Source organism: Bradysia coprophila, unplaced genomic scaffold, assembly GCF_014529535.1.
Source record: "Bradysia coprophila strain Holo2 unplaced genomic scaffold, BU_Bcop_v1 contig_250, whole genome shotgun sequence".
NCBI classification, from domain to species: domain Eukaryota; kingdom Metazoa; phylum Arthropoda; class Insecta; order Diptera; family Sciaridae; genus Bradysia; species Bradysia coprophila.
This window is the reverse complement of record NW_023503512.1, coordinates 176693-239422: the sequence shown is the minus strand read 5'-3', so window position 1 is coordinate 239422 and position 62730 is coordinate 176693. Positions and strand designations below refer to the sequence as shown.

Sequence of the window (62730 nt, the reverse complement as noted above, 5' to 3'; positions counted from 1 at the left end):
GTGGTTTGAGTCGGTTCAGCCTCCTTACTTCGCTTGTGATGTCGAGCAGGAGAATGGCTTCTATGTTGGTGTGGTTTAACAGCCTCGTTTCGTGTTTGATGGCATATTCTCGAATTACTTCGGCTACCCATTTTATTTCTAGATCTCTGTGTATTTCTTTGTTCGTCACAAAACGGTATGCGTTGGTGATCATTCGTAGAAATTTGTTTTGGCATGTTTGGATGACTTCGATGTTTGATTTTTTAGCGCAGCCCCAGAGTGCTGCACCGTACATCCAGATCGGTGCTAATATTGATTTGTAGATCAATCTCTTGCAATACAGGTTCAGTTGTGAGTTGTATCCAACAAGCCAGTACATTTGTCTTGATTTCAGTTTAATTTGTTGTGCTTTCTGTTTCACATGATGTTTCCAGTTTAATTTGTTGTCCAAATTTAGTCCCAGATATTTTGCTGACTCTGCCTGTGGAACTGGATTTCCCTCGGGATTTCCATTTAGGAAGATGCGAAGATTGCTATTTATGTGACGCAATGCGAAAGTGACGTGATTAGATTTTGACTCATTGAGTTTTATTTTCCAATCGATGGTCCACTGATTTATTTTATCCAATGATTCTTGCAGTTTTTTAACAGCCTCACTATGAGATGAATCCGTTGCCATAATCGCTGTGTCATCAGCGAATGTGCCAATGAAAGAGTTCTCTGAGACGGGTATGTCGGCAGTGTATATCGTGTAAAGGAGAGGAGCTAGTACGCTTCCTTGTGGTACACCTGCCATGAATGATTGGATAGTAGTTGGAATAAGTTTCTTCGTCTTTCACTCGGAATTTCCTTTCCGACATATATGATTCAAGCAATTTACAGTAGTTTTCTGGAAGTATTTTGCTCAATTTGTAAATGAGTCCTTCGTGCCATACTTTATCAAATGCCTGTGATACATCTAGAAATGCTGCTGGGCAGTATTCCTTATTTTCGAACGCTCGTTCAATTGTAGTAGTCAATCTATGAATTTGCTCTATTGTTGAATGTTTGTTTCTAAAACCAAATTAGAAATCAGGGATTTTCACAAGATTTTCACGTTTGATCAGTAGTTTCTCGAAAATTTTTGAGATTGTTGGTAGGAGTGAAATTGGTCTATACGATGTAACTCAGCCTCATATAGCCACAGAATAGCCTGCGACCTTAGACCCCAGTTCCTTCCAAAGGAGTTCCTGCAGATCCAAAAAGCCGCTAGAGCCTTCTGCGCCTTGTCTTTCACATGCGCTATCCAGTTGAGCTTGCTGTCAAGTGTGACCCAAGGTACTTTACCTGAGAAGAGAGCGCTAAGTCAACATTAAAGAGCCTCGTATTACCCACGAGGTCGGATCCTTTGTGCCTTCTGCTGAACAGCACTAGGTCCGTTTTTCCTGGGTTAACTCTAAGCCCTTTCGCGCTGCACCAGCGCTCCACTATCTTCAGTGCGACTCTGACCCGATCGCCTAGCGTACTCTCAAAGCTTCCTCTGACTAGGATAGTGAGATCGTCCGAGTAGCCTTGGGCGTAGATTCCCTCATCGACCAGTTCTTTGATGTGCCACTACCATACACCATCGGATAGGTGAAAGGATGCCGCCTTGCGGACATCCTTTTGCTACCCAGAGATTGGTCTTCTGACCACACACATTGGCCTCCACCGACCTGTCTCTGAGCATGTTCCATCTCACAACCATACGTCCGACTCCCCTTTCCTCCAGTGCTCGGCGGATAACGTTTCCCAGCTTCGCATTGAAATCACCGATTAGATATTGGTAATGTGATGGGTTTTTGTTCAAAGCTTTCTCGACATCTTCATAGAATCTTTCTAGTTCTTCGTCAGCCTTAAGATTGATCAATCTAATCCTATCTATACAGTTACCCAATTATATTATGACTACGGTTGTGGGATTCATTACTTTTACATCCTACACACTTCCCACATTCAATTGAACCAACGAATTCAATTTCATTTTTGATTTTGTCGATTGGCACCATTGACATACAAGTGGTTAGTTCTCATTATCTGCTTGTGGTGGCACTATATACTTTGCGTGTCCAAGCAGTTAAAGTAGTGCCAGGTAGCGTCAATCAAAATTCTGAGGCAGTAAGCAATTTAGAAGGTTTTTTTGTGTACTATATGCATTTTACATGCTACATGCGTCGAAAACGGTACTTTTTATGTTTCACGCACTACTTTCGACTCCATAACATGTAAAATCCGCTCGGGAAGATGAAATGTCTCGTTTTCCTGTGCTTATTGACCTCGGCTGAGCCTCGGATCAACAAAATTCACACAAAAACCATACTTTTCATCTTTTTATCCCAAGTCATGTAAAATACTAATGCTTTTCTGATCTTTCAAACATGAGAAGGAAATTCGTGTGAAATGGGAGAAATGTAAAACCCTAATGAAATACATGTAGAATGAATGGAACGAATTACATGAAGAAAACCAACAAAACCGTTAAAAACGTGTGTTGATTGTTGAGTTTAAATTGGACAAAAGAGCAAAATTCTAATCATAAGATGTTGTGCAACAAAATGACGATCGGCTGTACCTCCACCGTTTTTGATATCCGCTTTCTTAGTACATGACATATGCAAGATTCTTTTTATAACATTTTCATTGTTCATTTGTCAACAGATTGCGAAGTGACATTTCAGTGTATTTTTAAGCTTTTCGTGATATCGCAAAAACTGCAGGTTATTTCATTAACTTTGGGAACACGGGTTCTCCAATTCAAATGAGTGATAGATCGTTGGATTCGTCTTTCAATTCTAGAGAAGTCGCATCTTTAATTTTTTCGATTAATTTTGTTTGTTTTCGGTGCAAAGCGTTCAAAAGTGAAGGCTTGTCAGAGGGTCCCGCGAACAGTTTTTCGGCAATTACTCAAGAAATAATTATTTAAAATCATTATTATGCTGTACTAATGTCGGTCTTGGGAATACCTACTACAGGTGGAGTGTATGCACTTGTTGGTGCAAGTACATCCACAAGATTTATGACCAAAAATATAGTGTTCGCCTTCTCTGCAAAATTGATGTTTCACGGGACTGACTGTGTAGTGTTCTAGCCTGCCTCACCCACTATCGTTTCACATATATAAGATCCCAGGTCTTCTGTGTGGCAAGCCTACAGAAACTTAGGAAAGTCTTCGGAAAAAGGAAAAAAGTAGATAAAAATGACTGCTCTTCCAGACGCTGTTCCAGTAGTAGAGCCCCTAGAAAGAAAGTTAAAATTTTCAACTTTACAGCAACCTTTTTCCGAAGACTTGCAGGTTTTGTAGGCTTGCAACACAGAAGTAATGGGATCTTATATATGTGGAACAATAGTGGGTGAGGCAAGCTACACTACACTACACAGTCAGTCCCCTGGAACATCAATTTTGCAGAGAAGGTGGACTCTCTGAACACTATATATTTGGTGAGCAGTCTTTTTTTTCGCTTGTCAATAAAAAGAAATAAAACGGTAAAACGATGTTAGGTCCAAAAAAATGTTTTGGTCATAACTCTTGTGGATGTATTTGCACCAACCAGTGCATACACTCCACCTGTAGCTCGTCTTCCCATTACCGACATTAGTACAGCATAACAATGATTTACAATAATTATTTCTTGAGTTATTGCTGAAAAACTGTTCACGGGACCCTCTGACAAGCCTTAACTTTTGAACACTTTGCACCGAAAACAAACAAAATTAATCGAAAAAATTAAAGATGCGACTTCTCTAGAATTGAAAGACGAATCTAACGATCTATCACTCATTTGAATTGGAGAACCCGTGTTCCCAAAGTTAATGAAATGACCTGCAGTTTTTGCGATATCACGAAAAGCTTAAAAATACACTGAAATGTCACTTCGCAATCTGTTGACAAATGAACAATGAAAATGTTATGAAAAGAATCTTGCATATGTCATGTACCAAGAAGGCGGATATCAAAAACGGTGGAGGTACAGCCGATCGTCGTTTTGTTGCACAACATCTTATGATTAGAATTTTGCTATTTTGTCCAATTTAAACTCAACAATCAACACACGTTTTTAACGGTTTTATTGGTTTTCTTCATGTAATTCGTTCCATTGATTCTACATGTATTTCATTAGGGTTTTACATTTCTCCCATTTCACACGAATTTCCTTCTGATGTTTGAAAGATCAGAAAAGCATTAGTATTTTACATGACTTGGGATAAAAAGATGAAAAGTATGGTTTTAGTGTGAATTTTGTTGATCCGAGGCGTAGCCGAGGTCAATAAACACGCGAAAACGAGACATTTCATCTTTTTATCCCGAGTGGATTTTGCATGCTTTGGAAGTCGAAATTAGTGCGTGAAACATGAAAAGTACCGTTTTCGACGCATGTAGCATGTAAAATACATATAGTGCACAAAAAAAACCTTCTAAATTGCTTACTGCCTTTGCGATCAAGTCAGATGTGATCTAAACTGTTCTTTCAGAATTTTGATTGACGCTACCTAGTACTTCTTTAATTGCTTGGACACGCAAAGTATATGGTGCCACCACAAGCAGATAATGAGAACTAACTACCTGTATGTCAATGGTGCCAATCGACAAAATCAAAAATGAAATTGAATTCGTTGGTTCAATTGAATGTGGGAAGTGTGTAGGATGTAAAAGTAATGCATCCTACAATCCCATAGTCATAATATAATTGAGTACCTGTAATATAGCGGTATACAGCTGTTTAAATAGGAATTTATGAAAGTTGACTTCGTACGGGGCTGTCGATATTGCCTCCGGCAATTTATTTGTATATGATAACAAGGCAAAGAGTGGATAATGTAAGTGATTTTAAAGTGCGAATAGCTTTTCAGTAGAGAAGAGTATGATGTAAGAGAAATAAAGAGTTTCACATTAAAGGCTTTTGATACGAATAGGTGTTTCGTACGGGTCGGCGTTAGCTATGTGTTTGTTAATTTTTTTTTCTAGAATTTTTTCGGTAAAATTTTTGTTTTTTTTTTGCGAGTCGAAGCTGTAAGCGTCACCTGCACCGATATCAGTTCTTTTTGTAAGTGGATAAGAGGATTTGCGTCACACCTCCACTGTTAGTGGTTTTGGGCGATAGAACAAACCGCAAATGCCATCGACCAATAAAGAACCAGTCAAATTGAAATATAACAGAAAAAATGGACATCAGAACGTTTGTCATAGTGTTCAACTGGTGTTCACAGAAACTTTTCGACATTTTCTGGTGTCAAGGGAATTGTTACACAATTTTGTATGCATTAAACACCTTTGCTACAATTAAATTACGTCAAATTGGTGACGTTGCCACTCTAAGAGAGTAAGAGAAAAGTCAATTTTCTTCAGTTTTGTTTTGTTTATTGAATCTTAATTTTACAATTCCTAAATCCTGATTCTTACAAACTAGACGATCAGGCCACAATTCTTAAGAATTTCTTTTTTCTTTGCTAAAAACAATTTTTGCCTGAGATTTTAAACATTTCTTTGAAATAAAATTTCTTCTTAATTTGAGTGCTTCATTCAACTTTGGCCTTTTAAAGGGTACATTTAATTGAGCCAATTCAACCGAATAAAATGGTAAATTGTAGATTATCACGCACCAGCAACATCAGCCAGAATAATGGGAGATTAGACTTTTACAGGGGCATTCAAACGGTGATAGACGTCAATACGGAGCAAAATACTTTTTCGAATACTCTCAATGTCGCGCAGTTCTTTCAATGTACTGAAATTAGGAGGAATTAATTCCAGCTTCGGCCGGAACCAGTCGCTATTTACAATCTTCTCAATTTCGAAGTAAGTTTCTGTTTTTAACGCGCTACCTCCGTACAAACTCAAGCGACCTAATTTTGGCATTGACTTGACTACATGAAGGATATTTTCGTCCTTGTTTTCACTGTGTGCATACACAAATTGATACAGTTGCGGAAACATTGACGGAAGCGATCGAAAGAATCTCTCATCAACTGTATTTTGACAACGATTGAGCCGCAAACTAGTCAGACCTTTAAACGTGCTTAATGCTTTTACCGTCGCTTCTGTGATGATTATTCGGTTAAAAACAAGCTCTTCGACAACGTTATCACATTTAAATGTTTGTAGAAGACTGTCGATGTTGGTGTTGTTGCGACAATGCAATGTAAGAGATTTTAGTCGCTTCAATCTCAATAATTTACTAAAGTCAAAAATATAATGGTCGATGACCAGCGTTTCTAGCGTATTGGCTAGCGCATCAATTAAACCGTCGTCGCTGTTAAATAAATTTACGTTACCGACATCACTGACGGCGAGCGATGTAATTTTATTGCACGAAAAACATTCTTCCAATTCCGCATTGGACAGCACATTCCACGAATGGAGCACATTCAATTTGGTCAATGATGTAAATCCTGACAATGATAACGGGAATTTTTCGGATGAACTCTTGCAGCATCTTATTATTGAAAGCTGCTGCAACGCAGAGTTGTCATCACCGAAAAACAAACTCAACGGATACCATCGCGTCCAACTGCACTGGACCAATTCAAACTTTTTTAGCCGAGAGAACAGTTCAGCAAATAAACTTTCCTCGAATACGTGAGGATCTTTCATGTCTACGCAATTCAACGTTACGACCTCCACGTTATTGCAATGTTTTGCAAGCATAATTAAGATCGTGTTCAGCTCTTCACTGTCAAAATAATACAATTTGATATCTTTGACGTGCTCACCAAAGCGAGCCCATACCCTTTCCGACGAAGTTAAGCTGATCTTCGAATTTTTCTTCCACGTTAAGGATCCATGTTGCTTTCGAAAGTGTTCCGCGGAAAGATCGGCCAGCCTCACGCATGTTTCAGCCAAATTGCTTAGATCGTCGACAGAAAGGTGCTCCATAATTTTCGATAAAACCATGTCGTCGAGTCTGAGCAGCGATGTTGTTGTTTTAGGTAAGTCAAAATCCATATCCACTTCCATATCTGCGCTCTCCATTGCAAAATCCATATCCATGTTTTCCATATTGAGATTGTTTATCTGTGGAAAAAAAGCAAAAACCAATTGAAATTTGCATACGGGCATTGGGACGTCAGAGTTCACAATAGATAGGTAATTTACACGAAAGACAATGAGATGTCTTCGGGCAGCATTCACGGTGATCAGACTGAATTTTAGGAAGAAGTATGTTGCCGTTGTCTGTATGTTCATCAACTCAAGGCGTGCTTGACACTGTTGATCCCACTAGCAACGAATCAGACTTTCAGATGATGCCACTGAACTTATGTTTGGGTACCTGCGTAATTGACGTACGGCCACTAGGATCGGAATAATAATCATCTACATAGCTGTCTCTTGTTAGTGAATGTCCTTGGTTCAATGGTATTTTATGCGGCTCTGTGCTACGCACCTGAATTGTTCGATGATCACCAGAATTTAATGCAGAGAGATGGCGTTCTCTTACATGAATGGCTTAATCGAAACAAGCTGACAACGAACACCGTAAAGACCGTTTGACCGTTCGCAAAATTTACCGGACTTGAATATTGTGGTTGACGGAGTCCAAATCGAACGAGTCAAATAATACAAGTCGTATTGGGTCGGACGAAAACCTCCATTTCGACAAACATATTAACCATCAACGAAAATTGAGTTTTAGTGATTTATTTAATTATATTGATTATATTAATCTATGAACTCGATCGTATGGTTTCTTTCACCAATCTTCAACAGGTGTGTTTTTGGCCTTCTAATTGAGTGATGTCAAAGTCAGCTTCGGTGCTAGACAGTGCGTTGGTAAAATACAACTAAAAATCGTTTTCAGCCGCGCCCGTGTCACAAACAAATCCACTTTCTATTGAAAGCTGACACGTTTGTGGTCATATATTTATTGAAAAGAATTTTTGTAAAAACATATAAGCAGAAATGCAATTTAAAGAAGACTAACAAATTGAGCGAAGCAAGTTTAGTTAAATTTAATTAAAAATTTACAAAAATTTACAAAAATTGACTTACCGAATCCATTTTTAGTTTTAACACTGACTGACACGAAATCAACTACACTGTTGGCGATCTTGACGAGAAATGAGGTGCTAACGATATACCTTTCAGAAGACAAATTTATTTCTCCAAATGATAAAGGGAAAGGGAAACAACTACACCTGTACATATATGAGTGAGAGATAAAATAAGGATGTGTGTGTGTGAATGGGTGTGTGTGATATCTGTTATTTGTCCATTATGTAAAGACAAGAAAAAAATGCTGCGAAAAGTGACGAAGCAAGAATCGAGACGACGATTGCAATGCTAATGAGTTTATGTGGGCACAGTAAAGGGATTTAAAAAAAATTCCAAAATTTTGTCGACAAAGCAAAAAAAATGTGGTGTACGTGAACGGAAAATGTACTGATTACCTGTTATCGTTGTTCGATCGAAAAACTTGAATTCAAATGAAAATGCGAATGTAACGAATTTCGTGAGGCAAAACGCGGTTCGAAGAAATTCAGTCAAACGCATGTGGTGAATTCTCATTAATTAAGGTCAATCACACATTCTCACGATTTAATTGTTGATTTATCAGAGACAGAGTACGCAGCTCCTGGGATGCTTTCAGCACCTGGTTCAAAAACGCTACTTTTTGTTCCTAATTACATAACATACATTTCATGCCTTGGGCATAAATTACGGATTTTTCTCGTAATTTAGGCCCTCAGCATGAACAGCTGTATACGCATCTGTTGTGGACGGTTTATGTTAGACACTTTCGCTTGTCGCCCTCGCTTCGTTCGGGCTACAACTCACGAAATTGCGTACAATATACCGTCCACAACAGAAACGTAAATAAATATTTATTGCATTTGGTATGAGCGACCGAAAAGAAAAAGAAAAATTTGAACTTATAACCATGCACGATGTTCAAAGTAACTGTGCCTTCGAACAGATGCGAAATTTTTCTTTTCTAACTGACCCCGAACACAACGACGTACGCGAAAATATTCACCACAGCAACACTAAATACCAAATGTTTCTGTTAATATGGCAGATGACTGAAGAAAGAGTTTGTTGTCGAAATTTCGCGGTTTCACGATTTTTACGGTCATTTGCTGTTTGTTTCTTTATATCATGAAATCTTACACATATCTGTCATTCCCTTGCAGGATGTCTTTCGGTTTCGGAACAACAGGGTTTTCATTTTCTTTCCAGTTTTTCTTTGGCATTTGTTAACTGGACATTCTCACTTGTTAAAGGTACAATTCTTTCCATGACAATGGTCAGGTGTGATGTGTGAGTAATTTTCTTTTATTTTTGTTTTAATTTTTGCCTGATGAAGAGCTCAACAAAGGTTAGAAATGTCGTAAAGGAAGCCCCTTTGTTTATTTATTTTACGCCGCGATTAGTTCAAGGAAAAAGCGCCAACGTTATCGACAAACGGCGAAGAAACAACCACCAACGTTCTTTCCGTGACGTCGCTGATTTTGCAGTCGGCTCTGATTTATGGACTGTTGCCCATTTTTTTTGCTCTGTGGAAGTGGGTGACGAACACGTTTAAATGGACTAGTTGTGCTCGGTAATGACGCAAACTCCTCTGATGAGTAGGGATGTGCGTCTTTCTTGATGGTTTTCATTTTTTGATGAACAACAGCGCGGAATCCGTTGTTGTTCTTACGTTTTTGTGCTACCACAATTACATTGGTGACCAGCGTCTGTCGAATGAAAATGAACGAAAAATGTAGACGCAATTGTTGAAGAACTGTGCGTGACCCGGTTTGTTATTGTTTTGTCCAATGTGTCCGTACGTAAGTGTTAGCGGCGAAATTGATGAGAATTTTGTATGAACAAATCTGATGTTAATTGCAGCCTACACAGACGCGCCTGTTCCAAAAACTGTTCCCGAATATAACGCATACAGAAGAAACAAAGAGAATCAATGCAACATCCACTATCGGAATGGTTAGCAAAGCGAAAACTGCGTAACGAAGCTCGTCAATGTGGGAGAAAGTTCAATCAGAAAGCTGAAACTGTGACAGCCGGTGAATCCGACCAAAGTGTCTGTTTCGATCAGGTGCACGGTGATACTCACACAGGTAAGCTTAAGTCCACTCACGGCATACCATAAATCTGAAGAATATTTTGTTTTGGACGTGTATGTGACGAAATTAAAGTTTGTTCGAGCGATTATTCCAAGTCGCGTTCTTTTCAAATGCCATCCAATCGTACTGCTCAACCGGAAGTCCATTCCAATCGAATTTTGAAGGCAAAGAAGCGAAGCAAATGCGAAACGAAAAAAACCAAGATTTCCTATCTCAATCTCAAACCGCCATGGCTAGGATATCCAATTGTAGACGCGTATGGGAAACTTATGCCAACTATTCTGACGAACGCTATCTGTGAGTATATTGGTTTTCGTTTGTTTTGTTTTTTGATTTTGTACTAACAGTTCTTTGAAACAAACTTTCAGACCAATGTCCCCACCGTCCGATCCACACTCAGAACGCCCAAAGAATTATGCTGAATTGCCGGCCAAAACGAAATCGCACGAAGCCAACAATTTGTCATTGAAACCGTCGAAAGTTGAGCGCGTTTGCACCGAACTTAAGTTAGCGACAACGGTCACATCCAAGCAGCACTCAAAAGCTGAATGTCGTACATTTATCGACGAAAATGTGTGCTTCACGTTCGTCGACGACGCTCAAATTGCTGACCCTACTGTGAACATGTACGTGTAATCTGAAGCATCCCATCTCGTCTATGCTAAATCACATTGCTTTTCCTTTGTTTCAGTTTACCGAATAATCCGTGTCCGCCCGAATCTACAGTGGCTGTAAAATCTCTGCTGGATGAAGACGATGATTTGCTAACAACATGGGATTTCACGATGCCGGACGAATCGATTGTAGCCACCGAATCTGTAGAGCATATGCAATGACGATCATTTATTCACATCATTCCAAGAAAACGTTTAACAATTACAACGACCAATTTTGTGTCGTAAATGTTGATGTCTGAGCCGTGTAAATAAAACTTATCATTTGGGGCGGGTGCCCGTTGAAATCTTCGACTTTATTTGTGATCAAAAGTTCGTCCATCAATTGTGTGTGCGAATCGGTTGTAGTGTGAACGAAAAACCAAAATCTTTGTCCGAACGAAGTCCAGTCGTCGAAAGTTGATTCGAGTAGCTACCTCAGCGACTTTATTTTTGATCAAACAGTTCTTCCGGTAAATGTGTGTGCAAATCGCCTGTAGTGTTCAATGAAGATTGAAGAGCTTGGTCAGGGCGTAGTCCAGTCGTCGAAAGTTGATGCGATTAGCTGTGTGTGTAAATCGGAAGTAGTTAGAAATCGTCGAAAGCAAACAAAATTTTGGGTTGAACTTACCAATGAGCAGACGAAGCACAGCCTGAAGAGTAGTCCAGTTGCGTTTTATCGTCAAATCAACTTTCACGGGGAAAGTTGATTGAGATCAGCTGTTTAAAGGCGAAAGCAGTTAGGAAACGGAAAATTGGTGGAAAAACGAGTACGGGTAATTTCGCACCATATGAACTTTTATATGGTGCGAGATTCCCCCGGTGGGTGAATCTCGCACCGTGCGAAATTCACCTTTAAGGGAAGAATCTCGCACCGTGCGAAATTCAACCACCGTTGGAATTTCGCACCACGAGTATATTGAAAATTGATTCGTGTTATGGAAAGTGGGTGCGAGTTATGGAAAGTGGGTGCGAGTTATGGAAACTGGGTGCGAGTTATGGAAATTGGGTGCGAGTTATGGAAATTGGATGAGAGTAATGGAAACTGGGTGCGAGTTCTGGAAGTTGGGTGCGAGTTGTGGAAATTGGGTGAGAGTTCTGGAAATTGGGTGCGAGTTGTGGAAATTGGGTGCGAGTCTATAGAAATGGGGTGCATCGCTATAGACGCATGCACAATAACTTTAATCAGTTGTGCATCTGTCTACAGCCATGCACAATCGCTCTAGTCCATTGTGCATCGATGTAGAGTCATCCACAATTACTCTAGTCCATTGTGCTTTCTTCTAGATGAATGCACAATAACTCTGATCAATTGTGCATCGCTCTAGTCATGCACAATTGCTCTAGTTCATTGTGCATGGCTCTGGAGTGCATCGCTGGAGAGTCATGCACAATTGCTCTAGTCCATTGTGCTTCCTTCTAGATGAATGCACAATAACTCTAATCAGTTGTACATCGCTGTAGAGTCATGCACAATTGCTCTAGTTCATTGTGCTTCCTTCTAGATGAATGCACAATAACTGTAATCAATTGTGCATCGCTCTAGAGCCATGCACAATTGCTGTAGTCGATTATGCATCGATGTAGAGTCATCCACAATTGCTCTAGTCCATTGTGCTTTCTTCTAGATGAATGCACAATAACTCTGATCAATTGTTCATCGCTCTAGTCATGCACAATTGCTCTATATCATTGTGTATGGCTCTGTAGTCATGCACAATTGATCTAGTCTATTGTGCTTCCTTCTAGATGAATGCACAATAACTCTAATCAATTGTGGATCGCTCTAGAGCCATGCACAATTGCTCTAGTCCATTGTGCATCGCTGTAGAGTCATGCACAATTGCTCTAGTTCATTGTGCTTCCTTCTATATGAATGCACAATAACTCTAATTAATTGTGCATCGCTCTAGAGCCATGCACAATTGCTCTAGTCCATTGTGCATCGCTGTAGAGTCAAGCACAATGCTCTAGTCCATTGTGCTTCCATCTAGATGAATTTACAATAACTCTAATCAATTGTGCATCGCTCTAGAGTCATGTACAATTGCTCTAGGTAATTTTGCATGGCTCTGGAGTCATGCACAATTGCTCTAGTCCATTGTGCATCGATGTAGAGTCATCCACAAGTGCTCTAGTCCATTGTGCTTCCTTCCTCTGCTCTACAGCGATGCACAATTGATTATAGTTATTATGCATTCATCTAGAAGGAAGCACAATCGACTAGAGCAATTGTGCATGACTCTAGAGCCATGCACAATGAACTAGAGCAATTGTGCATTGCTCTAGACAGATGCACAATTGATTAGAGTTATTGTGCATGGCTCTACAGCGATGCACTCCATTTCTATAGACTCGCACCCAATTTCCACAACTCGCACCCAATTTCCAGAACTCTCACACAATTATCACAACTCGCACCCAATTTCGGCTAAATTCTAGTTCACCGACACCCACCAAAACTGTGGTTTGAGTGTTCCTATTATTGTAAAAAGCACTAATAATGAATAATATGTAGAAAAAAATGCGCGGAAAGTTTATTTTTTAACAAAAAAAAAGTTGGAAAATCACATCAGGCGAGTGAAAATAATTATTTATATATAATTGATAATTATTTTAAAAAAAAGTTTTTGTGTACATCAAATCAAGTACTTCAATAATGTTGTATTAATATAAATTGATGGTAAGTAATGCGTTCATTTTAATCATATTTCATACGTTGAATCGGTAACATCGAAAACCATATAAACATATGCGATATCCACGGGTGGATGATGGAAGAAAATGGATTGAAATTAATTCAAAAAAAATTTTTAAGTTTTTATTCAAGGAAAAATTTGATTCATACATAAAAACCGAACGTTAAACGACCAGGGGTCGTTTTGATGAAATATAAAAAATTTCGTCTAGAGGAGACGTCGCCGGAATCGTTTCCATAACACAAGACGCGTTGTAGCGTTGAATTGCAAGCGATATTCTCTGATATTCAAAAATTGATGGAGTTTGTTAACGAAGAAACTGGTGCTTGCACGAACCATATTGAAGCTTCGTGGCGTGTAGCTAAAAAGCACATCGATGTCGGTGGTAAGCGTAAGCAGTTTTTTGGCAGATATTTGGCCAAGTACATGTTTTTGAAAAAATGTCGTAGCTTGGACCAGGATCCATTGATTGCATTTATGGAAATTACTGGCAAGATGTATGATAAGCAATGGAATAGCGACGTTGCAGATAGGGAAACTTCAGAAGATAGTGGAGAAGGAGAGTATGATAGTGATGATATTTTGTAAATAAAGGTTGAAAAGTTAGTCACAGTAGTGGATTAGAAATAGTAAATTTAGTTAAAATAAAATTAAAAAAAGAATTTAAAAAAAAGTTTAAAAAAATATAAAAAAATGATTAAAAAAATGTGAAAAAAGTAAATAAAAATAAAACAAAAAAAAACATTAAAGGTTTACAAGTTAGTCACAAGTAGTTGATTAGAAATTGTAAACTTAATTAAAAATAATGTTTAAAAAGAAAACTAAAAAAATGAAAAAAGAATGGAAATGAAAATAAAAAAACAAAACAAACAAAAAGTTAAAAAATGGAAGCAGAAAAAGCGCCGCAGGCCGTGAATAAACAACCAAAAAAAACAGGGGGGTCAAGGGGGGAGTATCCCCCCGGAGGAATCAAAGAAGCGGAGCTGATATCGTAGTATGTTGAGGAAACCATAAGTATAGTTGCCAAACGTAGCAAGACATAGCGGCATAGCAAGACATTGTTGCATAGCAATACATTGCGGCATAGCACGACATTGCAGCATAGCAATACATTGCGGCATAGCACGACATTGCAGCATAGCAAGACATAGCTACATATCAGCGTAGTCCGGCATAGCAGCGTAGTCCGGCATAGCAGCGTAGTCTGGCATAGCAGCGTAGCAAAGTATTGTGCGGATAATTGCGATATATCATGGCAGAGGCCAATCTTCGTAAAACATACGACAGAGCGTGAAAATAATATTTTTTTTTTTCATTTTTTTTTGCTAAAGTCTAGTTCACCGGCACCCACCAAAACCGTGGTTTGAGTGTTCCTATTATTGTAAAAAGCACTAATAATGAATAATATGTAGAATACACTCCCAACACCGAGCTTATGTCGAAGCGCCAAGATATTTTCGTCCTTTTTTTATTGTCGCACACAGAAAAGTGATCGTCATATTGTGTTTGGTCGGCGCTGTGATCAAAAACGGAAGTTGTTAGATGGCGAAAAGTTGGTGAAATTCTTTGAACGACTAAATATGTGAACGTAACAGTTAACGTACCGTTTGTTATGAAATTTGAAATTCTGGATGGATCGGATGCATGGTTTGTGGTGGATGTAGGTCAATTGGGATAATCTAACGTACAGTCTGGAAGTGGAAGGATTTTGGTTGATTTTGTGGTTCCTTTTTCGAAGATAAAGCGAAGAAATTACCGATGTGAATATCTCCCTATAAACGACGTTTTCAGTGAACCAACGACCATCTTGAAGAAGTTGACCTTGGCGGCTTCCTTCTGGAATGAAAACTGTTATATTTCTCCGATCCCTGCATCTCGACAATGCCACGTATAGTTGGCCATGCCCAAACACCGGTTCCTTCAGTATGACGCTGACAATTTCGAAGGACTGTCCTTGGGATTTGTTGATGGTAATGGCAAACGCTGGTATAAGTGGAAATTGGCGAAATGGGCGTTATGTCCAGCCGTGTTATGAAAACCATATCGCCCTTGTGATTCGTCGATATTATTTCGCAAACGATGAAGTGCTCGTGCAATCGACGAACTATCAGCCTGGTTCCATTGCAGAGTCCTTTTTGCTTATTCAGATTGCGTATCAACATGACAACTGCTCCAACCTTTAACCGTAGCTTGTGTGGAGGTGAGCCGGACGGTGTTTGGGCATTCAAGAATTCTACAGGATACAGTCCATCAACTGCTTCGTTTCCTTCGGAGATAATTTCATCAGCGCTGCTGTATGTGACGAAGTCTCCATCCAGTTTTTCCATTATCCGATGATTGATATCCAATGTGACAGCATTTGTGGAAGCCAATATTACTCTGCGAGACAATTCGTCAACGCTGAGACTCTGAATGTCTGCACCAAAAGTTTTCTCCACAATATCGTCTCCAGATGTTATCATGTCGGCTGGTATTTCAACAGCATTTTCGGAGAGGCCAGGAATCCGTGGAATCCACTGCCCAAGTTCAGGAGCCATGCGTTGTGATCGTTTTGCCCCGCGCTTCGCATGTTTTCTGTCAGCGAGATATAACGGAAATGACGCCATAAACTGCCGGACGTTATGGACGCATTGATAATAGCTGGACGAAGCAGTTTGTCTATCACCCGGAGTGCGTCTTTGTGCAGCATTGTGATTTCATCCAGGATTAGAACCGAAGCACTCCTGAGACTTTTGGCGATGGGTGACGTCTGTTTTATTGAGGACGTGCTAGTGTCTTCCAACCGAAAAGGCACTCCGAAACCGGAATGGATAGTGGTAGCCCCGTCCATCAATGTGGATGCTATGCCAGTTGATGCGTATGCGTTAACAGTTTGTCCTCTGTCACGGATGAAACTGATTAACGTTTGGTACAGATACGTCTTCCCGGATCCACCTGGGCCATTCAAATAAAACAATTTCGGGCTGGCTGGATTGTCGATACCCTCGACTATTTTATCGAACGCCGCTCGCTGTTCCACAGTCAAGGTCGGGATTAGACGGTCGGCCTTCTCCTTTTCCACAGCCTGAACATATTGACCGGCTTCGGTGTACGTACCAGTTGGTGTGGGCAAACCAAACGTGGAACATTCGAGTGAATTCTGTTGTAGGACGACTTGAATTTGATGTAGAGCCAGGTTGATCGAAGGTGCTCTGGGCAATTTGTGCACATTCTGAAAGTCTAATATGAAGTCCTCTACGTATTTGTCGAACAGAAGCTTTACATTCTGTGGCCGGCAGAAAACACACAGATATGCAAAGCTTTGCCGAAGTTGATAGGGCATTTGGGCGTTAGCAGCTTCAGCCAAAAACCTATCAAATTCTTCGTCCGATGCCAGTAGTTGTCGCGCAATAGCTGTTGCCTTGAACGTTTCATGCTGGACTCCGTTGAAACTCCGAAGGAAATCGTAGCCAGTAGCGCCAGTAGTATGCAGAAGCAACAATCGCAGACAGAATCGCTCCTCATCACGTGGACTAACACTATACATTCTGCCGATGACTTTGTCAGCACCCTGTCGCCGTTGGTTCCACATATTGTTTCGGTAAACGTAATGGTATGGAATGTCGGTGTATAGGAATTGGTGGGCGTGTCCATCATTTTGATTCAAAGTAAACCAAGCGGTCAACTTTGTAATGCCATCACGTGCTGCTGCCACAGCTTCTTCCTCGTTGCCTTCCTCGAAGTAGACCATCTGTTGTTGCGCCAAATGGACTGGAAGCGTGATGACACCGTGCGATCGGTCGTGCATTTTGAAAGCAGACAATCTCCAATAACCTTCTGGAGGGCTGACGTACCGAGCGTTGATGAAGTTGGAAATTTCGTCATGCACGAACACTTATTGACCATCCACGTGACCGATTTTACAGCTGGCACAGTCGAAGCCCTTGTAAATGTACTTGTAGATATATTTGATCGCTTTCAACGATGTGCAAACTTCGACGTTGATGTGCGCATTGTACTTCAGCAATAGGTACGGGCTGTACGGAACGACGTACCGATTGTCGAAATACCGGCCATTTTTGAAAATGCCCGATCCTGGTCTTCGCTGATACTCTGGAAAACCGGTTCCTTCTGCACTCACTTCAGTGTTTGGCTTGTGGTCTTTCGGAAATCGCTTGGAACATTTGCCGTCGTCACCTCGACACCTTGGTCCACATGGTCCATGCAACATTTGCCGCTTCACTATTTCGTGCAAGATTGGATGTGTCATGTAATTGGGAATCTCAGCACACACAACTTCATCGATTCGATCGGACGATCGGAATTTGTATCTGGTAATTTGTAATCTTGTGTCTGGCGACAGCACTACCAGAATGTGAGCAACGTGTCTGCCAAAAATGCCGTTTTGTGTAATGTCCTTAACTAAAGCGCGTAGCTTCAGTTTGAACACCAAATCCACCAAATCTGATCGATCGGACGCAGTTTCACCGGGTCGTAAATTTTCGTTGATTTCTCGCCATTGTGGATTCGCTGTGAAAGTGATGAAAAGGTCGGGCGGTCCAAATTTGCCAAAAATGGACATCGCATCCTGAAGACGTTCGCGCTTGTTACGTGGTGAGCCTTGAAAGCTGGATGGCAGAATAATGGGTCGACCTGCAGTAACGCCAGCTTGTTCCGCTCTTGTGTTTACATAATCAGCCAATCCCTGATACAATTCCGCGCGAAGTCGTCTTTGATTGTGGCGAATGTGCTCCAAATTATGGGCCTCCACTTGCAAGTAAGAGTCGACGATCCACTGATGAGTCAGCTTACCAGCACGCATTATCGGACTAAACTCATCTCGAATAGCCATCAGAGCACTCTTAAATGGCAGCATTGTGAAGTGACGTCCATGGAGCGAAGAATCTCTGGAAGGCAGTCCTACATCGCTGGATGTTGCATTCTTGTGTCCGTAACTAGCGTGGAACTATCAATCACATACAGTTGTGCGTAGGCTGGACGTTCATCTTCATTTCTGGTTTCAGTATGCGATGTGAGGTGGTAAGTTTGGCCTTGAACTTTGAAGCAGTACGGTCCATTGCCAGGAACATTCGCCAGTTTTGCCCCAAACGATGCAAACGATACCGAACTGTTGTAGCTGCGAATGTGTTCGCGAAAGTTTCGGTAATGTGGATTGTGTGGATTCGACATCAGGTCTTCGAGAAACTGAGGGTACGCCTGCTCAACGCCATTGATCACTGGCTTCGGTATGATTAGCTTTCCCTTTTGGCAACACTTTGTGAACTTTCCGTCGGATGGTCGCTCCTCGCGACCCACAAAATTGGCATTTGGCGTCCATAGGCCCTAAATAGTGTGGAGTAACGGCATTTTCGTCGATAATTGCGCGCTGAACTGTTTGTTGAGTGGCAGCTCTTTCCGATTCTGCTTCAGTTGCTCGAAGTTGAGACATTGAATCTGCAACAGTTGCAAGACGTTGCGATCGCTGCGCTGGCGTTTCAGCTGCACGATGTTGAGACATTGAATCTACAACAGTTGCAAGACGTTGTGATCGCTGCGCTGGCGTTTCAGCTGCACGTTCTTGTGACTTGTGAGCGGTGTCAGCTGACAAACGTTGCGATCGCTGCGCTGGCGTTTCAGCTGCCCGTTCTCGTTGTTGTCGTGCTCGGTCCTGCTGTTTCTTCAGTTCTTTGCTACTTTCTGGATCAGGATGCGTAGATGGAACCATTTTGCTTCTTATCCGCTTTTCCTCTGGTGATGACTTATCTCCTCCCCGTTCTTCGGTAGAGTGTTGAGACACCGGCGGCTTATAACGGAACTGTTGGCGATCTAGCGGAACGCGTGGAACGACTGTCTGCCGTGTTTTTTCAGCCATTTTGTTCAAGACCGAAAGTAGTTCTGACGATTTACATTCGTTAATACCTTTCAAACAAAAAACGAGCCATCAGAACATGTTGTGCAGTGCTCGATTGCCGACAACATTTTAATTTATTGAGTATTAATACACATAGGGCCTAGTATCGGCCTCAGTCCGAGGACCCAATTTTTTTTTTCAACAACATTCTATTCGGCTTTCGATTACCTTTTAAATGAAACAAAAATTAGGAAAAACGGATTAAATTTACTAAAAAATACACATAGGGCCGAGTAGCCTTTCACTTCTAAGGCCCTAACTCTCGGTCCACTCAGCCGATTTAAAAATCTTTTTTTTCTGGATTGGTATTGACCACACCTATCATTTGCCGTGTCATTTACATTTCCATTGTTTATCTTGCCATAAATATCACCAAAAGACATTAAATCCCTTAGTTGGCCCTAACTCACGAAGGGCCGACCCGAATATGCGGTCATCAATGTGGAAAAGCGGTCAACATCGACATTGTATGTTTTTACATGTGTCAACAGATTACAACAAAAAGCGGTCATCACCGTTAAACAATTATCGACGCGATTTTAGTTATCTGACCGCTTTTCGTTTGAAATCAGATAGTTTCTATGCAATGAAGCTCATTCCTCATTTAGCTAGCCAGGTGATGTGTAAAAAGTTGATTTTTGATAGTGATTCTTCAATTTCGAAATCTTTCTACTTTGATTTACTTAACAAGTAGTGGCTATTCCAAATAAATTTTTTCTAAGTGTCGTTCGAAGTACAAAAACTTAAATTTGTTCAACCCAAGCTGGATGATACAATTTCGAGCAGTGGTGAGTGTCGCTTCTTCAATAGCAATCTATCTTTGTGTTAAATTAGCAAAATCTTCAGTGAAATCTTTTAATATGAAAATAACGAAAAATCGATATACACAAAATTTGAAAGAATAATAACCGCTCTTCTTGTAAGTTATTTCCAATATCTTTTCTTATTTTATTTTTTTATGTCTTTTCATTGTAAGCTTTTTCGTCCGGGCACGAAAGTTTGTTTTTTGATTTATCGGGAAGAAGTAACGAGGAACCATTCACTCAACGCATTTTCGAAGACGATAAATCTGATGGTGACGATAGAGAGTCGCAAATCGATGCAGAGGAACTGATTCCGACACGTCAACGGTTGATACGGAAATTTCGATTGATTCAGATCAGTGGCCTGGTGAAACGATTTTTGAATCAATGCAAATCAATCCCGATATAAATCGGATCGACGAATCACGTAAGCTTGTTGTCATTCTCTTCGGAAAACGTGTCCATGGCGTCAACGATTCTTTTTTTTTTCACAGTGGTACATCCAGAACTGGCGCCGAACAATTTTATCGCGTCTCAGCATGTGCAAGCGCTCGGTGGAAATGACAGTGAGGATGTTCACATCGACGGAGACAGTAAGTTTGTTTAATTTGTTCTTTTCGGTAACTTTTGTAATTATCGGAGTTTCTTCAATATATATATAATATTATATAATATATAATTTGGATAGGAAACTTATGCTAATTACACAAATTGTGGCAGTTATTGCACACTTCTGAACCTTTACCAAACCTCTACAAGACCCAAAATATTTTTAGTTCCTGAATGGCGTAAAGAAGTAGCAAAATTTGGTTGGGTCAAGTTCCACTTTCGCGGCAAAATGTACTACCCCGGATTTGTTTTGCTGCAGTTTCCAATGCCGATGCATAACAGGAAACGGAGAACTTTCACAAATAAAATACATCGTAATCGAATATCGCGAAGACTTGCCGCATGGAGAGAAAAATCTCGATAAACTGAGCGAATTGACAAAATTCAATATTGTGAGCAACTCTTCGTCTTCTTTTTCAGCCTGTTTTTATCCACTGCTGGACGTAGGCCTCCCCAATTCTCTTCCATTCCGAACGATCCGTTGCCACTTGTTGCCAATTTGCGCCTGCAATTCTCTTCATATCATTATTCCATCTTTTTGGTGGTCTACCTCTAGGTCTTGTTTTAGGTGGTCTCCAGTTCATGATCTTTTTGGTCCAACGTTCGTCCGTCCTTCTTGCAATATGTCCCGCCCAGCTCTACTTTAAAGATGCTATTCTTTCCATGACATCAACGACTTTTGTTTGTTGTCGAATCCATTGATTCGTCAATCTATCTCTGAGCGTAATTCCAAGAATACTCCGTTCCATTGCTCTTTGTGCCACCCTTAGTTTATTTTCGGAAGCTTTTTTTAACGTTAACGTTTCCGCTCCATATGTGAGCACGGGAACCAGGAAGGACACATGTATCGAACACTTTACGTTTCAGACTATTTCAGAACAACACTTCGTATCAATAAAAAATTGAATTCAAAAATTTTTTTGATTGTGGTCACGATTTTGGACCACCCTAAGGGGTTTGAAACATCTGAAAACATTCCCAGACATAGGAAACTTAGTTTCCTGTGGCCCCTCGATTATGACATAACTTCATTTTTTGGCAGCCGTGGCCACAGGTTTCATTTTTTTTTCAAAAATGTCGTCCTACTCATTGTATCCGGTGTGGCGGCAGCAACTCCCCAAATAACAGTTATTTCGACTATTTTGCCTCTAGAATTGATTATAGACCTTATTTGGAATTAGAAATGAAACAAAGTGTTGATATTTATCCTTTAAAACTTGATTTATTTGCGAAATGTACAACCCATCCTTCTATAACCGAGTGAGACCTGTGTCTCACGATCCAGTGAACCGTTTGTTCTAATCTTTTTTCCCTGATTAGTAGAGTCAATTACTTTCCCATTTAGTCCAAGAAGTGCGGCAGCCCGTGACTCGACGCGACCAATGTCGAGCCCAAACTCATTATGCTTCAAAATATTTTCATGAAGTTCCGCGTCGATTTCAACTGTCACGTGCGGAAAACAGTTGAGGTCGATGCCATAATTTTGCAGTTTTCCATTTGAAGTCTTGTTTTCAACAACAACGCCACCCAGTTGTTTCTCAAGTTTGAACAAGATGTTTACAACAAAAAGTTCTTGAGTTGCTAAATTCCATGGCGTGCATTGAACTAGTTTAGTCAATTCTGAAATCCAACGTTATTTTTCCAATAAAACTCCGATATTGGTTCGGAATGGAAAGATACTAAGATTGCTTATAGGGCGTGTCGTTCGTAAATTACGTAACACAGAGCAATGGGAGTGGATTAAAGGATTTCGTGACGGTACATACATTTTATTTCGAAAATTCTCATATTTTGCGTGACAGTCTCAAAAATCCTGATTTTTGCGTTACGTAATTTACAGACAGTAAACAGATGGCGTTGCATTTCTTTTAAATTACCTTTTTCAATCACTTCGCTAGCGCTGACAGCCTGTAATTCTTTAAAGTAATCGAATAATTCTACAACATTTGCTCGAACAGTTGCATCGAAGTCGTCGGGAGTACATAAACAAAGAGCTGCCACCAATGCTACAATATTTACAGGGGTCAATGACAACATTACCTACGAAGAGTAATTTGAATACGATACCTCCTCTAGCGAGAAGTACGACAGCTTCGCGAGCTGCTACAGCAATAGCAACGTACTCCAACCGCAAACATTCCAAAACTTCGGCTGCAACTGCTTCTGGATCAGGTGCTTCCTGAAATGAATTTAGCGCTGGTTATTAGTGTGGTAGTGAACTGCCTGCTGGATAGTGTGTGTCATGAACCTTTTTTCGTCTCCAGTGATCCAGCTTTTCGTCAGCGTTAATTTATTTATCCAATTAACGAATTCAACTTACCAAAGCCAAGATTCTGGGCAAATTTAAATTGAGCAAACATTTTGCCTGAAATGTTAAAAAATTTGTTCGAAAACATGCTTCTAACTCTAGCTGCTGGTAGCAACGCTAAAGAGACCTGAAACAAATTTTTATTTTATTCTCCTGTCAAAGTTGACTGAAGAACAAAAGAAAAATTTGAATTAGCTGTCCTTCACGTTGCTATTTGTTGTTAGACTACTCGATAGTCGAATAGAAATGACCGCATTAAAGGTAAGCAAGATTTGATAGCACGGTTATGCTTTGCTCCATGTTTTACATTGAACTGATTTCCCATGCTGTCATCACGGATGATATCGAATTTTACTTGAGGTTTAACCAAATCAAGAGTTGATTTCGTTTGTCGTCCAAACATTAATTCCGCTGGGCTGCAATTGTTCGGTAGTTGAGCATTTGGCGTTATACGATAACGCTGAAGAAATGTCTGCAGGACGTTCGGTATACTTTCCTCCCCTTTGACCTTTTGCAATGCGCGCTTAAACGTGTCGACAAACCGTTCCGCTTGTCCATTTGATTGCGGATGATAGGGTGGAGTACGTATGTGATAAATGCCTTCTTCGCTGCAAAACTTTTCAAATTCGGCAGATTGATACGGTGGACCGTTGTCGGATACGAGAATATCCATGGTACCAAAACGAGAAATTAATTCCCTGAGCTTCGAAATAGTGGCATTGGCTGTAGTTTGCGACATGACAAAAATCTCTGGCCACTTTGAAAATGAATCGACTACCACGAAGAAGTGCAGACCCATGAATTCACCAGCAAAATCGATGTGAACTCTCGACCAAACTGAAGATGCTTTCGGCCAAGACGATAGTTGTTTTGACTGGTGCTCTTGCAGTAGAAGCGCATCGTGCACAATTATTGACATAATCGGTAATGTCTTTGTCAATGTTCGGCCAATAAACGTAACTACGAGCCAAAGATTTCATCCGTACTATGCCAGGATGTGCAACGTGTAGTTGTTGTAATATTTTCATCTGTAATGACAAATGGATTACGACTCTATCATTAAACAACAAGCAATCCTCAATCTCGCATAACGAATCTCGCCGATTGAAAAAAAAAACTTTCAACAACTCGTCTTCAATACGTCTTCAAATAATGTCGCACTGATGACAATAACGGATCTTGTCTGGTTTCGTGTGATATCGTATCGGCAGTCACAGGCTCGTCAATACCTTTCATTTGATATATCACAAGCAGCCATTGCGTGCGTATTTCGGTAGATATCGTCGAAAGACTGAAAAACACCTATAGGGCCCTAGCTCTCGAAGGGCCGACCCTACCATGCCCATTTTCGAACATCTTCTTCTTCTTCTTCTTTTTCAGCCTGTTTCTATCCACTGCTGGATGTAGGCCTCTCCAACTTCTTTCCATTTCGTACGATCCATTGCCATTTGCTGCCAGTTTGTACCTGCAATATTCTTAATTCCGTTTGTCCATCTCTCTGGTGGTCTACCTATAGCTCGTCTTTTATATGGTCGCCAGTTCATGATCTTTTTGGTCCAACGTTCGTCTGTCCTTCTTGCAATATGTCCCGCCCAGCTCCATTTCAGAGATGCTATTCTTTCCATGACATCAACGACCCTGGTTTGTTGTCGAATCCATTGATTCGTCATTCTGTCTCTGAGTGTTATTCCAAGCATACTCCGTTCCATGGCTCTTTGTGTCACTCTCAATTTATCTTCGGATGCTTTTGTTAAAGTTAACGTTTCCGCTCCATAAGTGAGCACTGGAAGGACACAAGTGTCGAAAACTTTGCGTTTCAGACTATTATTCATTTTGCTTTTGAAAATTAGTCTGAGTTTTCCGAACGCTGCCCATGCAAGACCAATCCTACGTCTTATTTCTGCAGTTTGGTTGTCCAGACCTAACTTCAGTTTATGTCCTAGATATACATAGCTGTCGACTCGTTCAATGACAGTGTCCCCAATTTTGATTTCTCTATCGTCCCCGATGTTGGTCATGACTTTTGTTTTCGATAAGTTCATCTTGAGGCCAACTTTGCTCGCCTCTTCACTTAACTGTTGTAGCATAAGCTGAGCCTGACCTAGATTCGCTGCTATCGGTACAATGTCATCAGCGAAGCGGAGATTGCTCAGGTACTCTCCATTTATCTTTATTCCCATTTTACTCCAGTTTAACTTCCTAAAAACACTCTGCAGAATCGCCGTGAATAATTTCGGTGAAATGGTGTCACCCTGCCTTACACCTCGGCCAATTCTGAATTTCTCCGTGCTCTTATGAAGTTTTATACATGAAGTAGCATTTCTGTACACATATCGAATTGTGTTGGAGTACCTTGAGTCTACTCTACATTCGTCTAATGCGTCCAATATCGACCATGTTTCCACTGAATCGAAAGCTTTTTCGAAGTCTATGAATAGCAAGACTATGTCGATGTTGTATTCACGACACTTCTCAATAAGCGTTCTCATCACCTGCAAATGGTCGTTTGTGCTGAAACCAGCTCTGAACATGACCTTACTTTTGTCGATACCAATCGGGGAAAAAAGAATTTTGAAAAAAGGTTGTGATTTACTCAAGCTAGAGGGGTCACAGACGGACGGACGGACGGACGGACCGATGAACGGACGGACGGACGGACATTTTTTTTATTGCGGATTCGTAGTCTATGAACATAACCAAATGCTTTGCCCTTACTGTCTGCTTCCAATTCGACGTGTTACAAACGGCATATTAATCTTATAAGCCCGTACTTCGTACGGGGCTAAAAATGAACATCAGAACGTTTGTCATAGCGTTCAACTGGTGTTAACAGACACTTTTCTACATTTTCTGGCGTCAAGGGAATTGTTACACAATTTTATATGCATTAAATACCTTTGCTACAATTAAATTACCTCAGACACTTGTTTACATTGGTGACGTCGCCACTCGAAGAGAAAAAAGTCAATTTTGTTCAGTTTTGTTTTGTTTATTGAATCTTAATTTTACAATTACAATTCCTAAATCCTAATTCTTACAAACTAGACCATAATTCTTAAGAATTTCTTTTTTCTTTGCTAAAAACAATTTTTGCTTGAGATTTTAAACATTTCTTTAAAATAAAATTTCTTCTTAATTTGAGTGCTTCATTCAACTTTGGCCTTTTAAAGGGTACATTTAATTGAGCCAATCCAACCGAATAAAATGGTAAATTGTAGATTATCACGCACCAACAACATCAGCCAGAATAATGGGATATTAGACTTTTACAAGGGCATTCAAACGGTGATAGACGTCAATACGGAGCAAAATACTTTTTCGAATACTCTCAATGTCGCGCAGTTCTTTCAATGTACTGAAATTAGGAGGAATTAATTCCAACTTCGGCCGGAACCAGTCGCTATTTACAATCTTCACAATTTCGAAGTAAGTTTCTGTTTTTAACGCGCTACCTCCGTACAAACTCAAGCGACCTAATTTTGGCATTGACTTGACTACATGAAGGATATTTTCGTCCTTGTTTTCACTGTGTGCATACACAAATTGGTACAGTTGCGGAAACATTGACGGAAGCGATCGAAAGAATCTCTCATCAACTGTATTTTGACAACGATTGAGCCGCAAACTAGTCAGACCTTTAAACGTGCTTAATGCTTTTACCGTCGCTTCTGTGATGACTATTCGGTTAAAAACAAGCTCTTCGACAACGTTATCACATTTAAATGTTTGTAGAAGACTGTCGATGTTGGTGTTGGTGCCACAATGCAATGTAAGAGATTTTAGTCGCTTCAATCTCAATAATTTACTAAAGTCAAAAATATAATGGTCGATGACCAGCGTTTCTAGTGTATTGGCTAGCGCATCAATTAAACCGTCGTCGCTGTTAAATAAATTTACGTTACCGACATCACTGACGGCGTGCGATGTAATTTTATTGCACGAAAAACATTCTTCCAATTCCGCATTGGACAGCACATTCCACGAATGGAGCACATTCAATTTGGTCAATGATGTGAATCCTGACAATGATAGCGGGAATTTTTCGGATGAACTCTTGCAGCATCTTATTATTGAAAGCTGCTGCAACGCAGAGTTGTCATCACCGAAAAACAAACTCAACGGACACCATCGCGTCCAACTGCACTGGACCAATTCAAACTTTTTTAGCCGAGAGAACAGTTCAGCAAATAAACTTTCCTCGAATACGTGAGGATCTTTCATGTCTACGCAATTCAACGTTACGACCTCCACGTTCTTGCAATGTTTTGCAAGCATAATTAAGATCGTGTTCAGCTCTTCACTGTCAAAATAATACAATTTGATGTCTTTGACGTGCTCACCAAAGCGAGCCCATACCCTTTCCGACGAAGTTAAGCTGATCTTCGAATTTTTCTTCCACGTTAAGGATCCATGTTGCTTTCGAAAGTGTTCCGCGGAAAGATCGGCCAGCCTCACGCATGTTTCAGCCAAATTGCTTAGATCGTCGACAGAAAGGTGCTCCATAATTTTCGATAAAACTATGTCGTCGAGTCTGAGCAGCGATGTTGTTGTTTTAGGTAAGTCAAAATCCATATCCGCTTCCATATCTGCGCTCTCCATTGCAAAATCCATATCCATGTTTTCCATATTGAGATTGTTTATCTGTGGAAAAAAAGCAAAAACCAATTGAAATTTGCATACGGGCATTGGGACGTCAGAGTTCACAATAGATAGGTAATTTACACGAAAGACGATGAGATGTCTTCGGGCAGCATTCACGGTGATCAGACTGAATTTTAGGAAGAAGTATGTTGCCGTTGCCTGTATCTTCATCAACTCAAGGCGTGCCTTTGACACTGCTGATCCTACTAGCAACGAATCGGCCTTTCAGATGATGCCACTGAACTTATGTTTGGGTACATGCGTAATTGACGTACGGCCACTAGGATCGGAACTAGAATCATCTACATAGCTGTCTGTTGCTAGTGAATGTCCTTGGTTCAATGGTACTTTATGCGGCTCTGTGCTACGCACCTGAATTGTTCGATGATGACCAGAATTTAATGCAGAGAGATGGCGTTCTCTTACATGAGTGGCTTAATCGAAACAAGCTGACAACGAACACCGGAAAGACCGTTTGACCGTTCGCAAAATTTACCGGACTTGAATATTGTGGTTGACGGAGTCCAAATCGAACGAGTCAAATAATACAAGTCGTATTGGGTCGGACGAAAACCTCCATTTCGACAAACATATTAACCATCAACGAAAATTGAGTTTTAGTGATTTATTTAATTATATTGATTATATTAATCTATGAACTCGATCGTATTGTTTCTTTCACCAATCTTCAACAGGTGTGTTTTTGGCCTTCTAATTGAGTGATGTCAAAGTCAGCTTCGGTGCTAGACAGTGCGTTGGTAAAATACAACTAAAAATCGTTTTCAGCCGCGCCCGCGTCACAAACAAATCCACTTTCTATTGAAAGCTGACACTTTTGTTGATGTGGAAAACACCGTCGATCAGCATAATCAAAGTGGGCAATTGAAATGAAAGGAACAAAGCATACCGAATCATTGTAACATAGAAAAACTTGTAAAATAAAATCATTCTTCGTTCAGCATTAATAGAAACGAGATGTTTTATTCAAATCTCAACCAACATTAATGGTCCTTCGAGTCAACTAACGAATCACTATGGATAATAAAGGCGTTCAACGTAAGAGCGAACGCTCAAACAAAGGAGTACCTCCATCACGTTTTGGATTTCCGGATATTCGAATTGAAAATATCGGATCTGAAGATGGTGCAATTGGAGGCAACAGTACCGTGGAAAACCAACCTAATGAAGGTGCAATTGGGATCGGGGATCAAACAACGATTGAAAAGACTGTGATCCAGTCAAAGAAATATGCTAAGTCTGTCTTGTCGAAAAGCGGTTCAAAGATGAGCAGACGTAGTACAAGAGAGATTCAACATATAAAAGAAACCATGGAAATTGAAGCGGAGCTCCATGAACTCGAAATGATGGAGATAAAAAGGAAGAAAGATTTCCTTTTACGAAACAAGCAGTTGAAAATGGATCTGAAGCAAGAAGAAGACGCGATGTCCAGTATCGACGATGAACTTGAAGAAGCGGATGATCCGATTATGCAGCCACTGGGATATGACCAGCGTAAAAGAAACGTAAGGGAATGGATAAACAATATGGAAGATCCGATTCATTTCGGCAACTGCCGTCATCAACAAAATCTGGAGAGCACACGCCAGAACCAATTCGAAACTTCTGTTCACAACGATGTGTTGATCGCAGCTTTCAAGGCACTGGAAATGAAGGAAGCCAAAGACCTTCCAATATTCAGCGGAGATGTTGTTTTGGAGTGGCCTAACTTTATTAGCGAATTTCGACGATCAACGCTCGGTGTGATGGCGCCATTAGTAATCAAGCTGAGAATAATTTACCAGGAGCTATGGCGGCTAGGAATTGGATGGGACGATCAAGCACCAAAGGAAGTATTCGAACAATGGGTCGTATGGCTAAACGAAACCAAATCAATACAACAAGTACGCATTCCCCGTTGCTACTTTCCAGAAGTTTGTGTTTTTACGAACATTCAGCTGCATTCATTTTCCGATGCTGGCGAGAACGCATACTGCACAATGACATTCATCCGTGTCGAAATGGTCGACAAAATATATGTTGCACTTATTCAAGCGAAAAGCAGAGTCGCACCACTGAAACCATTGACGGTTCCACGCCTTGAAATGCAAGCAGCAGTTTCTGGTAGTCAGCTGACTGACACAATCGAAAAGGAATTGGGAATTCCAATCAAAAAGCGATTCTTCTGGGTCGACTCAACCCTCGTACTTGGATGGATTAATACGAACCATACGTTCCCAGGCCCCACCTCGATTTGGTGATCCGATTATGCAGCCACTGGGATATGACCAGCGTAAAAGAAACGTAAGGGAATGGATAAACAATATGGAAGATCCGATTCATTTCGGCAACTGCCGTCATCAACAAAATCTGGAGAGCACACGCCAGAACCAATTCGAAACTTCTGTTCACAACGATGTGTTGATCGCAGCTTTCAAGGCACTGGAAATGAAGGAAGCCAAAGACCTTCCAATATTCAGCGGAGATGTTGTTTTGGAGTGGCCTAACTTTATTAGCGAATTTCGACGATCAACCGAAGAATTCAAAATCACACCGAACCGAAATTTGCGTCGCTTGAATAAGGCACTTACGGGAGCAGCACGAACAAGTGTGCAAACACTGTTAACGTCGCCTGACAACATTGAGCAAATCATTTCGCATTTGGAAACGAGTTTTGGTCGCCGCGAGTGGATCTTGGAACACTTGGTGCTAGAATTACGCAGCTTACCAGTCATGAAAGAAGAAAACATCCATCAATTCAAGCTCTTCTACAGTAAGCTATTTGGTGCTGTAACAACGATTAACAACATGAGAGCTCATAACTATCTGGATAATCCCGAATTGCTAGTAAATCTAGAAGACAAATTGCCACCTACCACGAAGAATTTCTGGATCCATTTCAAGGCCGAATTATTGCGACGACGGACAAAGGTAAATATCGAAGCTTTAGGCGATTGGTTCAAGTACGAATTAGATGCACAATTTGCTGGGTTGTCGGTAAAGGACGTTATGAAGAAATCAAGCAAAGCTACAGTCCTGGCTATTGATTCGCTACCAACAAAAAGAGAAAAATGGTGCCATAAATGCAAAGGAGCAGTTGGACACTATTTACAAGATTGCAACGACTTCAAAAAGCTAACAATCGACAAGCGTAGAGATTTCGTCAGGCAAAATAGTATTTGCTTCATGTGCTTCAGAAAAGGACACCAAGCTAGCGTTTGTCGGAAAAAGGATTCATTGCCGAAATGCTCCAAGTGTAACAAAGATCATGCTGATATATTGCAGGCCGACAACGCCCAAGTCAACATCGTTCAAAATACCGAAAATAACGTCAAAGAAGTCCGCTGCATCCAAACAAGTGATGTTCTGCTGAAGATAGCGATGGTCGTTTTGAAAGGTCCATTGAAAACCATGATCGTTCCAGCATTCTTCGACGAAGGTTCAACAGCAACAATGATGGACGAGGATTTAGCAAACGATTTGGGTTTGGAAGGAGCGACTAGTCCTATTACATACCGTTGGACAAATGATATCGTCCGGACAGATAACGAGTCACGAATCGTAAGTGTAACTGTGTCTCCGGCAAATCAAATTGGAAAGTTCTACGATCTAACGAACATACGAACGGGTAAGAATTTGGCGCTACCATCTCAAAAATTCGACGTCAATCAGATTTTGAAACTGCATCCATATCTGCGTGGAGAAGAACTACAAGCTATTTCAAACGTTCAACCGTTACTGTTGATCGGATCGAATAATGGACAATTGACTGTATCATTGAAAACAGTTCAACACCGGATCAATGGACTAATCAAATGTAAGTCTCGTCTAGGATGGACGATCCATGGACCTATCTATGAACACGAAGTAACGGAATCGACATTAGCCGTTCATGTATGTGCACACAACATTTGGGAAACAGAAAAAGAAGAGAACTTGAGCGATCTGATCAGAAAGTCATATGAAATTGAGGATTTCGGTATAAAGACGGAGACCGAAAAATTGTCAGAAGCGGACGAAGCTGCATTGAATATCATGCGAAGTACAATGAAGAAAGTTGGAGACAAATTCGAAATTGGACTTCTGTACAAGAATCCGGACCAGAAATTTCCAACGGAAGAAAGCAAACAAATAGCGATGAAACGTTTACACTTGATTGAGAAGAAAATGGATCGCAACGAAAAGTTCGCCGACGAATACATTCAACGAGTGCAAGATTACGTGAGAAAGGGGTACGCAGAAAAGCTGACTGGAGATGATATGAAAGAAACTGCAAACACTTATTATCTACCTCACTTCGATGCATACCACTCAAACAAACCAGGGAAATTTCGTTGGGTCATGGACGCAAAGGCTAAAGCGGGTGAGTATTCGCTAAACGATTTACTGCTTCAAGGTCCAGACTTGGTGCCATCAATGCTGGCAGTTATCTGGCGAGCACGCTTGAAACCGATTGGGATGAATTCCGACATCACCGAAATGTTCCATCAAGTTGAGATTCGTATTCAAGATCGAAACAGTCAACGATTTCTATTCCGAGGGAAGGATAGAAATAGAGCACCTGACGTATTTAGAATGAAGGCAATGATATTTGGAGCTAATTCATCACCGTCATGTGCGCAGTACGTAAAAAACGAAAATGCAAAGACCTACGAAAAGGAATTTCCCGGCGTTGAACGTGCAATTGTGAAACAGCATTACGTCGACGATTACGTTGATTCTACTGATACAGTCGAAGAAGCAGTCACGCTTGCATCAAACGTTACGACAGTGCACGAAAAGGGCGGATTCAAACTGGTAAAATGGATTTCGAACTCAGATGAATTCATGCGACGTATCCCGGAAGAAATGAGATTGCCTAATCATGATAAAGTCGATGACGTTCGAATGTTGGGCATCTGGCATAAGTCGCTTTGTTGGGACAGTTTTGCCGTTCAAAAGATCTTGGTTGAATTTCTTGAAGTCCAGATCGAATACTAATTCGTCGTTTCTGAAGTCCCATTTGAGTCCCAACATTCGAACGTCATCGACTTTATCATGATTAGGCAATCTCATTTCTTCCGGGATACGTCGCATGAATTCATCTGAGTTCGAAATCCATTTTACCAGTTTGAATCCGCCCTTTTCGTGCACTGTCGTAACGTTTGATGCAAGCGTGACTGCTTCTTCGACTGTATCAGTAGAATCAACGTAATCGTCGACGTAATGCTGTTTCACAATTGCACGTTCAACGCCGGGAAATTCCTTTTCGTAGGTCTTTGCATTTTCGTTTTTTACGTACTGCGCACATGACGGTTCCACGCCTTGAAATGCAAGCAGCAGTTTCTGGTAGTCAGCTGACTGACACAATCGAAAAGGAATTGGGAATTCCAATCAAAAAGCGATTCTTCTGGGTCGACTCAACCCTCGTACTTGGATGGATTAATACGAAACAAAAATTAGGTCCATTTATCGGCAGTCGTGTATCAAAAATTCTTGACTGCTCCGAAAGAGAGGAATGGTATTGGATTCCTACAGACATTAATACAGCGGATCTGGCAACGAAAACCTCAAATGAAGTTAATTTGTCTAAAACTGCAACATGGTTCAATGGACCCGAATTTTTACACTGGCCGGAATCCGATTGGCCAAATTTCACTCCACCTCAGCCAAAAAAAGCCGAAATTGTAATGTTCCATCAAGAATTGCTGCCACCAGAGGAAGTAATTGCATCGATCAGTTTGGAACATCCAGGGCACTCTATGCCAGACGTCAATCGATTCTCCAAATACAATCGATTGGTACGTGCTACCGCATACGTCCTAAAAATGGTCAACACACTTAAATTGACGAAGAAGAATCGACCTGGAAATTTATCGATTGAGGTACACGATATACGACGCGCCGAAACTCTTTGGTACAAAAAAGCTCAGTTCGATTGTTACTCACGAGAGATCCACGATTTGAAAACGAAAAGCGTCGTAAAGAAGTCGAGCTGCCTTTATCCACTCAGTCCGTACATCAACAGTGAAGGCGTAATCTGCATGCGTGGTCGTATTCCAGGAACGAACCCAATTATATTGCCTCAAAACCACCGATTCACAAAGCTGCTCATACAGTGGTATCACGAAATCAATTTACATCAAGGAGTCGACACAGTCATTAACCATCTACGAGAACAATTTTGGATTCCTCGATGTCGAACAACAGTACGAGAATCATTCAAGTCGTGCATGATGTGCAGAGTAAAGAAACCGAAAGTCAAACTGGTGGAAATGGGTGACATCCCTAAGGAACGCTCCGAGCAATGTGAATTTCCATTTACGTTCACTGGTGTGGACTACTTCGGCCCAATGATGGTAAAGTATGGACGGCGATATGAAAAAGTTTGGGGTTCACTCTTTACCTGCCTAACCACAAGAGGAATTCACGTCGAATTGGCATCGTCACTCAACACCAATTCAGCAATAATGGCAATTACACGATTCATGAATATTCGGGGTGTCCCGAGGAAGGTATTTTCCGATCATGGTTCCAATTTCGTAGGAACGGATAACGAGTTGACTGAATTCGTCAAAAATTTGGACCATGAAACAATACTTAACAAATTGTCAGTCAGAGGAGTGGAATGGAAATTCAACTGTCCAGCAGCACCAAATCGAGGTGGGGCCTGGGAACGTATGGTTCGATCAGTTAAGGAAGGACTGAATGCATTGATAGAAACGAAATTTCCAAGTTTTGAAGTCCTATCGACAGCCATCTCCGAAGTGGTGAACACCGTGAACAATCGACCGTTGACTTACATATCATCTGACGTTGACGACTTCAACATAAAGGCAATTACACCGAACGACATTATACTACTTCGAACCAACCACTCTCAATACGATGTCAAAATGGAATACAATTTTCGGCCGACACAAACTTGGAAACTGGCACACAAAATCGCGGACGAATTTTGGTATCGATGGGTGAAGGAATATCGACTATCGCTTATCAAACGAGCAATATGGCCGGATAGTCGCGACAACCCTCATCTGAAAGTGGGCGATTTGGTCCGAATCGTTGACGAAAATGAAATCCGTGGACGTTTTCCCAAAGGAATCATAACGAAAGTTTTTCCAGACAAAAGGGGCATCGTACGAACGGTCAAAGTGGACACTATCATCGGCAACGACAGGCGAAGCTATACTCGGCCGATTTCGAAAATCGCTAAAATCAATCTGTCCGAAGGGTTGGAGGATGTTGATGTGGAAAACACCGTCGATCAGCATAATCAAAGTGGGCAATTGAAATGAAAGGAACAAAGCATACCGAATCATTGTAACATAGAAAAACTTGTAAAATAAAATCATTCTTCGTTCAGCATTAATAGAAACGAGATGTTTTATTCAAATCTCAACCAACAACTTTTGTGGTCACATATTTATTGAAAAGAATTTTTGTAAAAACATATAAGCAGAAATGCAATTTAAAGAAGACTAACAAATTGAGTGAAGCGAGTTTAGTTAAATTTAATTAAAAATTTACAAAAATTAACTTACCGAATCCATTTTTAGTTTTAACACTGACTGACACGAAATCAACTACACTGTTGGCGATCTTGACGAGAAATGAAGTGCTAACGATAAACCTTTCAGAAGACAAATTTATTTCTCCAAATGATAAAGGGAAAGGGAAACAACTACACATGTACATATATGAAGGAGAGATAAAATAAGGATGTGTGTGTGTGTGTGTGTGTGTGTGATATCTGTTATTTGTCCATTATGTGAAGACAAGAAAAAAATGCTGCGAAAAGTGACGAAGCAAGAATCGAGACGACGATTGCAATGCTAATGAGTTTATGAGGGCACAGTAAAGGGATTTTAAAAAAATTCCAAAATAAATGATGGAATTTGTTTATGTACTGTCCGTTTGACAAGAGGATCGCCACGGTTCAGCAGGGGGTTTTGAACATTTGTTTTTTACACGTTGGCACACTTGCTCTTGTCAGATTCAAGATTCTTTTTACGAAGGTTACGCTGATTATACTTTGTGAAAAAGGCCAATACCTTGCAAATATGTCACATCTTGGACAGAATTTGACACTGCAATATCTGCAACATGAAAAAACTAAATGTTCGAAACCCCCTGAAACCCCGTGCTTCCATCTACGTAATATACACAAACTAGGTGAGCCAATCTTAATTTATTTTGTCGACAAAGCAAAAAAAATGTGGTGTACGTGAACGGAAAATGTACTGATTACCTGTTATCGTTGTTCGATCGAAAAACTTGAATTCAAATGAAAATGCGAATGTAACGAATTTCGTGAGGCAAAACGCGGTTCGAAGAAATTCAGTCAAACGCATGTGGTGAATTCTCATTAATTAAGGTCAATCACACATTCTCACGATTTAATTGTTGATTTATCAGAGACAGAGTACGCAGCTCCTGGGATGCTTTCACCACCTGGTTCAAAAACGCTACTTTTTGTTCCTAATTACATAACATACATTTCATGCCTTGGGCATAAATTACGGATTTTTCTCGTAATTTAGGCCCTCAGCATGAACAGCTTTATACGCATCTGTTGTGGACGGTTTATGTTAGACACTTTCGCTTGTCGCCCTCGCTTCGTTCGGGCTACAACTCACGAAATGCGTACAATATACCGTCCACAACAGAAACGTAAATAAATATTTATTGCATTTGGTATGAGTGACCGAAAAGAAAAATTTGAACTTATAACCATGCACGGTGTTCAAAGTAACTGTGCCTTCGAACAGCGATGCGAATGTGACAGATGCGAAATTTTTCTTTTGTCCTAATGTCGAGTGGTTGTGTGTAGGCACAGTAACTGACCCCGAACACAACGACGTACGCGAAAATATTCACCACAGCAACACTAAATACCAAATGTTTCTGTTAATAGGGCAGATGACTGAAGAAAGAGTTTGTTATCGAAATTTCGCGGTTTCACGATTTTGGCGGTCATTTGCTGTTTGTTTCTTTATATCATGAAATCTTACACGTATCTGTCATTCTTTGCGTAGTGGAGACGCTTTTCTTCAAAGGAGCATTCCCTTGCAGGATGTCTTTCGGTTTCGGAACAACAGGGTTTTCATTTTCTTTCCAGTTTTTCTTTGGCATTTGTTAACTGGACATTCTCACTTGTTAAAGATACAATTCTTTCCATGACAATGTCATCAATGGTCAGGTGTGATGTATGAGTAATTTTCTTTTATTTTTGTTTTAATTTTTGCCTGATGAAGAGCTCAACAAAGGTTAGAAATGTCGTAAAGGAAGCCCCTTTGTTTATTTATTTTACGCCGCGATTAGTCCAAGGAAAAAGCGCCAACGTTATCGACAAACGGCGAAGAAACAACCACCAACATTCTTTCCGTGACGTCGCTGATTTTGCAGTCGGCTCTGATTTATGGATTTGAGAACGTTTTTTTTGGAGCCACTAGTTGTTTCAGGCTCGAGCAGTCGTTTCATCTCTGTGATATGTAGTATGACTCTGTGGTTTAGTGTGTTTTTTCACCGATCTATGTGTTGTGGTAGTTCTGTTTGTATCAATGAAAGTAGATAAGTAGGTATGGCCAGTCCATACAAGTTGGAGCACATACGGATTTGCATGGCGCCACCTCAAACGAACTCATTTCTAGTGGAAATTTGCACTAGAAATGAGTTCGTCTGAGGTGGCGCCATGCAAATCCGTATGTGCTCCGGCTAGAACAAATTTGAACGTTTAGCCATACCTATCTATTGACTTTCATTGGTTTGTATAGGGTAGTATCGTTGTGCACGTTCAGTTCTCTCTCTGGTGATGGTTTGGTGAAATAATTTCCTCCAGGTTTTTTGTCGCTTCCTTCCTGGAGGACGTCCACTTTTAGCTAAAAACGAATTTTCTTAATTCGAAAAATATTCTTAATTCTGTTTGTCCATCTCTCTGATGGTCTACCTATAGCTCGTCTTTTATATGGTCGCCAGTTCATGATCTTTTTGGTCCAACGTTCCTATGTCCTTCTTGCAATATGTCCCGCCCAGCTCCATTTCAGAGATGCTATTCTTTCCATGACATCAACGACCCTGGTTTGTTGTCGAATCCATTGATTCGTCATTCTGTCTCTGAGTGTTATTCCAAGCATACTCCGTTCCATGGCTCTTTGTGTCACTCTCAATTTATCTTCGGATGCTTTCGTTAAAGTTAACGTTTCCGCTCCATAAGTGAGCACTGGAAGGACACAAGTATCGAAAACTTTGCGTTTCAGACTATTATTCATTTTGCTTTTGAAAATTAGTCTGAGTTTTCCGAACGCTGTCCATGCAAGACCAATCCTACGTCTTATTTCTGCAGTTTGGTTGTCCAGACCTAACTTCAGTTTATGTCCTAGATATACATAGCTGTCGACCCGTTCAATGACAGTGTCAACAATTTTGATCTCTCTATCGTCCCCGATGTTGGTCATGACTTTTGTTTTCGATAAGTTCATCTTGAGGCCAACTTTGCTTGCCTCTTCACTTAACTGTTGTAGCATAAGCTGAGCCTGACCTAGATTCGCTGCTATCGGTACAATGTCATCAGCGAAGCGGAGATTGCTCAGGTACTCTCCATTTATCTTTATTCCCATTTTACTCCAGTTTAACTTCCTAAAAATACTCTGCAGAATCGCCGTGAATAATTTCGGTGAAATGGTGTCACCCTGCCTTACACCTCGGCCAATTCTGAATTTCTCCGTGCTCTTATGAAGTTTTATACATGAAGTAGCATTTTTGTACACATATCGAATTGTGTTGGAGTACCTTGAGTCTACTCTACATTCGTCTAATGCGTCCAATATCGACCATGTTTCCACTGAACTTTTCGAAGTCTATGAATAGCAAGACTATGTCGATGTTGTATTCACGACACTTCTCAATAAGCGTTCTCATCACCTGCAAATGGTCGTTTGTGCTGAAACCAGATCTGAAAGCAGCTTGTTCAACAGGTTGGTGGAAGTCGAACTTGTTAGTGTTCCTCTTCGTAATGATTTTCATAAACAACTTGTAGAGTGTTGACAATAGGCTTATGGGTCGGTAATTTTCCAGCTTTGTTATGTCTCCTTTTTTATGCAGCAATGTAATTACAGCATTTTCCCACGCTTCTGGTACTTCTTCCCATTGGAGAAATTGATTAAACAAAGCCGTGATTGCCTTTATTAAGGATTCTCCACCTAGTTTAATGGCTTCCACTGGAACACCATCTTCTCCGGGAGACTTTTTGTTTTTCATCTCGGCTACTGCGGCCTTGACTTCATCAACAGTTATGTCGGGCATATCCTTCGATCCCACGTCTCTTATTATTGGTCTATCTTCGGTTTCTTCCGTTGGACTCTGTCTTGCTGAAGAAAACAAATTCTCATAAAATTCTGTTGCAATATTTACACCTATAATGGAGGTGTATTTGTTCTCCTCTCTTCGAATGCAATCAATGGGAGAATGTCCCACAGTTGCGCCTACTGCACAATGCTTCTCAATCAATTCCAAACGAATTCTCTTCGCGTCATTGATAGGCTCTGGCGCTTTTCGCTTGATTCCAGTGGATTTTTGATTCACGGTTGATGAACCAACTCCTGCGGTGAGGTCGTATTTGACCCATTTTTCATGCAGCATGGTTATCACATCAATCCCATGCTTTTCAAAATATTCTTTGATAATTGGAAGATGTTGCATGGATGGATCAAGAAACGATGCCAAAATCATGTCGTCGCTCAATTTAAAACGCTCGTCAAAACGACTCAGCAATATGGCGACGGCACGTTGAGCAATTTGGGAAAATGACTTTTCTTTCGATAGTCTTTCCAAACTAAAAATAAAAAAATTGTTCGAAACCGTTTTGTTTCACTAAAATTTGTTGCTTGTCAGTTATTATACCTGTCTTTGATTTCGACATAAAATATGATTGTCAAATTTAGTGTCGGGTACTTTGAGCCTTGGAAGACATCGGTCGCCTTTTCGAAAACATTTAGAATGTTGATGAATTCTTTTATCATCTTGTGCTCTGCATCTGATAAGATCAGATCATAATTTTTGGTTCGCTCTAGGCAGTTGTTAATGACATCTGGAAACAGACCACTTGATGAAATTGCCAGTGGATTTTTTTGTAATCGAAAAATTTAGATAAAAAGTTCGAAAGGCCAGACACATTTTGTTAGGAAGATATCTCCGTGGGTTAAATATCTAAATTTTTGATTTCAACGTTCACAATAATTTAATCCGATTTTACCTATATTTTTGTCGTAGCTGTTAAACATCGTGAGGTCACTGTTCCAGCGCGTCTGGTTCGAGTTTTTGATTGTAGTATAATGAGTGCTGCCTCGCACTTGATCTGTGCAGAATCGCGTCACCATTTCAACATCGTCATCCTCGATGTCGAAATCAGATATAAGAAACTCTGATGTCTCCAACAGCTGAGCTGAAACATTATTTTTCCATCAAACTGAGAACCGAATATAATCCAAAATTAAGTGAACAATTGCCCACCATTTCACAAAAGAAACTTACAGATATTTTCAAGCTCTGTGAAGATCCGATAGAGCGTCTTGTTGTATTCATCATCGTGCATCTTTCGCAGCTCTTCATATTTGAATACCAAGGATTTGTTGATTTTTTTTCATTTTTTTCTTCAGTAACCGGACCTCTTCCATGTCTTTGTGATTCAACAAATCGGTTGATACTAGCAAAGAAATATCATGTCCCAGACATGAGTCCCAATCCAATCTAAGAATTTTACACGCAAGTTTCACATTTGATCCATTATCAGTACATGCACGAAAAATTTTATCGGTCAGGCCAAACTCTTCTTTAACTTTTTCGAAATGATTTGCGATTTCCTCGCCTGTACGTGGATGCGGGAAATATGCTGTTTTCAAACAAAGACTTTGCATTTGAAACTTTTCATCAATCCAATTGATCCAGTAGTTTATGTAAGACAATCGGCGAACGTTATCGCTCCAGAAATCGAATGATACGCCCAGAACATTGGGAAGTGACGATTTCAGAATAGATTGCACTTTCTCATAAACAACAGCATGAATGTCGTTGAGAGCAGAGCCAGCCAAAGTCGATCTGTCTGGCAGCGATTCTTCAAACCCAATGATTTTCGCCCAACGACAGAAGTCGTTCAATCCTGGTTTGTTTGAATTATTGAAAGGGACCAGATCTCGACAAAACCATAAACACAACTGACGAGCCAGCAAGTATCGTCTATCATTCTTGGGAATGGTCGATATGGTCGAATCTTTAATAACATTCAATAACATTTCAGTGAGTTTTCGTTGATTGGAATCGATTTTTTTGATTGTATTTTGATTCCATGACATGTGTCAAGATGTGCGATCAAATTTCCAGTAGACGTTCTTAACTCTATGATTACTAACGGTAGACCAAAAGTGTTGAATTGTTGCATTTTTGTTGCATTTCAGTACAAAATTTTTTTGAAATTGTTGTATTAAAACAACACGTCTCCTAAGGGGTAATTCGTCATACTTAACACACTCACACCAGGGGTACAAGGAAAGAAAACGCAAATAAAATCAGCAGGGTTTCACACATCACCATGAACGTAGGAAAACGTACAAAAAATAATAAAAGAAAATCGAAAAACGTCATCAAAAAAGCACTCATCGCTGAGACTACCCTAATTTTCTCGTGAAGAGACAATATTTGAACAACGTTCGAACTGAGACACTGTTTCGTCGTAAGAGGGTCCTATTAGCTGTAACTCATCAGTCTAAGGCAAGCAGCTTTCTAGGAACACCTTTTACGTGCCAAAGATACAGTTAAGAGCATACAGATTAAATAAACGGTTAGTATACTCTGAGAATTGTTGGATTTCATCCGAAATGTCACTATGAGAACAGCGTTCCGATCTGAATACTATGATCGGATAAACCCTTGGCTGTGTTCCCCAACAGTCAGCTTTGGCCAACAGCACAGACAAAAAAATCAAATCAAAAAGCTTTTCATACCTTCGCGTCAACGTCCGCCTTTCCAACACCTACAGCATCACCAACTCTTCCGTCTCTCATCTTTACAAAAATTATATCCTCACGAGAACAAGAAACTTTCTTGTCGACATAAACAAACGAACCAAAAAAACGAACGAATGAAAAAACAATTGAACGGAAAAACAAACAAGCACCTTGGCCTACTAAAAAACGGGAACTCGACAACAGTGATTTGACCTATTTGAAGACAGTGATTCGACCTATTAAAAGACAGGGTTCGGAAACAGTGATTCGACCTTTTTACAAGACAGGGTCCGGAAAACAAGCTTTCTTGTCGACATAAACAAACGAACCAAAAAAACGAACGAATGAAAAAAACAATTGAACGGAAAAACAAACAAGCACCTTGGCCTACTAAAAAACGGGAACTCGACAACAGTGATTTGACCTATTTGAAGACAGTGATGCGACCTATTAAAAGACAGGGTTCGGAAACAGTGATTCGACCTTTTTACAAGACAGGGTCCGGAAAACAAGCGATTTAACCTATTATAAGACAGGGACTTTATCTACTACAAGACAGGGTTCGGAAAACAGCCACTTTATCTATTAAAAGACAGGGACTTTATCTATTACAAGACAGGGTACGAAAACAGTTGATTTTATCTATTACAAGACAGGGCACGGAAACAGTTGATTTCAACCATTACAAGACAGGGTACGGAAACAGTTGATTTTATCTATTACAAGACAGGGCACGGAAACAGTCGATTTTATCTATTACAAGACAGGGCACGGAAACAGTTGATTTAACCTATTATAAGACAGGGACTTTACCTATTACAAGACAGGGTTCGGAAAACAGCCATTCTTATCTATCACAAGACAGGGTATGGAAACAGTGACCTTATCTATCACAAGACACGTTTCGGAAAACAGTAACTTTATCTATCACAAGACTGGGTACTGAAACAGCAATCACAAGACTGGTTACGGAAACTGTGATCTTATCTATCATAAGACAGGGTCCGGAAAACAAAGGAAAAAGGACACAAAAGATCCGGGGGATCTAAGACTCAAGTACTCTAATGGCTCAACTAGGACTCTAATGGCACAACTAGGACTTTGGGCATGAAAGACTCGACGTACCAAAGACGCTGGGCACTAAAGGCTACACACTCACGGAAAAGGGCAAAGACCAAAATTGAGACACTCATGGCAAGGAGAAATCCTTCAACTAAAAAGGAGACAACACCGTGACAGATTAGGTACCGGAACAAGATCCTGCTATCGGAAAAAGATCCAACTACCGGAACAAGATCCGGTACTAAAACCGGAAGGGCACAGGTCTCGTTACTAGTTCCGGAGGTCAAACGTCGCCAGAAGAACAAAAAACAATCATCTCGGAACTCGAGTTTAATCCGACTCACCTAACAACTTAATTAAATTAACAAATCAAACGAAAATTAATTAAATTAACAAATCAAACGAAAATTAATAAGAAAAATCAAGAAAAACAACAAATCAAACGAAAAATAGCAAGAAAAAACCAAGAAAATGAAAGTAAAATGAAAATTAACAAGAATGAAAAAGCCGAAAAAACACCCGAGCCATTAATCACTCTGATACCTCTAACTTTCTATTCGGTGTCGACTTCTTCAACTCGCGCAACTAAAGGATCCACTACTATGCTCATCAACGGTCGAATCGTCTTAAACTGCAAAAAAGACGGGTTTTCAACCGGCATCACATCCATCAGAGGTCTTATCAACGGCTTGATTGGCTGAGATCGCATAGTTGAAGGATCTTCATTCGGCAACCATTCCATCAGAGGCGGTATTGACTCCAATACTCTTGTTTTCGTAAACGACTTCGATAGCTCAATTGACTTCGACGTCGACGATACTGGTAGTGGAACCAAGTTTGATCGTTCTGACGGCACTGACAGTGGAACTGATTTCGGCTTTGGAACTGATTTCGGCTTTTGCGACAGTCCAGCAGGAATTGACAGTGGAATTGAATTTGGCGACAGTTGGATTGAATTCGGCGACAGTTCAGCAGGAATTGACAGTGGAGACGGTTTCGATCGTACTGATAACGGAATTGATTTTGAAGTTGAAGACATTGACTGCGACATTGGTAGTTGACTTGAGTTCGATGATACTAACGGCACTGATAGCGGAATAGATTCAGACGATGTCGATGTTGAAGCCGAGTCTTTTGAGTCACATTTGATCCGTTTCACACTTTCATTCTTATCGTCGTGAACACCTTTCCTTTTTTCATTCTTTTCAATCTTCACGTTCGTAACACCTCGAAAAACGTCATTGACTTCACATTCGGTTAGATCAAACTGATCCACATAAACGATTTTTCCGTTGTCATTCATTTCAGTAAGGAAAGAACGCCAATTATAGTCCAACATCTTATTGTACTTCTGAGATGCTATCGCATTGTGATACATCCGATCATTCGTCTCATTCACAACCGACTTGAAGTGTTTTTCCATATGGCTGAGCGATCCAATAATGTATTCGTAACTCTGTTTAGTTACCATTCCATAAATCATTTTCTTATATCCGGTAACTTCTTCATCTTTTTGATGAAGAATTTTTCGCAGGTTTTCCTTCCTCTTTTCAAGCAAGTTTAAGTCCGTTGATAGTACTGGTAGAGGTTCATTTCGCAATGATTTATCGATTAATTTGTCAGCATTGAATACATTGTACCAGTCATTGCCAACATCGATCTTTCTTTGGAAACATAACGTAAGAAGGTTCAATCTTCCTTGGACAATAGCCTGATTCTTCATACTCGTATAAAGTTTCCCCATCAAAGGCAGAAGATCCTTATGAACACTATTGTCATATTCATGATTGGCCAGTTCAACAATACATTCTTTGTTATTTGTACTAAGGGGGACAGACATTTCATTCAATCGTTGAGTGAATATCCTGTGTAGATCAAGCGTTGCATCCTTATACAGGACGTTTGGGATCACTAGAAATACCCCCAGCTGAAATGCCTATAGACGAATTGCTAAAACACAACGAAACATAATAATAGAAAAGAAAACAAACAGAGCTTTTGCTCTTCCCTCCCACTCATGGTTCACGTAAAGTGATTTCAACAAAGACGACAGAGCTGTTTCGACCTCAGGATTCAGTGGCGGTCTGAGGATAGCGTGATCTATCCATCATCAGTTGTTTCCACTGATCCCTTCCCAAGACAGCGACAGTAAAACTTTCGATTGAACAAGTGTTTGAAAATTTACTTAGAGAATTATTCATCAACTGATGGAAATACGGGTAAATTTGGAACGCTGCTAAGAAATTCAAAACCCAGACGCAGCAAAAAATCAAGTAAAAGCAAAAACGTAACCAGAAGAAAATCAAACTAACAAAAAGTACGAAAGAATCTCACCATTTTTCAAACAAACTGCATTCATCCAAGCCACATCCATCCAAATTGAATTCATCCAAATTGCACTTATCCAAATTCCATTTCCAAAAAAACTGCAAGAAATTCAAAACCCAGACGCAGCAAAAAATCAAGTAAAAGCAAAAACGTAACCAGAAGAAAATCAAACTAACAAAAAGTACGAAAGAATCTCACCATTTTTCAAACAAACTGCATTCATCCAAGCCACATCCATCCAAATTGAATTCATCCAAATTGCACTTATCCAAATTCCATTTCCATAAAAAAGGAATTTGGATAAGTGCAATTTGGATGAATTCAATTTGGATGGATGTGGCTTGGATGAATGCAGTTTGTTTGAAAAATGGTGAGATTCTTTCGTACTTTTTGTTAGTTTGATTTTCTTCTGGTTACGTTTTTGCTTTTACTTGATTTTTTGCTGCGTCTGGGTTTTGAATTTCTTAGCAGCGTTCCAAATTTACCCGTATTTCCATCAGTTGATGAATAATTCTCTAAGTAAATTTTCAAACACTTGTTCAATCGAAAGTTTTACTGTCGCTGTCTTGGGAAGGGATCAGTGGAAACAACTGATGATGGATAGATCACGCTATCCTCAGACCGCCACTGAATCCTGAGGTCGAAACAGCTCTGTCGTCTTTGTTGAAATCACTTTACGTGAACCATGAGTGGGTAGGGAAGAGCAAAAGCTCTGTTTGTTTTCTTTTCTATTATTATGTTTCGTTGTGTTTTAGCAATTCGTCTATAGGCATTTCAGCTGGGGGTATTTCTAGTGATCCCAAACGTCCTGTATAAGGATGCAACGCTTGATCTACACAGGATATTCACTCAACGATTGAATGAAATGTCTGTCCCCCTTAGTACAAATAACAAAGACTGAAAAGTCGATTCAGAACGGGCTTTTTGAAACGTGTATTTCAGGCAATTTACTATTTCTTCCATATAGTAAACCTTCCTGGAACCATTGGTCTTCATTGGATGATTGTAGTATAGTTTCGAGGTCAAAAGTAGGAAGCGATCACGCTCAATTGCAGTTTTCATGGCATCATTTTTGAGTGATTTGTCATTTGAAAAATACATTTTCATGGCTGGAACACGATTGTATGCCATGATGATGTAACATCCAATGACGATCATCATTTCATGACAGTCTGTTGGTTTGATCAACTTTCCTTTTTTCTTTGATAAAATCTCTAATCGTTCGTTCGTGCAAGAAGCTATCCACATGAAGAGACTCTTTGGAAATAATTTTAAAAACACATCGACTGCTTGAAAATCTTCAGAAAGCGTGTCTCCAAATTGAATAACTGGTGTCTTATGTGTCGGTATTTCCTTTTTTGGTATAAATGTTGGAGGAACATTTTTCCATTGGACTCCAGGTTGAAGTAGTATTTCCTCAAGATTAGCTAACAAAAACCAAAATAAAAGGTTACAATGCCATAGAATGGTGGTTATACGATTCGTACGAATACGAATATTTTATTTGTAAATTCAATTGACTCACAAAACATAAATTTCTACATATAGAGGTGATGTAAGTATCTCACCGCTGAAATGCTTGATGAAATCAGCGATCATATTTTCATTGATGAAGGTTACCAATGAGAAAATATAACTCGAATCAATAGGAAATATAGCATTACTAGGATTGCGATACCGAGACCCGAAATAATAGCGTTTTACAGTTATGAAAATAGCATTAATAGCATTATGTATCGAGCGTCTGATAGTTTGGATACTCTACTATACACGATTCTTGTGACTTACGAATAAAAAATTGGTGCTTACTGATCTATAAGCAAAAAAAAAATTGTGATGACACTAACTGGGGTTGAACTCGGTACCTCACGATCAAAAAGAAACTACGATAGCACCTGAGCCACAGAGCCACTTCTATTTACTACCACACTCACATCCTTTCAAAACAATTTACACCTCACACGAATGTTGAAATAGAACAAAGTGGTGGTTATAAGCAAACCTGCCATGTGTACATTTTTGTATGTAAAAGCTAAACCTTGTGCCATTTGGGCCATTAGCTATGAATAATATTCATCGATTACGCATCGATGTGCAGCCTTAGTAAATTAGTTGCTAACGATTTCATTTGATCGTAACGAAATTAAAATTGAGTAGATGGAGATGCAGACAAAATAAATAGGCGAAATCGAACTCACAGGAACAGAGCAATAACATTTCGAAATAGTAATCGGCAAAGTCAAAATTACTTTTTCTTTCTATTTTTCATTTTGGATGGTTGTCACCTTGCACGTATAGTTATGATGGAACATTACACAAAATTTATGTAGGCCCTGGTGGTAGAGTAGGTAGCATTGTGGACTGTTACCGAAGTGGCCCGGGTTCAAATCCCGTGCCAGCCACCAGGTATGCTCACCAAACCCAGGTTGATGGGTACTTCGAAATGAAGGGAAATTCCTCAAACATTAATTGTTGCAAATTATGAGAGTAATGAGATTAACACGTATTAATCTCCTTAGTCCACCAACAGCAAATTGAGGATTTTTTTTATTCATCTCACAAACCAATTCATAATCTACTGCATTCTTTTCCATCAAACAATTATGGACATTATTTGTCAAGAATACTAACGTGTGTTTGCCTTTTTGTACCTCGTTAGATCGTCAACTTATAAACGCGTGAATCGGTGGTAATGAATTATAAAGAATTGAATTCTTTATAATTCATTACGAATTCGTAAACAAAAAGTTGATAGTCTCATATCGATGGACACATAAATTTTAGACGATGTAGTTCAAAAGTAGAAATTCACAGTAAAATGCTTTCTTACAACCGTAACAGAAACTTTAGATGAAGTCATTTGTGCCATCACTTACGACGTGAATTGAATTATTGGAATTCTTATCTTTGCTATTCATCTTTGCAAGTTACACGTGCTGAATTTACATTGATATTTTCGAAAGTCAAATAGAATTTACGTTTGTAGTGTCACGCAATTACCTGGAGTTTCATCATCAGATTCATCAGAATCACTTGAATCGGAATAGTCAGAATCGTCCAGATCATCACATTCAGTTTCAGAATCAGACAAGTCGTCAGTGTGCACATAACGTCTTTTACGACTATTTTTTGGTAAAAGAATTATAATTCGAACCATTGATAAGAGATGTTTGATAAATTTACCTCATGATTTTTACTTTCAATCAATATAACACGTATTAATCTCCTTAGTTCAACCAGTTATGAAAGATGCAGGCTTAGAATTTTAATTTTTTTCTTGCTGACATTTCTTAGACCAACTGTCCATTAAATATTTCAACGCCGTCTTTCTCAATAGAAATTATATTGTATAAATAAGGCAAAGCTTTAAAATAGCTTGACAAAAATAGCTTACATTGGGAGAAAGCATATTCTGGATGTGTAGAAGATGTCTAATGTCTTAGGTATTTATAATAGGAAAAATTTCTTTGTGACGATTTCCAAGAATCATCCCAAGAATTGGTTTACAACTACTTTCGTAACAAAATTTCAACAGGAATTTTTATGCTACGAGAACTGGTAAGTGTTATGTACCGAGAAACCGAGATATCCCGGATCGTAGTGGGGTATATAATTGAGACAAAGTCAAAGACCTACTTGCAGCACTATGTTTTTGATATGCAAAACTTTTCATTCCATTTTCTTGACTTTTCTATTTTCACACACAAATAAATGATCAGATTGTCATGAATATATCAAGGCGACAGGTAAAAAATCTGATTATTTATAGATTAATTCATGATTGTTTCATAACCTTGCCCATATCGTCTTTCAATATTCATCGTAATAAAGGCGCTCACAAACCGTCAAGTCAATGATACTTCATAGTAGCCCGAATATATCACGTAACTTTTGTCGCACTGAAAAAATTCATTGCATTTCTTTCCGTTGCGCTGTCTGTCGGGCATTAAATATTTAAAATGAATCGAGAGACACAAGGCCATTCTTATAAAAAGATGAAATTCAATGGCGAAGAAAGTGATTATTCCGATTTTGAATCGTTACCGTCTGAGTCAGAGTCGGTGTTACCGTCTGATGATGGAATAATCGGCAACGATAGTTTTGATTTTAACGAACGAGCAAAATTCGGAGGAACGTATATGAAGAGAAAGAATTGGAATAAGGGTACTGCAGCTATAATTAAATTCTGCAATAGAGCAGCAAAACCAAATAATTTTTCGTTCATCTAGACGAAATAGCTGCATTTCCCAAAACTGAAGGAAGTGGATTCCAAGCAGAAGACGTAAAATCTCAAATATTCAAAATTGAAACGATGTTAGCTTCATTCACCAAAAAAGCTGGTCAAGAACTACAAGTGTTGAAACAATTAATTGAAGCTCCGTCAACCTCTGGTACAGGAAATGAAACCCTGATGTTCACAAACGTTATGGAAAGTAAGTCAAAATAGTAGATTACAGCAGAGGCCAAATGGTCGATTACATGCAAATAAGCTCAAAGCGAGACGCGTAATTCTTTTAGTTCGTTCAATAAGAAAAGTAGTTCATTGTCATATGAGAGCGGGAAGTAACGTGCACTTAGCAGTTACATCGGCACTGGCCTTTAATTTCCGGGCATTTACGCGTTCAAATTTTCAATGATAAATGACACCATTTTAGAAAACTGCGATAAAGTGCCAAATGAAGAAATTGTTACCGACAAAGAAAACTCCGAGTCGTCAAATGTTGAGCATTCTGTTGCAAATCCCAATGCGTATGATCAGACTGCGACATCTAACACCGAAGCGGATGTTTGCAATGCCGAAATGGGTGATTTGGATGTACCAATCGGTTCCACTGTCGGTGCTGCTTACAAATCTCAAGATTTGAAAGACTCTGATAATGCGATAATTTCTGATGAGGAGAAAGACTCTAATGAGATGACAGGTTTTTCCATTATTGACTACCTTCCAATAGATAGTATTCCTCGATATAAGGAAGTTGACGATATATTGGAGGAAGAGAACATTGATGCTAAAGTGGATGCTGAAATGATTCGTCAAAAATCTGTGGTGAGTTGTTAGGAGATCCTTATTTGTCGTATTTTTCGTTGAAAATATTATGAAACCTCAAAAATTTTAATGAAAATGGGGATGTTTTCCTTCCCAGTTTAGTGTCTAATTGACCGTTGTCTCTGAGAGTTGAATATCTCTTTGATAAAACAAATTTGTAATTCGTAATTTAGATTGAGCCTCTGCTTCCATTGGAGAACGAACCGGAGGCAAAATATATGAATCGATCCATTGAGCTGCTGTTCGATTCGAAATTTTTCGTAGACAAGGTTATTTGGAAGAAAGAGGAGGAACGAATCATGATAACACACAGTTTCGTCTTGGTTTGTTGGAAAAGTAAAACTTGAGTCAGCCATGCTCGACTAACTGTTCTAATGTTTGAACCGTAACGTTGCAGAAAGCTTCGAGACGAAATACGGGCTCGATGAAAAGAATTCCAAGTTCATGGCCCATTTCCGAAGATATAAAAGTGCAAAGCGAGCAGCGGACAAAGCTTTACTAAAGAAATCCAACGCGGCAAATAATAAAAAAAAATAATGTCGATTTCCACTGAATGAGTATTGAGCATTAGTGACTGATATTGCATTGTACAGATTTGTGCTGTTTCACATATGTGTATTATCGACAATAAAAGAATGTCACTTATCGTGTTCACATGTACTGTATGTACTCTTCGTATGTTATAATTCACCGTGAAATATCACCGTGAAATATGAGTGATTTCCAGTTATTTTATTCGTTTTTACCAATATCACTCAGTGCTAATAACTTAATAAAAATTGAGTAAAACATTCGCTGCGCAACGCCGCGCCGATGTAAAGTATCCCAACGCTTGATGAAATCAGCGGTAATATTTTTATTGATGAAAGTGGTACAATGAAGAAATATAATTCGAAGCATTAGGTAAACTGTTCGCCGGTGGCTTACAGATCGATCGTCTGATAGTTTGGATACTCTACTATACACGATTCTTGTGACTTACGAATAAAAAATTGGTGCTTACTGATCTATAAGCAAAAAAAAAAATTGTGATGACACTAACTGGGGTTGAACTCGGTACCTCACGATCAAAAAGAAACTACGATAGCACCTGAGCCACAGAGTCACTCGAATGGGGCTACTCCATTGGCCACTTCTATTTACTACCACACTCACATCCTTTCAAAACAATTTACACCTCACACGAATGTTGAAATAGAACAAAGTGGTGGTTATAAGCAAACCTGCCATGTGTACATTTTTGTATGTAAAAGCTAAACCTTGTGCCATTTGGGCCATTAGCTATGAATAATATTCATCGATTACGCATCGATGTGCAGCCTTAGTAAATTAGTTGCTAACGATTTCATTTGATCGTAACGAAATTAAAATTGAGTAGATGGAGATGCAGACAAAATAAATAGGCGAAATCGAACTCACAGGAACAGAGCAATAACATTTCGAAATAGTAATCGGCAAAGTCAAAATTACTTTTTCTTTCTATTTTTCATTTTGGATGGTTGTCACCTTGCACGTATAGTTATGATGGAACATTACACAAAATTTATGTAGGCCCTGGTGGTAGAGTAGGTAGCATTGTGGACTGTTACCGAAGTGGCCCGGGTTCAAATCCCGTGCCAGCCACCAGGTATGCTCACCAAACCCAGGTTGATGGGTACTTCGAAATGAAGGGAAATTCCTCAAACAATGATAGTTGCAAATTATGATATGAGAGTAAGGAAATTAATACGTGTTAATCTCTTTAGTCCACACACTACAAATCAACAGCAAATTGAGGAATTTTTTTGCTCTTTCATCTCGAAAACAAATTCATGACTTACGCTGAAAAGAAGTTGTAATATTTTTTTAATTCTATAATATTTATGTCGTTTGTCCGTATGTGAGATTACGTGAGTGATAAAATAAGCGATACACTCCAGTGACAAAAATTATCAGCAAAACTCAGTGATGAAAACCAGGGATGAAAATCAACGTTGAAAATCAATGATGAAATGTTTGACAAAATAAGCGCTGAATATCAGCAATGAGACTTTTTGTTGATAATATCGCCTGGAAGTGTCCCAGTCGGAGCTATAGGGTTAACCATGTGTTTGTTGTGCAATGATGGATGTTGGTCGCTCAATCTTTCGTTATATACTGAATTGATTTTTTCCAGCTCAATGTCGCTAGTTTCCCAGTGATCAGTTCTACATGTTGCAATAATAAAATAGTGGTCCAACCCCATTCTTTAAATAATTATCACAAAATAAATAGAAAATTCATTCAACCATTCAGATGCATTCACAATTGACGATTTTTTGGTGACGGTCATTACTGTTAGTGTTACTGTTATCGGTGGAATTTACTGTTATTGGCGAAAATGCTGACGACCCCAAATGAATACCTGAAATTTTCAACCAAACAGAACATGAATCTCTTACTCATGCGCATTGTGTAATCAAATTGTCTTACCGAACCATTTTCTTCTTCTTCAAACATTCAGTACAGTACTTGTGTAACGTATCAAGGTAACGTCAGATTTTTCGTCCATAAATGCCGAACCATAACGCTAACCCTAAATCTTCTTCTTCTTCTTCTTTTTCAGCCTGTTTCTATCCACTGCTGGATGTAGGCCTCTCCAACTTCTTTCCATTTCGTACGATCCATTGCCATTTGCTGCCAGTTTGTACCTGCAATATTCTTAATTCCGTTTGTCCATCTCTCTGGTGGTCTACCTATAGCTCGTCTTTTATATGGTCGCCAGTTCATGATCTTTTTGGTCCAACGTTCGTCTGTCCTTCTTGCAATATGTCCCGCCCAGCTCCATTTCAGAGATGCTATTCTTTCCATGACATCAACGACCCTGGTTTGTTGTCGAATCCATTGATTCGTCATTCTGTCTCTGAGTGTTATTCCAAGCATACTCCGTTCCATGGCTCTTTGTGTCACTCTCAATTTTTCTTCGGATGCTTTCGTTAAAGTTAACGTTTCCGCTCCATAAGTGAGCACTGGAAGGACACAAGTGTCGAAAACTTTGCGTTTCAGACTATTATTAATTTTGCTTTTGAAAATTAGTCTGAGTTTTCCGAACGCTGCCCATGCAAGACCAATCCTACGTCTTATTTCTGCAGTTTGGTTGTCCAGACCTAACTTCAGCTTATGTCCTAGATATACGTAGCTGTCGACTCGTTCAATGACAGTGTCACCAATTTTGATTTCTCTATCGTCCCCGATGTTGGTCATGACTTTTGTTTTCGATAAGTTCATCTTGAGGCCAACTTTGTTTGCCTCTTCACTTAACTGTTGTAGCATAAGCTGAGCCTGACCTAGATTCGCTGCTATCGGTACAATGTCATCAGCGAAGCGGAGATTGCTCAGGTACTCTCCATTTATCTTTATTCCCATTTTACTCCAGTTTAACTTCCTAAAAACACTCTGCAGAATCGCCGTGAATAATTTCGGTGAAATGGTGTCACCCTGCCTTACACCTCGGCCAATTCTGAATTTCTCCGTGCTCTTATGAAGTTTTATACATGAAGTAGCATTTTTGTACACATATCGAATTGTGTTGGAGTACCTTGAGTCTACTCTACATTCGTCTAATGCGTCCAATATCGACCATGTTTCCACTGAATCGAAAGCTTTTTCGAAGTCTATGAATCCCTAAATCCTGACAATAAAGGCAAATGTCAAACAATAAAGGCAAATGCAAAAATAATTAAATTTCGACTAGACGGATTCTGATCAAACAAAATACCAGTGTGTAGCGCGTGATCTCAGGACTCCGGAAAACTAATTAGTTTTTGAATCGGACTTCTATATGCCGAGCGATAAGACTTTAAAATCAATGTGTAAAATTTTAACTTTTTCAAAGTCTTATATCTCAGGAGATGTTGGTCCGATTGGAAAACTAATGGCTTTGTCGGAATCCTGAGATCATGCACTACACAGTGGCATTTTGTTTGATCAGAATCCATCGAGTCGAAATTTAATTATTTTTACATTTGCCTTTATTGTTTGACATTTGCCTTTATGGTCAGGATTTAGGGTTAGCGTTATGGTTCGGCATTTATGGACGAAAAATCTGACGTTACCTATTAACAATTCCGGATCGCAACAAAGAGCCGAAATAACATTTTAATGTTACATTTTCTCCTTCTTTGGCAATGTGTACTTCAACCGACAAGGTTTCTACATATTCTTCATTAAAAAAAAGTTGAAATATCCGAAATGGTCGACATCTTTCTTCACAGCTTTAAAGCAAAAATTTGTGTAACGTTTAGGTAGGTGAATGAAGTCGATATTGTGTCAAAGAGATACAAAAAAGACCAACGATCTCTTTTTGAAAAAAACGGTAAATTCACCTTGAAGTAACCTCAAATCAGGAATTCGAATTGATCAGTGTAGTAGTTTAAAAACTTATTGTCCTCCTCGTCCCGATTCAGATGTTGAATAACCACGTATTTATCTTTGAAATAATCAAGTCTATCACAAAGTTTACGTTTCAGTACGACACACAATTCAACAATGTCCTTGTAATTGTCTTTGTTTACTAAAATAATTTTGTCGAGTTTTCTAACATCAGACGATAATTCTTTAATATTTTTTTTAATGTCATCGAATGAAACTAGATCATCAAAGATTCTTGCACTAAAGTTCGACAATATTCGTTCATATTCACTAGTAAACATTTTTCGGACCACATTTTCAGTTTTATTAAGTAACAAAGAACAGAACACTTTACACATGCAGCACGAATTAATTTCAATGTATCAATATGAGTGGTGGGAGGGGGTGGAGTATGCCATATTGAAGACAGTTATTTTACAATTGCAATATTTTTTGCTGTTAGTCCGTAACAAAATGGTATTTTTTTCCAATGAAATAGTCAATTTGATGACTAAGAGTGTTGTCCCACTTGATCATGTCGTTTTTCCAAACTCCTTCTTCTTCTTCTTCTTCTTCTTCTTTTTCAGCCTGTTTCTATCCACTGCTGGATGTAGGCCTCTCCAACTTCTTTCCATTTCGTACGATCCATTGCCATTTGCTGCCAGTTTGTACCTGCAATATTCTTAATTCCGTTTGTCGATCTCTCTGGTGGTCTACCTATAGCTCGTCTTTTATATGGTCGCCAGTTCATGATCTTTTTGGTCCAACGTTCGTCTGTCCTTCTTGCAATATGTCCCGCCCAGCTCCATTTCAGAGATGCTATTCTTTCCATGACATCAACGACCCTGGTTTGTTGTCGAATCCATTGATTCGTCATTCTGTCTCTGAGTGTTATTCCAAGCATACTCCGTTCCATGGCTCTTTGTGTCACTCTCAATTTATCTTCGGATGCTTTCGTTAAAGTTAACGTTTCCGCTCCATAAGTGAGCACTGGAAGGACACAAGTGTCGAAAACTTTGCGTTTCAGACTATTATTCATTTTGCTTTTGAAAATTAGTCTGAGTTTTCCGAACGCTGCCCATGCAAGACCAATCCTACGTCTTATTTCTGCAGTCTGGTTGTCGAGACCTAACTTCAGTTTATGTCCTAGATATACATAGCTGTCGACTCGTTCAATGACAGTGTCACCAAACTCCTGTCGCGTAGCAAATGTTGGTCCAATTGAGAAACTAATTACTGTTCCGGAGTCCTGAGGTCATTTGCTATACGCTAACACTTTATTTGACTAAAATCATCCGAGAAAAATTTAATATTTTTTCTCTTGATATTCCAAGCTCAAATGCCAGTACGAAAAGCTCAAGTGCCAGTACGAACCCAAATGCTTCCAGAAAAAGAAAGCGTTCAGAAATAGATACCGAAGAAAAAACCAAAGCATTTGATGGAACCGTACTAGAAGAAATTGGAGGAGGCACGTCTGCAAACGTTTACAGTGGGGTTTACAGTGGCAGAAAAATAGCTTATAAATTAAGCAAACCCGGTAAAGCCTATGCATTGCAAAGAGAAATCGATATTTTGGGTGGATTAAATCATAAAAACATCGTAAAAATGATTGACAGTGAGGAGAAGACAACACGTGGAATAACTAGCATTCAGATCAGACTGGAAATTATGGATACAACACTAGCCAAGCGTTTCTTTCCATTTTTTGAATTACGTAACACTCGAATTTTTTTTATAAATTATCGATTAAATCCGCCTCAACTTCAAAATTTGTGCCAGCAAATTTGTGGTGCACTTCTATATTTGCAAGAAACCTCCATATTGCATTCTGACCTGAAAGCAGACAATATTACGACAAATTTTCAATTAACCCTGTTCAAATTAATCGATTTCGGAAACAGTATAAATATGGTGGATGGAAAATGTAGTCATGCACAATTTGCGAAAACCTTGTTTATGCCACCAGAGTGCATCGCACAGTCTTCGAAAGCAAGAAAAACATGTGACGTATTTTACTCGGGGTATGTAGGTTTCTCGGCGGACATATACCAATTCGGCTGCGTCCTCTATGAAGCCTGGTATGAAGCCGATGGTCTCACAGGTCCGTTAATTGATAGCAAAATGCTGAATAGTGCCGATAAAGTAACAGTATATCCGAAATTCATTGGTGGGGTCGAAATGGGCATGGTTCACTGTCTTTTAATTTGAAGAAAGAGAAGAAAAAATTTATTTGCTTTCGCTAAATTCAAAAACGGACTGACACTCGATAGAACGAATAAAATCAATGAAAACATCCGAAAAGGTCAAACGAGTTATCATAAAATGTTGTCGTTGTGGTTTTGTTGTTATATTCATAATAATGTGGGTCTACATCAATTTAGGGTCTCTGTATTTTGCATAATACAAAAACATCTTAATCACATAGACTTAGTTATTATATCAGCATCAGATGACAACAACATATTATTGAGAGGTTTGTTTACACTAACTGCGTTCTATATACAGATCGCGATATGTTTGGGTTCTGTAGGACGCTTAAGAAAGTGTTCGTTCGAACACCATTTCAATGAAGGGTTGAATTGATGATAAGGACCTCATTCGTAGATCAGTTTATCAGTATTCTTGTATTGCAAGGTTTTTCTGGGTAGTAGCATGAAACTCATGCTCCGCGATCTATTTTCGTAGCAATTGAAAGTGTGACGTAGTACGAGACGGAATATTTATACAAATTCGGAATTGAAATTGTCGCATTTTTAGGGTCAACCTGCAGTTCCGATTGAATGAATGAACAATTGTATTTGATAGACATCCTCGTGGTCTTTGTGTATCTCATCACATTTTATTGATTTCATATATGTTAAATTCATTAGCAAAAGAGTTTCAATTGAATCCATTCATTCCAATAGTGATGAGCTCTAAATTGGCTAGATGTAGTGAATGAACGCCTGAAACACATTCATAAATTACATGGAACTGTCCATAGATATTGTTTCTTTAGGGTTACACTAATTTCGTCGATGGTCACGATCTTTGCTAACTTTGGATCTGTTTTAACGACATATATTCGCGACATAGCGAAGCGCCTTTTTATTGATAAGGTAAAAGAATAGTAGACGACAAAAAATGACTGCTTTAGTACCGTTCCAGATGCTGTTCCAGCTGTGGAGCCTCCAGAAAGAAGGATTTTGGCACCAACGTTTTTTCCAAGACTTCTGTAGGCTAGCAGCACAAAAGTACTGGGTTCATTTATATGTGGAACGATAGTGGGTGAGGCCAGCTACAACACCCCATACTTAGTTCCGTGGAACGTCGAAGCTGCAGGGAAGGCGGACTCTCCGAAGATTCACTATATTATTAAAAATAACTCTCGTGGATGTACTCGCACCAGCCAGTGCGTATACTCTACTTGAAGGTCTTTTCAAGGCCGACATTAGTACAACAACATTACAACAATCTAAAATAATTTTTTCTTGAGTTATTGCCAAAAAACTGTTTTCGGTACATGTCTCTACTTTTGAGCGCTTTTCACAGAATATAATTTTTTTTCTCGAAAAAGTGAAAGATACGTGTTTCCTAGAATTGAAAGTCGAATCCAACGAGCTATCACTCATTAAAATCGAAGACCACTTGTTCTCAAAGTTAAGAAAATCACCTAAAGTTTTGGCGATATGACTCTTAAGTGCAAATGTAACATTACTTTTTATGGCCATATGTAGAAGGAAAAATCAAGTTTTTTTTAAATTTAAATCACAAGGAAAGGTGCTTAGGCATAGCTGTCATTCCGACCTGTTAAAACTTGTATCTTTTCAAAGTACAGATTACAAATAAAAAATTTCTTCCAAAGGTTTTTCTGCGGAGATGGTTCCCATTATGCAACTGGCCATAGAAAATTTTTGTATATGATATGATTTTGATTTTTTATCTCCGCTTATCTCGTGTAATCAAGTTTTGTTGATGCAACACTCTTCCTTTTGGCCATTCGTAGAAGCAACGCACTCCAAGAACAAGCACAAGAGCAGATTTTTTTAACGGTCAAAAAGCCTCTTATTTTGGTCCCGCAGTGGTATTATACCAACATAAAAAACTAAATTTATATGAAAAATTCTGACTACTGCGTCGAGTAGACCTCTTATATTAAATGTGTTGTCGTGCCTGTTTTAAAGTGCGTTGGTAGAAGTAAGAATCAAGTGTTGCCGATGTAAAACTCTTCTTTCTGACCATTTGTAGAAGCAAAAATCAAGTTCTGTCGATGGAACACTCTTGCTCGTGGCTATTTGCATAAGGAAAATTAAGGTTAATATCGGCGTTAATCTACAATCTTTAACATTTCAAATGTCTCACTATCAAAATTTTCAGAGAATTTCATTGTGTCGTTGCGAATTCTCAATGACATTCTATGAAAAAAATGACAGTGAGACATTTGAAATGTTAAAGTTTGTACTAATTTTCTCTAATCTTTCTACTCTCAGCAGACGATCAAGTTATTAGAAGACTATTTCCAAAATAGTTATTTCGAAACAAACCGTTTACGAGCTGTTTGATAAGCTTATGTTGCCGACCGTTAACCGTTAGATGGCGTATTAAACCTAATCTGAACTTGTTTTAGTAGGTTTTTTTTTCAAATTTCATTAAAAAAATTAGTTTGTGCGTCTAACTGTTTGAAACTGCGCTTATATTATAACGGAAGTTGACTGCCTTTAGTCATTTCGAGGAAAAAACAGTACACTTTCCACTTATATTTTCATTTTCTCAAAAACATATAGGTGCAAATAGTCCATAAAGACACTATTTGCACTTCAGTGCAAATAGTGTATAGGAAGACTATTAGCACTTGAGTGCAAATAGTCTATTAGAACACTAATTGCCCTTAAGTGCGAATAGTCTTTTTATACACTATTTGCACTTAAGTGCAAATAGTCACTTCGTAAAAAAATTTGTTTCATTATAATCAAAACGAAAATACTTCAGCCGCCGAGTCAGCCGACCAAAGTCTTTGGCGGCGGCTAACGGCGGCTAGCCGAACTCAGCCGACCAAAAACATCGTCGGCGGCGGCTGTCGGTTTAGCCGTCAGCCGCCGATTTTCGACTGTAAGTGGTTTTGGGCGATAGAAGAAACCGCAAATGCCATCGACCAATAAAGAACCAGTCAAATTGAAAGTATAACAGAAAAAATGGACATCAGAACGTTTGTCATAGTGTTCAACTGGTGTTAACAGACACTTTTCGACATTTTCTGGTGTCAAGGGAATTGTTACACAATTTTGTAATATTTTGAACCGAAGATGTATGAGGTTCTATGTTGAATTGACCAAGTGTAAATATTGGGATCCGGTGTTTTGGATATGTTAAATTAATCTACTGGTCAAAGTAAAAAACACGTTTTTTCTATCACGCCAACGTTTCGCTAATATTTAATAGCTTCATCAGGGCATATACGAATTCTGCAAAATTAACAAAGAAAAAACTTCTTTCTAATTTTGCTGCTCGTAACGTAAAACTTATAACAAAGAAATGTCCTTAAACAACGAGAAGAAACTTACGCTTAAAATTTTTTGATACGAAAATTCCAGTAGGAAAATAAGCTACTCGAACTTCTCTTTAGAGAGATAAAAAATGAAAGAAACTTATGAGAACAGACACACAATTTTGTATGCATTAAACACCTTTGCTACAATTAAATTACGTCAAATTGGTGACGTTGCCACTCTAAGAGAGTAAGAAAAAAGTCAATTTTCTTCAGTTTTGTTTTGTTTATTGAATCTTAATTTTACAATTCCTAAATCCTAATTCTTACAAACTAGACCATAATTCTTAAGAATTTCTTTTTTCTTTGCTAAAAACAATTTTTGCTTGAGATTTTGAACATTTCTTTAAAATAAAATTTCTTCTTAATTTGAGTGCTTCATTCAACTTTGGCCTTTTAAAGGGTACATTGAATTGAGCCAATCCAACCGAATAAAATGGTAAATTGTAGATTATCACGCACCAACAACATCAGCCAGAATAATGGGAGATTAGACTTTTACAAGGGCATTCAAACGGTGATAGACGTCAATACGGAGCAAAATACTTTTTCGAATACTCTCAATGTCGCGCAGTTCTTTCAATGTACTGAAATTAGGAGGAATTAATTCCAGCTTCGGCCGGAACCAGTCGCTATTTACAATCTTCTCAATTTCGAAGTAAGTTTCTGTTTTTAACGCGCTACCTCCGTACAAACTCAAGCGACCTAATTTTGGCATTGACTTGACTACATGAAGGATATTTTCGTCCTTGTTTTCACTGTGTGCATACACAAATTGATACAGTTGCGGAAACATTGACGGAAGCGATCGAAAGAATCTCTCATCAACTGTATTTTGACAACGATTGAGCCGCAAACTAGTCAGACCTTTAAACGTGCTTAATGCTTTTACCGTCGCTTCTGTGATGATTATTCGGTTAAAAACAAGCTCTTCGACAACGTTATCACATTTAAATGTTTGTAGAAGACTGTCGATGTTGGTGTTGGTGCCACAATGCAATGTAAGAGATTTTAGTCGCTTCAATCTCAATAATTTACTAAAGTCAAAAATATAATGGTCGATGACCAGCGTTTCTAGCGTATTGGCTAGCGCATCAATTAAACCGTCGTCGCTGTTAAATAAATTTACGTTACCGACATCACTGATGGCGAGCGATGTAATTTTATTGCACGAAAAACATTCTTCCAATTCCGCATTGGACAGCACATTCCACGAATGGAGCACATTCAATTTGGTCAATGATGTAAATCCTGACAATGATAGCGGGAATTTTTCGGATGAGCTCTTGCAGCATCTTATTATTGAAAGCTGCTGCAACGCAGAGTTGTCATCACCGAAAAACAAACTCAACGGACACCATCGCGTCCAACTGCACTGGACCAATTCAAACTTTTTTAGCCGAGAGAACAGTTCAGCAAATAAACTTTCCTCGAATACGTGAGGATCTTTCATGTCTACGCAATTCAACGTTACGACCTCCACGTTCTTGCAATGTTTTGCAAGCATAATTAAGATCGTGTTCAGCTCTTCACTGTCAAAATAATACAATTTGATGTCTTTGACGTGCTCACCAAAGCGAGCCCATACCCTTTCCGACGAAGTTAAGCTGATCTTCGAATTTTTCTTCCACGTTAAGGATCCATGTTGCTTTCGAAAGTGTTCCGCGGAAAGATCGGCCAGCCTCACGCATGTTTCAGCCAAATTGCTTAGATCGTCGACAGAAAGGTGCTCCATAATTTTCGATAAAACCATGTCGTCGAGTCTGAGCAGCGATGTTGTTGTTTTAGGTAAGTCAAAATCCATATCCACTTCCATATCTGCGCTCTCCATTGCAAAATCCATATCCATGTTTTCCATATTGAGATTGTTTATCTGTGGAAAAAAAGCAAAAACCAATTGAAATATGCGTTAAGAAACAATGCGTATTGTAGAGTTAATTCAGGTTGTTCATTGGGACGTCAAAGCTCACAATAGATAGTTAATTAACACGAAAGGCAATGAGATGCCTTCGGGCAGCATTCACGGCGTGTGTGGAAATTTTTTTTTCTTCCCGGTATCTGAGTCAAATTTCCCGGTATCTATAATCGTAAATTGATCTTTCGCCACATGTTTTCATGATTTTTTCGATTTCCCGGTATTTAAAGAATTTTTCTGAAAACTTCCCGGTATCCAGGATACCGCGGATAGCGTGAATTTCCACACGCGATTCACGGTGATCAGGCTGAATTTTAGGAAGAAGTATGTTGCCGTTGCCTGTATGTTCATCAACTCAAGGCGTGCCTTTGACACTGCTGATCCTACTAGCAACGAATCGGCCTTTCAGATGATGCCACTGAACTTATGTTTGGGTACATGCGTAATTGACGTACGGCCACTAGGATCGGAACTAGAATCATCTACATAGCTGTCTGTTGCTAGTGAATGTCCTTGGTTCAATGGTACTTTATGCGGCTCTGTGCTACGCACCTGAATTGTTCGATGATCACCAGAATTTAATGCAGAGAGATGGCGTTCTCTTACATGAGTGGCTTAATCGAAACAAGCTGACAACGAACACCGGAAAGACCGTTAAAATTTACCGGACTTGAATATTGTGGTTGACGGAGTCCAAATCGAACGAGTCAAATAATACAAGTCGTATTGGGTCGGACGAAAACCTCCATTTCGACAAACATATTAACCATCAACGAAAATTGAGTTTTAGTGATTTATTTTAATTATATTAATCTATGAACTCGATCGTATTGTTTCTTTCACCAATCTTC

The 62730-nt window shown here is 39.4% G+C and overlaps 4 protein-coding genes across 4 annotated transcripts; 1 reads left to right on the top strand and 3 right to left on the bottom strand.

Annotated features, from left to right (window-relative positions):
• Positions 1-15195: 15195 nt before the first annotated feature.
• On the bottom strand, positions 15196-15870 carry LOC119078380. Its single transcript, XM_037185882.1, has one exon. It carries the CDS (start codon positions 15868-15870, stop codon positions 15196-15198), a length of 675 nt encoding a protein of 224 aa, XP_037041777.1.
• On the bottom strand, positions 15867-17195 carry LOC119078379. Its single transcript, XM_037185881.1, has one exon. It carries the CDS (start codon positions 17193-17195, stop codon positions 15867-15869), a length of 1329 nt encoding a protein of 442 aa, XP_037041776.1.
• A 15749-nt stretch (positions 17196-32944) lies between these two features.
• LOC119078378 lies at positions 32945-34933 on the top strand. Its single transcript, XM_037185880.1, has one exon. It carries the CDS (start codon positions 32945-32947, stop codon positions 34931-34933), a length of 1989 nt encoding a protein of 662 aa, XP_037041775.1.
• A 2448-nt stretch (positions 34934-37381) lies between these two features.
• On the bottom strand, positions 37382-39933 carry LOC119078377. The gene is made up of 3 exons (XM_037185879.1): positions 39537-39933; positions 39039-39468; positions 37382-37516 (listed from the first exon to the last, which is right to left on the bottom strand). The coding sequence occupies exons 1-3, from the start codon at positions 39653-39655 to the stop codon at positions 37382-37384; spliced, it is 684 nt and encodes a 227-aa protein (XP_037041774.1). The 5' UTR covers positions 39656-39933.
• Between the last annotated feature and the right edge of the window lie 22797 nt (positions 39934-62730).

Coding starts and splice junctions, on each gene's coding strand:
- LOC119078380 (XM_037185882.1), bottom strand. CDS start 15,870: ATGATAACATCTGGAGACGATATTGTGGAGAAAACTTTTGGTGCAGAC.
- LOC119078379 (XM_037185881.1), bottom strand. CDS start 17,195: ATGCACGACCGATCGCACGGTGTCATCACGCTTCCAGTCCATTTGGCG.
- LOC119078378 (XM_037185880.1), top strand. CDS start 32,945: ATGACGGTTCCACGCCTTGAAATGCAAGCAGCAGTTTCTGGTAGTCAG.
- LOC119078377 (XM_037185879.1), bottom strand. CDS start 39,655: ATGATAAAAGAATTCATCAACATTCTAAATGTTTTCGAAAAGGCGACC. Junction 39,469..39,536: donor TATGTCGAAATCAAAGACAG/GTATAATAACTG, acceptor TTTTATTTTTAG/TTTGGAAAGACTATCGAAAG. Junction 37,517..39,038: donor CCATTATAGGTGTAAATATT/GCAACAGAATTT, acceptor ATTCGTTTTTAG/CTAAAAGTGGACGTCCTCCA.